The following is a 72,089-nucleotide window of genomic DNA, read 5'->3' as shown; positions in this document are numbered from 1 at the left end:
TCCTGGGTTCCATACAAAGGAGCATGGCCAGCAGGTCAAGGGAGGAGATTCTCCCCTTCTACTCCATTTTCGTGAGACCCCCACCCTGGAGGCCTGCATCCAGATCTGGGATTCCCAGTACAAGAAAGACATGGACCTGTCAGAGCAGGTCTAGAGGAGGACCACAGAAATGGTCAGAGGGATGGAACAGCTCTCCTATGGAGAGGGGCAGAGATATTTGGGGTTGTTTAGCCAGGAGAAGAGAAGGCTCCAGGGAGATCTTACTGCAGCTTTTCAATATATAAAGGGGGTTTATGACAAAGGTGGAGGGACACTTTCTACCAGGGCCTCTGTAGTGACAGGAAAAGGGGTAACAGTTTTAAACTGAAAGAGGGTAGATTTAGATTGGACATGAGAGAGAAATTTTTTGTGATGAGGGTGGTGAGAGACTGGAGGAAGTTTCTGAGGTAAGCTGTGAATGCCTCATTGGAAGTGTTCAAGGTCAGGTTGGATGGTGCTTTGAGTAACCTGATCTAGTGAAAGTTGTCCCTGCCTGTGGCAAGGGGGTTGGACTAGATGATCTTTAAAGGTCCCTTCCAACACAAACCATTCTGTAATTCTATGATTCTGTGATTTTCTGATTCCATAATTAAAGCAAGGACAGCACAGTGCCTACAGTAAGAAGGGAAAATCAAACCAGAGTACCCAAAGACATGTTCCGCCTGAGAGCCTCTAGAGAAGACAGCTGTGATACACCTAGCTCACAGCTCTTTAGGTTGACACCTTACATTCACAGGGCACTTCTCTGTTGGCAACCTGCTGTCTGTAGCTGCTGGTAGCCATTTGGAGAGTTAACCCAATACAGGAAGAGTTTATGAATTTCTGTCACAGGATGCCCTACTTACATCTCTGAACTTACTTTTTAACAAACACAATCTACTTTTTGCTAATGAGTAAATATGATATCCTCAACCTATCCTACACTTCTATAACTCATCCTACTTTTAGGATAGATATTACTAATGCAAGCACCCCTACAGCATTCCTCACAAAGAAAAACTCCCTGAGCTCTTCATCCTCCTCTGCAACCATTTTCTTATTAGTGAGCACAGTGTGCAAGATCTTGGTTGCAGCTACTTTAAAAGCACTGAACCTTTCCCAGAGGCTTGTTTTTATTCCCACCTCAGTCCTGGCACATATTCCTTTTCATAATCTCACCACTCTTCTATCCCAGAGGATTCAGTGCTGTAACCTTGTGTCAGAGGTCACTGGCAAAGTTTACTCTGAGATTTGAGTGCTTTGTATTTGTGACCCTTTGCCCCTTCTCTGCTTTGGGAAGGAGAGAGAACAAATCCACCAAGCAGACTAATAGCAACCTGCCAACATTGACTGTAGAAAATAGACCTGGTTTTGAATTGTAAAACTGACAGAGAATTTTCAGGCACTGATTCCAACTGCTTTAAATGGCACATATTATCTCTAAAACAAGGGAGCAGTCACCAAGTCTTTAAACAGTTTTTCTTCTCCTTATCCCAGAATGAGAATTTAATACCAAATTCTACCCCAGAACAAAATTTTATGGACAAGTAATAAAGTCCTTTGAAATTAAGGGATTATAATAGAAATGCTGACACAGCCTTACCCATGGACAGAAAAGGACAGTGCCAGTAGAATTATTGAATACAACCTATAATATTAATGGTGCTCTAAGTCAAAAGGAAAATGAGAGGCTTTGCATAATGCTGAACCTCTATGAGGGCTTTGATGTTGCTCTAATCCTACACTACCTAATAGTTCATTTAATGTCCAAGCAATGTGAATGAAACTTCATGTGGCATTTAAGATTATTGTAATTAGAAAGGTTAGAGCAGAAACCAACAGGGAAAAAAAAAATTGTTCTCTGTTTGACTTCATTTACCTGGATTAAATGCTGTTGTCAGAATATCTAAGCAGTGTTTCATGATTTACATCATGTTTTAAAGGGAACGAATGGGAAATTGTAAGGTAGTCTTTTGAAAAAGAAAAGCAAACAGGAATCAGCTCATATAATCCTTGCATTTTTTGTGGGTTATTAATAGGTAATGTTACACTGAAGCCCAAATCTTGGGCTAGCCTTTTTACCCACAGAGAGCAGCTTCAAAGCTGAGGATCGGCTGTACCAAAAAGCAAGAGTGGCGGGACTCTGTGGGTTGCTGAATGGTCCCATGAATGTTATCAGCTGGTGCCCAAAAGGAGCTCTGCAAATGGTGACTCAGTGGTTACAAGAGATACACTGCATAGATTTGCATACTGAATGGTACCAAAAGCCCTAGGCACCCTTATTCAGCCCTCATGATATAACACAACAGCCCAAATGTAGTCATATTAACAAGAACCAGCGAGTCAGAAATACCAAGGCTTTTCTCACAGCCCTTGGGGACTTACTGTCTTGTGGGAATACAGAGACCTTTTAGCCCAGCTGGTCCACAGCGTAAAGAGGAGCAGCTGAGCTCAAGAGAGGGGTTTTGCAGCACAGCCCAGGCACTTAACACACAAGAGAGCCTGCTTGCTCCATGACCATCTCTTGGCCTTTCATGTACTGCAAGATTCTTGAGGAGAGCTTTTCTCTGATCCTTAAGGTTTCACTCCACTGAATGGAAAACTTGCAGGGTCAGGAAAGCAGCCTTTTCCTGAAGATTTCTCAGCACAAGCTCACAGGGTGATCCACAGTCTTCAGTTTAACAAATAACTGAGCAGACAAACACAAGTGGCTTATAGCCCCACTCCTAGCCATGACCTGTGCCATCCCCTCTAGCCTTCCAACCTCAATCCTTGTGCTTGCAGAGCTGCTGGGGAAGCTTCACAGTGAAGCAAGTCAGAGAACCCAACCAGCTGAAATAAACAGAAATACACAAATTTTTGCTTGTGTGGTTTTCAGCTAGATCTGCTCCCTGATCTTATTCTTTCCCAGTTCACGTACTTGGGCAGGAGACAGGGGTGCCAGCAGCATGGCTGGTGGAGAGCAGAGCTGTGCAGCACACCACGCATCCTGGCTGTTTAAGACAGACTCCATTCTGCCCATGTCTGAGCTATTTAACATGCTACCTCCCCAGATTCTTTGAATGCATAAGCATTTAATTAATAACTGCTCTAAATAGTTAAAAAAAAAAAAGTTTATAGCCACCAAACAGTAACACATACCTAAAATTTAGATAGTGTTTTTTATTAATAGGTCTCAAAACACTTAAAGATAAGATTTATTACCTCATTCTTTCACTAATAGGGAAAATAAGGCAGGGAACTGTTGTGTTTTAGAGCACATAACTGGCCAGTACTGGACCTTAGTTATGATCCCAGTTCTGTGTACCAGTCCGGCCCCCTATTGCCAGGAAACACTGCCTGTCTGCCTGTTTGCCAAGCATAACCAAAATGCACGCAAACTGGCCAAAATATTACAAACTTTTAGTGTGCATGGCTTTAGCTCATTCATAAATTACATGTCCCAGTACTATGATTTACTCCATTCATCATTTTCCAGAAAACAATACTTGGTGTCATAATGATACAAATACCAAAACTTTCCTGGACAATTTCTTCAGTTCTCTTTAAAGCCGTGTTTCACTCCTGTGCTTAGATGGGAAGAAACAACCTTTTTCCGTCATTGTTTTGCAGTCTAACCCCTCCAGAATTTTGGGGCAAAGCAACTAAAAAAGAAAAAGCCAGCATGTGTACAACATGGAGTTTAACAATCCTTTATGCAAATTGATCCAGGCTGAATTTTTTGAAGACTGTCTATGCAATTGTTTTCACAGAATTTCTTAGTTTCAGACATCTTCTGTACAAAGCATTTATTCATCCAACATATGTTCACACTAAAATGGGTTATTCAAGAAAGTGGCCATCTCAGGTCAGAGACTATTGTATTCAACTAAATAATCCTTCTTAACACAGAAGTTAAGAACACCACAAATTAATTTCATGATGATGATGACCTTTATCTTTTATTTTATAATTTCTTTCAGCTCAAGAGCAATATTTTTTCAAGAAAATGGAAATATAACTCCTTAACCTCATAGTAAAGATGACCTGAAAGAGACTTGGCTTTTCTTGAACAGCGTGGCTTTCAGTAGCAAAAGATTGCCTCCTTTACTGAAAGAGTGGTCAGGCATTGGAACAGGCTGCCCAGAGAGGTGGTGGAGTCACCATCCCTGGAGGTATTTAAAAGACGTGAGGACATGGCACTTCAGAGCATTGTTTAGGACACATGGTAGATTTGGGTTGATGGTTGGACTTGATCCAAGATGTCTTTTCCAACCTTAATGATTGTATGATTCTATGTAATATTGATGTAACGTTTCTCTACTTTCATACCCTGAAAGAATGAGGCAATACATAGCTGAGCTGGAAGAATGATTTAGCTAAGGTGCCACTAGTTTTTCTTTCAGAACATCAAGTGTTAAAACTCGTCTTGGACCAGTTCCTTATTTAATTTGGTCTTTTTCTTCTAAAGACTCAGGATACCCAGCACGCTGAACCAAAAAGACCAGGTTAAGACATGTGAGATCAAAACACAGCAGCTGCATAGCTCTAAAGGAGCTATTTCCAAAACCTCTGCCATATTAGCCTAAATGTTCCCCAATGTACCCAGAGCTCTGTTACTGGACTGCCCAGAGCTGCCCCAGCCTGAATGGTGAGGCACTTCACTCATGCCTCACTCAGGCATGAAAATAGGCAAGGCAGCAAACAAGGCCTCTGACAGGGCCAGTGTAGTTGGCATATTTCTCACACGTGCCAAGAAAAGCATGTCTCCTCGAGAACAGCAGAGACAGAATACCAGCTGTACAGAAGGGATACACAACAAATGAACAAAGAAAATCCTTTCTATTTCATTAGTTGAGGTACTCTGCCTAGCAGTTAGGGCACATTCCCAGGTAGGAGGAGATACAGATTCTCCTCAGCCACAGCAAACTCCTTACTGCATCTCTGGGAAAAAACCTCAACTGTTTCATGGTATTTGAAGTCAGTAGTGAAAAACCAAATTCACTAGCATGCAGCTGAGCATGTGTAGTATATATAAGCAATGGGTGAAAGGAAACTAGCTTTCCTGAACATATAAGCTTTCATAGAAAATCTTCACATCAGTATAATATATATCATAGGAAGCTGATGGAAGAGGACCTCCAGGATCTCTCACAAGTCTCAGGTCATTTTGGAATGGGGCATGGCAGACTTACATCCCTTACAGCCAAGGAACCACCGTACCCATCTTCCCTTCCAAGCACAACCCTGCTGGTGGTGATATGATGAAAGCCCGGACAGAGGCTCAACCTGTTTGAGAGGTCCTGGCTCAGACCACAAAGTATTACTATTAACAATTTATCACTGTAGTGTTTCAGGTTTCAGAGGCCGTTTTACTCACTTTCATTTTATCCCCTCTTCATAAAAGCTGTCAGCTCACCTATAATTGCTGATTTTCATTAATGGGTAAACAGCAACTTTTAATCAAATAAGGAATGTACTACTCCACATGATAGTTCATTAATAAGGATGGTGACACAGTATAATATTCTGACATAATCTGCCTCCTTAGAAGACTCTAATCCCCATTAATTACCATGTTAAACATGACTCAGGACTTACTTTAGGAGGCAATTAGTAAAGCACACCACAAATGAATGACTGACTAGAAGCTTCCTAGTATTACAACCCAAATTAGGGCACCTCTGGCTGTCAGTCTCTGAGAAAGGACCTGTTACATCTCCATCCACTTTCTGATGTACGTTGAAGAGGAACTGGCTAAACTGAACATGATCCCGATTAGTGCCAGAGCAAGGCAAAGAAGAGTAAATGTAGCTCAGTCATGCATTTCAGTTGTTGAGCCTGTTACACCATTTCTGGGAAGGCAATGAATGTTGTTCTTTCTGCAAGTCTCTGCACAGTTGTCTCCCTCCTGGACTCAGAGGCATTTTCTCCACTTTGGTTTTAGCAGGCAACTACTCTGCTTTCCTCACCAAATTACAGTCCCTCTCTTCCGATCTTCATCAGGGGTCACCAACATACTCCCATTTTCCAGCAGGACTTTGAACTATGACCTTCCAAATTTGGGAGGAAAATCAGGTACTTGTAACTTAGCTGAACTGATCAAGGTGAAGCTCAGCCTGCCTCAGTCTTTTGGTGGCTATGAGGGTCCTCTTTCCTCTACACTTCTGAATGTTTCTGCTGTGTGGGGACAGCATGATGATTTATAAGTCTGTTTGATACCAACATAGTGTCACTAAGGTCATGTCTCCATGGCAATACCACATTAATTTACGTTCCTCACTTGCATGAAAGAACCGAATAGTTAAGCATAACAGCATCCACCACAATTTATCTTACCATATATAGTTTTCCTGGTAAATCCTTTGCTTCTTTGCAGTTCTACCTTTATTCATATTAACTGGTTTGTACTACAGGCAAATTTCTTAGCATGAAAAAGGCATCTTTTGCCATTTTTCTCCTCATGATTGTAGCATATCTACGAGAGACTACAAAAATTATATGAGAAGTAAAACTAACACATTTTCCTCTGATTATCTTCTTGGCATTTATTATTTTTCCAGTGCCACTTCTGAACAGCTTCTCTGGCAGCAAAGTCCCAGTTCTGAATGATATGATTTTGACGGCCCTTAATAAGAAACAGATGGAACGTGTATTTGCAGTGATGCAGGTGGCTGTATTTGACTCTGCTGTTTCATAGGGATGCAGATGCTACTCTGACTCAACTGATGAAAGAAGGGGAGGAGCAGGGGATTTGAATTTGATGTTTACTTTGGCAAACTCTATATCTGGACCAATCTGACTTGGGAAGTGCCGCTTCAGGATATTGTAATCTAGAACTGATTTACAGGAAAGGGTAGTGATGTAGAGCCGAAAGACCTGCAGAAATGAAAAAACTTCTAGGTCACAAAGGCCAAACGGAAACTTACATCAGGCTCAGCCTGGAGTTGTAGCACCAGAACACTAGTCATGAAATTTCTCCTTAAATGGAACAGGGGCAAGGACAGTTCTTTGCCTGTGAGCTGAAGTTGTACACACTGGCTGCAGCTGCACTATAGAAAGCTTATCCCCTTGTCATGTCCTAAGAGCCTTAAGACATAATAATTATTGGGGGGTGGGGGGGGATAGGAGGGAGGGATTGAGCTCCTGGTTTCTCTGTTAATGTGAAGGCTGGTTTGCAGCCAATGGGAGGGAAATCTTCATTTGGCAGAGGTTGTGTCTTTGCATGCCCTGGGTAAGGTGAGAGAATAGCATGGGAGTATCTGGAGAAACAAAGTTTTTCCTGACAGTGGTGGAAAATTTTAAGGTAGAAAGGGCCAAATCTACAGGCACATTGTCCAACTGTTGAAAAATCCTGAGGACAGGTAAGACTGGCATGGAACAGGATCATGTGCCCTCAGCATGGGTAAGAGGAGCAAAACAAATAGTGGCTGCATGACCAGTCCCAAATGTTTTTCCTTGCATACTTGAGGAAATAAAGATCATTACCTCTACATTCAGCAAGAACAAGCAGAGTTCCTTGACTGTTGTTCCAAGCTGAAAATCTCTGTAAGAATATTGACTGGAGAAATATTTTTCAGGGGATCTCAGCTGCTGTAAAGGTTCTGTGCATTAGCGATATTTGGGGCCAAGGCACTTTTAAATTTATTTTAAGATCTTTCTTTATGTCTGCTTATTCTTTAAGCATAATGCCAAGAGATACATTTCATTGTCAGACTGCTAATACCCATTTTCTGAACACTTGTGGGTAGGGATCCAGTGCACGGGCTGGAGGTGCTAGAGCAGGCCAAACAAGAAAGAGCAAGTGAAGGCCGTAACTATAAACAAGGTGAAGCAGATATACCAGGGAAATAGGCATAAACCTTCAAGCCAACGGTGGAGATACCCTGTTCATCACTGAAGTTTAAACAGTGCGTGTTCAGCAAAATGTTCTTACTTCTGTCTCTTACAGTAGTGTATAATTAACCCCTAAAGGAAACAGCTGAAAACCTCAATAATAGTTGTACTGTAACACTGCACAAAGCACTTGGAGAAACGAGTTGTCACTGTAACATTTTCACACTGGCTGTTAGCAAGCTTTCCTCAACACTGTTTTCATTCAGTGTAGATTTGTGTGCATGGCCAGCATGTCACATCCTACAGCCCTGGAGAGACGAATTTACACATTTCCCTCAGTCAGCCTCACACATACAAGTGAAGAAGGCAGTAGCTTACAGTAGACATGTGGATACTCCTCTCCCTTCTCTTGGGCTGCTTGTTAATTTGTGAGATAAGACACTGCTTGGAGTGACAAAGGCTATGCACAGATGTACTGGGAAGGGTCCCTCCAGGTATGGAGCTGCAGAATGTGGGATGGTATCTGGACCTTTTGTGAATCCTTCAACTGCATCTTTCAACAAAGAAACTCCTTTGGGAAATATTCTTGCCCTGAAGATGGTTGATGCAACTTCAGGATGAAGTTAACACCATATCTTGGCTCTTAGCCCTGTGTCACAGCTCTATGCACATTCAGATTGCAACACAAACATTTGTGGGGTCAAATTGTAACACAGATGACATAAATAATCTGTGTTAAAACAACTCAAAAAAGTCCTTATAACTACACTTTCAAACACCAAATTATTTATTTCAGAAACAGCACACGTGAGCCCAAAGGACTTCAAAAAGAGGTACTCTTTGACATATCTGTGATAAAACATGACTCGGTAAGAAAAAAACTGAACTGAGTGTTCTTCTCCACTCTTATCTGCTTCTGCTGAGATATAATTGAGCCTTAAAGCTATTGTCCTTTTGACATCTTTACCTTATTAACAAGAAATTAATTCTCACTTTATGTGTGTCAGTATCATGCATGACCTCTCCTTGAAATAGGCAGCTCTTGAAAAACAAAGCATTATGTTCTCATTTTAAACTTGATTGGGAAATGGATTTTTTCTAAACACCAATTAGTAAGTTTCCATTTATATTTGTTTGACTGGACAATGTTAATAACAGATCAAGACACATCTAATATGACAGTGTGGTACAGAGTAATGAACCATTTACCTGCATTTAAACCAGACATACTCCAGGGAGAAAACATATTAGCACCCATGCTCAGTTTTATAAAGTGAGGCCTTGTACACATTGAATGTACCAGTTCTTTTCTTTTCTTTGTTCTCATCACAAAGAAAATCCTGTTGTTTCAAAGAATCACAATGTCTGAGCAGCATTGACAGATATTTGCAGTATGAGCCAAACCTGAAAAAAAGTGAGATTCCTACGTGTGCACACAGATAATCTCTCTCTAATTAACCTTACTGAAGGGAGATTTTCCCAATTCCTAAAAGTTTTGACAGCAGGAAAAAATCATAAGGATCTAGTTAAAGTATTAGCATAATTTCCATATACAATTTTGCCTGTCAATTTTAACCTTAATATCTGACTTTTGTTTTTCTTTTGCTTACTTTAACTACGGACTTACCTTGCACAAAGAAACTATGTTTAGACAACTCCAGCCTCCTGAAGTTCCCTCTTCTCTTGTTCTTTATCCCTGAATGCCTCAAGCATCCTAGGAGCCTTCATTTCCTTCAGAAAAACACATGCAGAAATTCCTGCATAATGGTGACACTGGGCTGCACAAAGTGTGCAGGTAAGTCTGTAAATTATCTCCAGCCAAATGTAGAATATGAAACTGATATTTGACAACAGTGACCCAGGGTAAAATTTCCATGAGCTTATGGAGAATAGAGTTATACATCATCTTTACAAGGTTCAGACAGCTGCATTTTACTTGTATAATATGTGTATCAAAAAGATGAAAACCATAATCTTAGTAACTCTTTTGAAAATGGTTTTAACTATTAGATAGGTAGGCTCGTTATCCTGAAGCCATTTATAACACTACTTTCTCAGCAATACGTTTATGAACATCTTTATGTAACTCATCACATTTATGAATGAATATAGGCTCATACGTTCTTCTGATGCAAGGGAATACTTTCATCTGCGTTTTTAAATGGGGAACTAAAACACAGAGATATGAAACAACAAGCAGGTAACAGAACATTAGCACTTTCTGGATGATGCCTTTAGAAGTGGAGAAATTTACCAGCTTTACTCCCCTTACTTATGCTAAGTTATGGTTAGCATGCAGCTAAGGGGCTTCAGTCACTACTGTGCTGTAGGAATACTGGGTTTTATTATACCCTTCACATAGATACACACCAACGGGAGAGAAACTGCAAAACTCATGTAAGAAGTATGCAAGTTAAGGAAATCTGTAATTTATCTTAATAGAACTGAAAAAATACTTATTGAGTTTACTATTACGTTCTAATGTTCTTGAGCTTTAATCTGTGCTTTTGAGAAACCACACCTGTTTCAGAGTCAGGCAAAGACCCAACAATGACAAACTCGAATAGTCTTTGTGTTAACTGCCTCGCTATTTTGACACCTTCCACCCTGGCACACAAACACACTCCCACCCCGAGAGCCATTAGGTTTTAAAAAGCTTCTAAGTTTTATTGCACCTACCCAAAAGCATTGCCTTTCAATTTTGACTTGCAGAAAAATAAAAAAGAAATCAAAAGAGAAAGCAGGAAATAGTTACTTTTATTCTAACAAGAAAGCATAAAACCCCAATTTTGTCTCTGAGGTTTACTGCTACTTTCTGTTTATTTAAAAAAAAAAAGTTTAAAACAGTGGTTAGTATTTTAATACAATCTTCAATAAGCTGATTTTACGTGAACTTAACCTATAAACCTTAGCAAAAATCAAACCTTAAAGAAATGACAGGATAGTAGAGAAAATAAACAGGCTTTGAATCAAATAGTGTAGCAAGGACTTTAAACTTCCTCCTAATGGCTGGTAACTAAGCAAGCTCACTTCACACTTCGTATTCCTGTGGTAATCCTAGACTCCTCAGGGCTTACTACAGCAGCTGCATATTTATCCTCATTTTAATTAAATGTAATTTTAAAAATAGATAGATGTTGTAAAGAATAAAAAAGGAAATGTTAGGTTTTAAAATTATTAATCTATCATGTGTGCTGCCAGAATTTTCATCTTGAGAGATGAAATGGTGAAACAGTAATTCATGTAAGACAAATGTGACAGAGTGCACTGAATGACTTCCAGCGGGATTATTCAAGGCATGCGAAAGTTTAAGCCATGCTTAAGGCCCTAGATTTCAGCCACAAATCCTGCTCGTTTGCCTTGGAATGAGTGGAACTGTTCATCTAAATGGCCTAGATGGGCTGTAATCACCGGGGAGATTTCAATGACAAGGTGTTCAAATATCAACTACTAATTATTATTTACAATCATTAGCCTAAATCAAAGTTGATAGAAATGACCACCACTTCAATTTGCAAGTCTTATTCTCCTTAAATTGTCCCAGGATGGTAATTATTTCAAAGTCATTTGTATGTGTGTATGCAGAAGGTATAGTGGGAAAAGATAGCATCAGTTTTCGGGAGTAAATCATTAGAGGAGCAATGAATTGCTCTGGGAGATTAGTCCAATAGAGTAAAGCTACTCCTTGCTCATTATGCCTCTTAAATAGGCACTCTTTCCCAACTGAACTCCAAGGGCAAAGCCAAACAGCAACAGGACTGTTACACTGGCTCCATCTCTGATCAAATTTCAAGAGTCCAGCAAATAAACTTCAAAAGTATTTCCTTTACATAATGCCTATGTGTCTTCTTCCTGGTATGTCAATCTATTCTTAATCTAAACTCCTGGTACCACACAGTCACGTGACAATCCTGGTCTTCATTTAGTAGAAATTCAGTGACTCCTCTGTTTATGAGTGCAGAGCAATCTTTGGAAAAGTAAGACCAGAAAATAAAAGCAGCATCAGGAAACAGAATGCAAACCAAGTGAGGCTGAAAGGCTCGGGCCTAACGCAGCTGTTCGAAGAAAGTTTTGTGGTGAGGTCAACCAGTTATTTCAAAAAGGTGGAGATTTGACAGTACTGCAAATGATATATGAAAGACACACTCTTAGAGGCATGGAAATGTCCAGGAGGGTAATAGGTTTCATTGCGACTGTTTCCACACAGACTTGCACGAGTTTAGTGACATTTGTTCAGTTAAAGCAAGGCAAATTCTGGCAAATAATGTCTTTTTGGTTTAGATGAGGTCACAACAGACTAGGTTCAAAATTCCTTTTCTCACCTACCAGGACAGTAACATTGAGACCCCAATATTGTCAAGCTAATATAAACCAATCTTGAAAATATTACATGTCACCTAAAAAATATACTCTAAACCAAAAACCCATATAGAAAATAGAAATTCTTAGAATAGAATCAAGTTTAAAATATTACCTTTCAGATCAATTCCTGATTTATTTTAGGGATTATAGTATGTTGACCATATAGCTCTATATTTATGTCATTAACTAGACCTGAGTCATGGCAATAATATTACATTTTAAGACAAGAAAAAACGAAAAAGAGAAAAAAGAAAAAGAGGCCTTCATGTAGGAAATTCAATTTACCTTTAGCTCTGTTGCCCCCAGAGATCACTTCAGAGCAGGTCCTGTGATAAATCCACCACCCAATGCCATTTCAAATTGCTGGGTTAATGAAGAGGGGTCAAGTAGGGAAATGGGAAGAGAGAGTAAAAAGGTGTTGATCGTCTGTAAATGACTTGCTGCAGGGAGTATGCTGTTAAAGCTCAGAGAGTGAAGTACACCAATTTTTTCTTGGATGATAAGCAGAGGATTGGCTTTACCTTCGTTTCTATATTTCACCAAAACTTCCCTGTCAAAATAATTCTTTTTGTGTACCTAGCAGTGTAAAGTTATAGCAGAAGAGCTTCATGTGCAAAAAAAGGAGTGAAATACAGGCATACCAGAGAAAAGAAATATGAAGCTTCTTAGGTAAGAAAATATTTTTCTCAATAATAAAAGTACAGTCTTTAGAATGTTTGTCTCTGCTTACAGAAAAGAAGTTAAGTCTATGAATTTTGTTTGGTAAATTTCTGTATTTTGTAGCTTTGACACGTCTTTTTCTAGCAGTTACTTAAAATCAAGGGGTGGGCATTGCTTCTCCTGCCATACTCATGTTGTACCTAGACAATGGCTTACTTCTCTTCCCCTTATGTGTTCCAAAATGATAGTTATAACTACGTCTCACTAACTTCATGCTATAATTTAACAAGGTTTTTGTGAATTCTTTATTCATGTATCTTTATATTTGTATTGCAGATTTGTTTAAGTATGCCACTACCTTTACAAATGCTCCAGTTTGAAACCAGTAAGACATAACCTTTCCTTCTTTTTTTGGGGGGGCAGTGGTTCTATCAAGCAAAGAAAATACTAAAGACTCTTCGCTCCCACTCCTGTAAATAACTAGAATCCAAATAACTACTGTCTTATATTCTCATCTTTCAGACATCTCCATGCATGAATGGGGTTACTCTTGTGAATGACATCACCTTCATATTTGTAGGTTTAGGATTTTCTGCACTGTTGCTCTCTTTAGCTTCTTCAGTAGCCAACCTCTGCTGCGTGATGAAGGATGCACGATATCCACATGGAGTCTAAGAGTGAGCAGGATCTGGTTGTAGGGTCTATCTGTTGCTTCTTCAGGACCCACAGTATGTGCCCTGATCTGTTATTGCTCTTCATGTAAATAACAAAGTTAACATTTGGAACATTCCAGTGTTTTTTATTTTATTATTTCACCACCTCCTGAATCCATGTAATAACATTGGATTGAACTCTGAAGCAGAAAGAGAAATAGCTAACATCATAAGATATAAAACATGCAACACCTTCTCTATAATTTTCTAAAATTACAGCTTTGACGCTCGTTACTTTCATAAGAAATAATTTTATGCTGTCAATTTTTCTAAGTAGAGTCATATGTTAATTCTGTGGTTTAGTTGTTCCCAAGAATGCCACCGTGCTTTTTTAATTTATATGTTTAAAGGGTGTGGAGGGGAATACCGTAAGAATTTCCCCAAACCAGGAAAATCAGAGCATGTCTTTAAACACTTTTAAGGAAACTAATAACCTCAATTCCAAGAGGAACAGGAGAAACCATTCTGATGTCTTACCTTTTATTGGGTTAACACATGGTAAGTTGTTCATCACACATCACATATAATTGATTTTCATGTCTACTGTGAAGGTGTTTCTACAGGGGGGGAAAAGAGGCATGAACATCACATAATAGTCTGTTTTCCAGAAGATACTTCCTGTTACCACTGTTACCACCTTTTAAATGCACAATCACATGCACAAAAGGCATTGGTAGATACTGGTAGCTATATTATTTAAAAACAAGAAGACAAAACATAGCCCTACATATTAATGAAAACATGCAGACTCTGTGCAAAGTACCTTTACACCACAGTGTGGTTTCTCCAGCAAACAGCGGGAGTCCTTGAACCTGTGAAGCCTGATAAGTAAGTATGCAGGCCGCCATCGGCAATACAGTTAGCAATCGCTTTCATGAACACAAATGCACTCTTCTGCGCTCCTGAAGGCATCACAAATGCCTGCTAAAATATCCACCAAAGTACTTGAAATATGTTGGTCCTATAAAGAAATGTGAACTTCCACATCATCCTTTCTTTACTTTTGTTAATTGGTGCAGAAAGCTAGATAGGGCTGATGATTTTGTTTTTAAAAAAAGGAAATAGATGTAGAGGTAAGTTCAGAAGCTTGTGCCAAACCCTCCCAGCTTCAGAAGGGATGCAACAACTTCAAGCCAATTAAACACCAGATGGTACATGACCAGAAAAACAGTTTTCACCTCATGGTCCTGATTTTGAGATGTGAGGGCAATTTCAAGCTCAAGAAGCCAATGTGTGAAGAACTGCTCCCTGTCTTTCATACACAGGGCCCAGAAGGCCAATCTCAGACCCCCAGTCAGTGCCTTGGGACATGGATCAGCAGCACTTGTTATTGCTGCCTATAAATTCCCTTCTTCCTCTCACTTGGGGAGAAGACAATATCTAAAATTCTAAATTTTTTATTCTAGATTTCTAGAGGAAAAAGGAAATGGCAGTAATAGAGATGTCTCCTTTAGCCTGCTCTCAGTGCTATTAACAAAGATGGAGCATTTTATTTGCCATGGCAATATGAAGGGATCTGTGCTGAAGAGATTCAGGGAGAGCTATTTCCATGTTTCCTAACGTTTTCACCAGGTCCCATGGAGAGTATAAAGAACAGATACTTTTATACTTGATGTAAGATGTGTGTTACCAGCTTTCAACTGCAGCGATCTGTGCAGTGCCTGCTTGCAAGAAATATACAACACTTGTCTCTCTTCACGGTCTTCAACCATCTTCCAAAACGTCTCTGAAAATGCACAGTAGCAAAGAGAATTTTCTTCTTGGTGCCACGTTCCTACCCACTCCCTTTTATTAAGAATCCAGACCCCTCTAGTCTAGCTTAGAAATACTCTGAGAGCTGTAGTCACTTGTTCAGACACCAGGGTTTGCATGGCTTTTCCAGACTTTGTAGCCAGAAAACTGGATCAAAGAAAGTAACTCTTGCTATGTTTTTAAAGAACATATGAAAGGTCAGGTCGTCAACTGAGTGCCTCTATGAAATTTAATCTCTGATTAAGCACAGGAACAAAAACAAAAGCCTGTAGGCAATTGTATCTGTTACTGAAAGAGTAACTAAAACTTACGAGGACACTGCTTAATTTAGTCCTTGACCTAACAAGCCAGGATAACTGTGTAGAGTCTTTGCAATAGACAAATAAAGAAAATTTTAAAAGCATCAGGCTTGACCTGGTAGCCCAGCTGTCCACAGCTAAAGTGGATGTCTTATTTGCTCAACAAATTTCCTGCAAAAACTTCTTATTTCTGACTGTAGCCTGTGAGCTGAACAGGAACTGCTGCCAAATGGAGGAACCTCTTTCCTGGGGACTGCCTGCATATGTCCAAAGTATTTTACTGGTAGACATTGTGACCCATGATAAACATCTCAGGTGAGGAAAATGTAGAGTGGATTTTTTTCCCAGAAATAGTAACAAGCTTACTTTCAGACATGTAATTCCACTGTCCTAGGTTTTTTCTTATTATTGCTGTTATTTCCTGACATCGCAGATTCTGGGGCACGGCGAGGCATGGGGAGTAGACCAAGGACAGCTGCCTACTCTGCCAGTGCGTCCATGGGGTCCTTCACTGTTTTCCTCATGGTCTGAGAGGCAGATGTGGTAAGAGACGCAGGATGCTCTTTATGATGGGAGTCCTTAAACTAGCACCCAGCTGTCCGTTCTTGTTATTCATGCCTCTGAGTATCACTGAGTCAATTCACCTGCTAAAACAATGACAAACTGTTTCTGGAGATCCCTTTCAGCCTCATCAAAGTGTTAAATGCACTTAGGCATCTAGTGATACTTCCCTTCTCTCACACCCCCCCACCCGGCCCCACAACCAGGTCCTCATAACCCTGATCACCAATGTGATGGAAAGACATAATTGCTACAAAAGTGGCACTTACCTCTGCCCACAGAAAAGAGGGTGAAATGTGGTTTGGGGCAAATTGGAGGGGCACAGATGGAGTTTGGGGTTGTTGGGTGTGGGTGGCAGAAAGCTTCTTGGGGATGTGAGGCAGGCTCTGCTAGCCAGGATCAGTCCCATTAGAAACCAGCCTGTCAGTAGTTACCTTAGGTTTTACCAGTTGACAAATCTTTTCTACATTAGGAACAATGACCTTTGACCCACCACAGTAGAGGAGAGACTCTTGAAAAACAAATGGAGTCTTTTCTGCCTTACAATGACTTCTTTACATCCAGATTTGAGACACATGCAGATTACTGTTTATATAATTTCTATTTATGGTGTTAGCCTCAGAAAGAAATAGAGGTTTGGGTGTTTGTTAGTGGTTTGTTTTGGGTTTGGTTTGGGTTTTTTTCACATTAAATTAAATGTGAAGCTTGAAAGGTTTGGATATATAATACCTGGAGTTTCTAGGTTTGTCCAAAGTCTGAAACTTACTCTTTGTGGGCAAGTAAAGGAAGAACATGTCAATTTTCCTACTTTCTGTAGTGAATGATTCTAATTTATCTGACCTACCAGAAGCTTAAGAAGAGATCTGATAAGTATGTGTGTGTGCATGCATGCATATATACATATGAAAAAATATGTACATGTGTAGAGATATGAATAGACAGTTATATTTATCTATGTACGGTGTGTATATATACACACAATATACTAAAATACAAAACCACTGACTTTCTATATCCAAACAAAGTGATGTTGATCAAATTTGATTCAAGAGCAACTATGGTGAATTTCTTTCAGAAGCTCTTCTGTTTAAAAAGTCTTCTAATGCATGAATTTATCTATGTTTGTGTGTGACAAAAAAAAGAGGTCTCTTCTTTGTTAAACATTTGCCATGTTAAGCTATTAATGCTAGAATTAAGCAAACAAAAAAGGACAACATTCTGATTACCAAATTTGCTAATTTACGTAATGGTTTTACCAGGTTAATTGGATTTTGTTAATCTCTTTAGAATGAATTTTTCTATACATGTTCCCTTGAGGACTTCCCTTGCAAAGGAAGAAAAAGCCTGAGAGCTTTAGTACTCTGACATTTTTGTTTCACATTAAAACAAATTTCTGAGTCTCTAGAGGGAACATTACCTCCAGCTACTTACTCCATATGCACTTGCAAAGAAAAATATGGCAGTACTTAAAAAGCAACATTCTGGTGAATATCTGAGATTTACATATGAATACTCGGATATTTTCTCTCCTAAGCACCATAAAATCTCATCAGTCATTTCTTAAACGTTCTGAGTGCTGCTGTTTGCTGCTCTTTCAAAACTGTGAACACTGTCTTTAAGGACCCTCCATCAAAGCCTGTTCAGCTGAAGTAGCTTCTGGGAAGGCTGAAAGGAAGTAGTTTAGAGAAATAAAGAACTTGAAACAACCCAGGCAAATCATTCTTGTTTCTGCTAAATTTAAAGCTATTTAAATGAAAGGGTTTTGTTTCTTCTGGTCTCACAAAAGAAAATCCGCCTGACTGGATGCAGGTTGGACCCAGGTCTGAAGGACTGAGCCTTCAGCATAAAGCCTACCTCCTTACTGTGCCAGGCCTGATCCACTGCTTTGGCAGCTTCTCGAAGGAGCAACAGAAAGGAACAAAGCACTGGTAGGCAGACTGACAAAACAGTTCGTATATGGAGCTTCTGGTAGCTCCAGACCTGACTGATTACCTGCCTGTGGTGGGAGGATTGCGGGGCACCTCCGTGTCCACCTTCCTCACAGCTGCATGAATGGACGGGCTACAGAACTGGAAGGATGGCATGTTTCCTGGAAATTGGAAGAAAGATGAAAAAACCCGCCACTTCTGTGAATCTTGAAATGGCCTTATTAGATCCAACAATTGACATACTGTTTAGTATTAAAAGGCCAGTTCTTCCAGTGGAAGAAAAAGCTTCATATACTTGTTACCTATTTTTATAACTTAATGTTAATTGTTTGCCTATTTCAGCTACTGGAAAGACAAAACTTTTTTCATAGTGTTATGTGTAACGTTGTCATTTGGGAATGAGGGTTTTTTTGTTTGTTTTGTGGGTTTTTTTGGTTTGGTATTTCAGGTTTTTTTTTCCAAGATAAAATTTTATCTTGAATAATGGTTTTAAAAGTTTGTATCTTAAATATTTATTGGGCTTTAGGTGTGTATTTCATCTTTCTACTAGTTACTACTGCCATGTGTAAATAAATGTTTATTTCAAAACTAATTCAAATATTTAGCACATTCCATTTCTGAGAAGTGATAAGTATATGGTACTAAGGTTTGTCAGAATTTTGAAACTGTATTTCCAACATGTAACTTACGTAGAAAACACCTTGTTTACCAGAGTAGAGATATTCTGAGATACCAAATCTTCCTTTCAAAACAAAAATAGCATTATTGATTTTTTCATTTAACATTTAAAGATGTCTTTATTTTCAGTGTGCACACTCAGGGCCTTTTCAGTTCTGGTAAGTAACTGATCAAATTGTTTACTTTCTAAAGAGTTTCATTTGAAACAAAAAAAAAAGAGGGGCAGGAAGAATCACAAAATTCATTCTCATTTCCACTCTTTGTATGTTTTTTAACTCTAGGGAAGAGTCTGGGACTATTGCAAAGCAGATTTATACCAATGCCTATCACAACAGAGCTAGCACATCATTGAAGCCAAATGCTAAAATGTATGTTCAGTAATGGTTTATTGTCATTTGTTTATTGAGGCTGATGTCTTTAAAACTAGCAATGAAAATCTAATCTTTCTGTCAGTCTTAGGAAGCTGCTTATGGTACATAGATCACTGCAGTAGGATTCATAATATTAATATTTACCTAGACCACACACAACATCTTTGGGTCCCGATTGTTTCATTAATTCTTAACATATTCAGGGACTGATTTCTTCACTTCCAAGAGCAGGTTTTGGGCACTTTTCTATGTTTTTTCCAGGGGGGAATCAAAGGAATAATAAGAGATAAGAGGTTTTTGCCTATCCTGTTGTGGCTTAACCCCAGCCAGCAACTAAGCACCACCCAGCTGCTCGCTTGCTCCCTCCCCAGCCCGTCACCCCGGTGGGATGGGGAGAGAATCAGAAGAGTACAAGTGAGAAAACTTGTGGGTTGAGATAAAGACAGTTTAACAGGTAAAGCAAAAGCGTGAATGCAAGCAAAGCAAAATAAGCAATGCATTCACTGCTTCCCATGGGCAGGCAGGTGTTCAGCCATCTCCAGGAAAGCAGGGCTCCGTTGCATGTAATAGTTACTTGGGAAGACAAACACCATCACTCTGAACATCTCTCCTTTCTTCTCCCCCAGCTTTATATGCTGAGCATGATGTCATGTGGTGTGGGATATCCCTTCAGTCAGTTGGGGTCAGCTGTCCTGGCTGTGCCCCCTCCCAGCTTCTTGTGCACCTCCAGCCTCCTTGCTGGTGGGTGGTGTGAGAAGCAGAAAAGGCCTTGATTCTGTGGAAGCACTGCTCAGCAGCAACTAAAACATCCCTGTGTTATCAACACTGTTTTCAGCACAAATCCAAAACATCCTCATACTAGCTACTACAAAGAAAATTATCTCTATCCCAGCTGAAACCAGGGCACTAACACAGAAAGTTCAAGGTAACCTTATATGGTACCATATCTCACAATACACCTCTACACAAAAAAGAGCTCCATTTTTGCCAGCCTGTGTGGTGTCAGTGAGGTGGGTGTATGAAAAACAACATATGTTCATAGCCAGGTGGGATCTACTGCATAAGCAATAGTTTCATAATTCCTATGCTGGGAATTTTAGTCACATAATTGCTCTTGTAGAGACCACCAGTAACTTAGCCACTGCCTACAGCAGGGAAAATGTATTCAGGTACAGCTCTATTCAGCACAACAGTAGATATTTTACTCCCAATGTGGACTGCAGAAATCTTGCTTTAAAACATGTGAGCTGATCATGATGGAGCTGAAGGAACGGAGGTCAAAAATGTCTTAACCAACATCTTCAAAGATTGTCTGGTTCGCCATAGGGCCTAAGAGTTTCTGCCTTTTCCTCCCTTAGAGCAACGTGATCAAAATATTTTTATTCTTTCAAGAAAAAAACAAAGAAGTCATCAAGACTTCAGAAATGGATTTCTTCCCACCCAGCCTAATCTGGGACAAATAAATTCTATGTATATGTGGGACAAGTTCTGTTTTCAGTCAAGAGCTTTTCAGAAGCAATGTATACAGCTGCACTCAACTAAGTCTGCCAACAATATCTGGCTCTACATTTCCCATCTCCACCTACACAAACATGTAGCAATATCCCCAATGTGATTGACCTAATAACTGATCGGCATTGCTCCAGGCTAAAAAAAAAACCACCCCAAGGCATCCCATAAAACCCTAGCTGGCCACCCGTGTGTTACCTTGCAAGATAGCAAACACAGACATGCAGTTAAGGTAATAGCAGAAATTTGTGTTAATCCTTTCTAACGCCAATTTTTTTTTCTAGTAAGGTTTAAGCACATAAGGGGATAAGTTTCATGTACATTTTTTTCTTATCCATGTACAAATAAATGAAAATGAGAAAGCAACTAGAACACTAATTCTCCAGTCATGTTCATTAGATGTAAATGTGGGAAGAGTGTTTCAGTGGAGTCCAGTTTAATCTTGATATCTCTCACCACAAAAGGAGAATCAGAGACACCAGTAAGAAAAAAAGTCACATACCTTAGTCACAATTAAATTAGATTAAACACATTACCCCACTGTACACATTATCCCATCATGGAGGTGATCATTAGTTTTTATCGGGCAACTGAAGGGGATGGGACAGGAGTGCACTTGGGAAGTATCAGTCAAAAGATATTTGTACTTCTGCTTTTCTGATGAAATTGATTAATTACAACTGGTACTTATTAACTATTCAATTACCCAGGTGACTTTTCTTATTCTTTCAAAACAGAGTTTTTTTCTTTTCATTACCTTACTTTAAATATTAGTTATACTGAAGCACAGAGAAGTTTTCAGTTCCTCTTATTCTTTATTTTTACTTATGGAACTGCAAGGAATGGCCAATTTCACTACAACAGTCATAATTAAAGGCTTGTCTCCTCAGCTGGAAACAACTGGCCCTATCCTTCTCTCTCAGGGAAGCACTGAGGCCATTTCACCTGTGCAGGTTGTCATGCCTCTGCACAGGGCTAGACAAACAACAGGCTCAGGTCTGGATTTGGACCACAGATACATCTATGTGTGCTTTGCCAATGACCCAGACATGTGCCAGCTCCAGTGTTGTCTAGAGGAGCTGTTGCAGCATGTTACCATAGATTTTGGCCACAAAGGTATCCCATAGCACCTGGTTTGCTCAACTAGCCTGGAACAGACACACCACTAAATTGCTCTTGGGAAAATTACAGCCTTTGGGAGACACTAAATAGCCCTGCTTGGAGTATTATCTGCTGAGACAGCACCAGAGACACAGTCTCTGGTTCGGAAGGCAGTGTTGTCAGCTGTAAACAAGGTCTGTGTGCTGTTAGTGTATGTAGAGAGTTTCCCTCTCCTGAAGGGACATAAGAACAGCTGCCAGGAAGCCCAAGAAAGGCACAAATGACCTGAACAGAGACCACGCCCTTCTGGCTGACTCAGGCCCTTCTTAGGAAGTTATAAAAGTATTAATTTTTATGAGAACATATATTAGAGATGTCACCAAAAAAGCTACCAAGATGATGTCTCTCTTGACATACCACAAAACAGCTGAAATAGTGCAACCATGGGGTAAAATCTGTGACATTTTCTTCTGTGAAAAGGGCTTGTGAACTAACGTGTCTTTGGTTTCTTGATGTCCTTTATGAACTTAACATTAAAAGCAACCTGTGAAAGTCATTTGAGAAGGCAGACTTAGAACTGAGGTCCCCTATCAGATTTTTGCTGTGCACCAGTTAATAGCAGTTAACAGGTGTAGCCCACCACATTGCAAACCCCTGTCTTCTGCAAAGTCCAACTATGAAGAGGATGGTAAATTCCATATGCTGGGATACACTAACCCTGTTTCCCTTTGTGTAGATTCATGCCTGATTTCAGGCTGTACTTAGACTTTGTTGCAGTGAAGCTCAAGCAGGATACCGATTTTTATGTTCGGTCTAAAATCAGCCCAGCCTCACAAAATTTCCATGTTCAAAACTCCACGTCCTTCAGTAGGACTATTGCAAAACATCCAGTTGTAGGTTTAGACCCCAGTAAACAGTACTGTCATTATTATTTGTACCATATCTGCACTGTTGGACACTGTGATAGCTAGAATGAACAGATGCTCAGGAAATTATTCAGTGGCATATGGCTGACCTTGCTATCTCATAGAAGGTTTTCAAACATTGCTTATATTTCTTTTTTATGCAATTACAGAAAACTTTCATGTTTGCTCACACTTGCTGAGAATAAGGAGGGCAATAAATCTGGATACAGAGGAACCTGAGTACAGCTCACAGCAACGGTGCAGTTTAAATGGAATGTCTTATCATTTGACTTGAAATTACATTATTGTAATATTTTGGAGGGTTGAGTGAGCAATTCTAGAAGTAATATTTCTTTAGCACTACAGAAACACAAGTCCTTTCAGAAAAGTAAAACAAAAACAAAACAGAAAATATTCCTGGAAATCTTGCCGTGGAGTATTGCATATATATTTTCAAACACCTCATAAAATCTCCTATTTCTTATGCCTGAATTGAGTCCTGAGGATCACCTTATGTAATACAGCAAGTTTGACCAGATGAGAGAAGAAATTCAGCTTTAAACATGGGTGTCAACAGTGAACAAAAATTACAAAATATAGTACAAAAACCTGTTTAGAGTAATGGTATTAACCTATGTCACTGGTATGCAGTTTTTGACAACCATCTTGAGTCTTCATGGACATGCGACAATGGATTACCTCTCAATTGCAGAAATGCCACTATTTTTATACCAATTATCTTTGACTGATGATCTTTATCATTAGCCATTCATCATTTTTTCTGCTCTCCTGTCAAGTTTTTGTCACTCAGTTAAACAGCAGACACAGAGTTGTGGGAATTAGAACCCTAGTAATGCAAGAATAATTAACAAATTGAAACTAATAACAGTAGTATTTCCTATATAATGGGCTAAAATTTATTCACATGAACTGTGTGGATCTCTTCTTAAAAAAACTAGCAGCACAGTTGGCCACTTGTTCTTACTCTTATTACTTCTGTCTGAAAACTAGCACATCTTGAGATGGTGATGAGTGAATATGAAATGTAAAGGTTAGCAGCTGTAGAGAGATCAAAGACCTTTTTCCCTGCCTGTAAATTGCCACTAGAAATCTGTTGTCACACACCACAATGCTGCAAGACATGTGTTGGCATTTCTCTGGTCAAGAAATTATATAACCTCATATTGGTTTTCAACACCTGCACTATTTACAAGCATTTGAGTCCTCACGTCTCAGTCCCTGAGGACTGCAATGCAGTCTTATGACTTGTTAACCATGAGGATTCATTTCTGTTGTCATGTTTTACTATAATTAAAACTGCCTGTTCAGTCATTTATAGTAAGTCTGAAAACCCCGCTCAAAACAGAGGAGCAGGGAACGTAGACTTTCCAAACCACGCATGGGCTACTCACAGTATAAAAATAAAACACTCACTTCACTTTTTCCACTTTCATAGTTTTATTTTCCTCCATCTCCTTGCTCCCATTCTCTTCCATCCCCACCACTCAGATACCTTCCAGCATTCACAGATTTCTACCCTTGTTTCCAAAGCCTAGAAACTCCTCTTCAGAAGAAAAGGAGACTGCATATCTCCTGCCTATGGTGGGAAGTGATACAGGATTTGGGCTAGTCCAGGAAATCCACAAGAGGTAGTTTTCCATTTTTGTATAACTTTCAGTCCAAATCATTTGACATGTTTAGGTAGTACCACACCACTGAATCTGCACTGAATGAGGAATTTAAATCATAATAAAATATGATGTTGGGTCCAGCTAGTCCTACAGAATTAGAGCTGGGTCTTTAAGAAGACTTTGCTTGCTTAGGAAAGGTCTAGTAGAGATATATGTACAAAGAAAACCAAGAAAAATGAAAAAAAAATGTAGACAAGGTGAACTGTAGACTTGTGGACATCAGACAGATAAATAAACTGTCACAAAACAAATGCAAAACATGCAGATTTTGTCTGGAATTAAGTCAGGTCCCATAAGGATCTTTTAACAGATTAAGTTAATGTCTTTCACTGGGTTATTTGGATTAAGACCTTGAACCCTATCTGGAGATAAAGGATGGCAAGAAAAAGGACAGAGTATGAATGTGAGAAGACACTAAGAAAAAAATGCAGAGCAATCCAGTAACTTCTTATGATATGTCTGTAGAAGACACAGAGTGGTAATAATATGTCAGTTCTTTTATGCCCTGACTTCCCACGGTCGAGGAGAAATAAGGTTGCTTTCATAACACACACAGGCATTCTTCAAAATACACATTAAAGGCTGTGAAGGTAGCCAGGCATTATGCTGAAAGGTTTTTTTTTCCTCTGTCTTTAAAATAGGTTATCAATGTCTAATTATGACAAATCAGAAAATAGTAGGCTGAAAGAGATTAAAAGATAGAAGACACAGAAAGAAAAGTTATTCATCACTGGTGACACAGCCACATTAGCCTTATTTACAGGGCTACTGATCTTCTGTGGCAAAAGCAGAATATGAAACATTTCTGACATTTTCTGATTTTTCCTGCATTAGAAACATCACAACAACAGATTTTATCCCAGCAATTGTTCATGCCCAAGAGTGGCCCAAAGAAAGCACGTTAAGATGAAAAAGGAGATGTGGAGGAAGTGAGTAACTCAGCAAAAGTTTCTATCTCAATCTCCAGTGTAAGTGTGGGATAGGGTGGGTTCACTGCAGTTATATAATAAATGGGTTCCTGGATCAGCTATAGAGTTGCTTTGAACAATCACTTTACTCCTCAAAGTCTCATTCTTCCCAACTATAAAATGAAAACATTAACACTTGTATTCCAAATAAAAAGCTGCCAGGTCTGTAAATAAAAATCTCTGTACATAAGCAGAGCATTCCTCCTGCTTCCAGTACAGAGAGCTGTGGCACCCTTGCTTTCTCCAAATTTCTGAAAAAAAGTCACGTCTCCTCTCATATCACCTCCACAGTGATAGCTTATCACTTTTTTTTAGGTTTATTGCTTGAGATGTGAATGTAAAGGGCAAGTTTTGATTTGATGTACAGTACTGTGCTTTCCAGGTCAGCTGGTTATATGTGCTCAACATTTTACATTCCACACTGACAATTTAACAGAAGGATTTTGGTGAATTTGCTCATGCACAGCTTGCAAATTATTAAGCAGCCTGGTAATCACAGTCCTAACAATGGAATAAAATGACAATAAGCATTCTGTCAATGCCAGATTTTCTCAGCTAAAACTAATAATTTTTATTTTTTCCATAAAATAAATATATGTGCCATACATACCAGCTCATAAACAAGCACAAGTCCAGTACTTTTCCAAAGGGAGCTGAAGGTGATTTTACTTCTTTCTTCTGCTCAGAAGTCCTTATTTATAGGCTTCAGAAACTGATATCCAAGTCCTTATAGGAAACATTTCAAGACATAGCTTGACTGGAAGAAACACAATAGCTGAGAAATTGCATGATGCTCTATATGATTTTACTGCTGAAGAAACAAAAGAGAAAAAAAGGGTCTCTTCTGCTGTCAAAAGAAACCCAGCCTAAATTTTTTTTTGATCTAGGTAGAGAAATTATGTCTTTCCTACATAATGTTTGAATCAAACTTTCATTTGTTTCTGCTTAAATATGAGAGGAGATGTCTCCCTGTCTTATACGGGGGTAACTCTTCACTGACTTAGCACAGTTATCTTTGATTTATGCTGGTTTCTCCAAGATTAAAATTTGACCCTTTTTCTTGTATTCGTTTATATAAGACATGAAAAATGACATGTTTTTCAAGCAATTAATAACCAAGAGACCAAACTAATAATAAAAAGCTTGTAAATTAAATTGTCAAGCAGGCTAATGCAACATTTGATAAATGACTATGTTGTTTCTGAGGATTACATTTTAATGTTATTCTAATAGCTTGATTATAAAGGACAATTACCACATTTAAAGTAGGCTTGGCAGAACATAACTAGATTCAGTCCTAATTTTAAACTAACCTGGATGTAATATCTCAACAGAAAGATGTTTCTTAACCAAACAAAATTGCACTAAATTACTAGAACTTGTGGGGGGTTTCCCTATTTTCCCCAAAATTTATCTATTAATTTAATTTCCTTTAATTTTTCCTTCTATCTGTGCTTTCCAATATATTTGGAACCTTCTCCTTCTGGGAGAGTTTACAAATTGCTTGACCACCTCTAAGGAAATTAGTTTGAAAAACTGACATTCATTGCCACATGAGGAGCACTTACACCGTGAAACAGGAAACCCTAAAGTCCACATCCCTGCCCACCACCTCACATTCATAGCATACCCCAAAGACACAGAAAATAATTAAAAGAGAGATGAAGGCAGAAAAGACCAAAATTTAGAATACCTTGTTTGTGGGAAACATCTTTTCTAAAAATGTCTTCTAAAAAAGGTTTCTCCTCTTTTGCTGCAATTCTTTTCCTACAACGGCAGTTTAAGGAAACAAATTCTTTAAAATGGGCATAGAGTATCCAAACAAAACATTGTTTTTAGGAGCCAGAAGCAAAGGAATAAGACTGACAAAATTGAAGTAATTTTCACTCACCTGGTGACAGACTGAAGGAAGCTCATCAGGCTGTCCACCCAGGGCCCAGGACCCTGGAGCTCCCGAGGTCTGAGGCCAGCATTAAGTTTTATTTCTATAGTTGCCAAAATACTTTTATTTCTCAAAAAATCCTTACTTTTCTAAATTGTCATATTTTACCTCATAAAGGCATAACTTCTCAGTAGTAATCCGTGCCTTGAAAGAGAATCAGTGGACAGTAACACTTAAATACATTGTTAGACATAATCTGTACCTTTTGGAAAGCATGTCCAACTGTGACATAAATGATTTAATCTTTATTCTCAGCCTTTAGGCTATCACGTAATTTAAATTAAAACTGCTTTGGTGACAGGGTGCTCACAGTCTTATCCATATTTGCACAAAACCCAGTGTAGCAAATGCTCTTGGCCAAAGTCTTTTCCCCACCTAGAAACATCCATCACTATGATGGACATTTGTCCTTTTTAAATATTTGTGAATGTGAATTATTTCTACCACCTTCAGGTGATATTTTGCTCATTTAAAAAAACTTTTACCATTTCCTCCTAGATTCCTGGAGTTAAGTATTGTTCTAAAGTAAATTATAACTGCAACAAAGCCCAAAGGTTTGAATAGAGAAATATGGCTGTGTGACCAGAGGGAGCAAATAAGACCATTGGGAAAACACAGACTTATGTTCTCCTTCAAGCCTGAGGTAATACAGGCTGGTAGAAGTGGGTTTTAGCTGCAGTCAGCTGGCCCTGTGACAGTCCTCAGCATTCCTCTAGCCCCAAACCATTTTCATCAAAACATTTGTGTGATCATGGACCTACTCTTCAGACTCTTGAAGCCTCTGGGCTGCGGTGGATGAAGAGCTCAGGGACTCCTTTCCACACTGCATCTGGCAGAGCAGGAGAGGATGTAGCTGTTAGCATGGGGGACATGATGAGTAGCCGAGGCAGGATGGTGGTGGCCATTACCTCAAGCCATGCAGCTCATCAAGGGTGTGGAAGTATTGAACGTGCATAATGGGGTGTCAGTTACACATCTGACATTGATAGATAATGTTAAATAAAATCAGAAAGGAGGAACAGTAGAATAAAAATGAAGCCTAAGAACTCTTTAACATGTTAGGAGAAATCTCCAGAATAAACCATTTTACGATTTTAAGGTGAGTTAAAACAAAGGCGTGGCACAAAATTAAAAAAATAATCTGCTGGAAACAAACTGGTTTTTAGTTTGAGACATCTACTGCTTATTTAGAAAGGGATAGAAAGGTTTTGATATATTGTGATATGTTGCACAGCAGCCAAAAGTAAAAGTCCCCACTGTGATATGGCTCCCTTTGGCCTTGACGTAGAGGAAGAAGGGATGCTAGTCACTTATAGCTGGCCAGAAAATGAGCTTTGTTGCCATCAGAAATTTCAGCATTGCCAGTGTCTGTGTTTAAGAAATTTAGGAACCAGGTGCCCAGACAATGTCAGCTAAGAAAAAGTACTAGCTGGGTCTCATAAAGAAACTACACAAATTATGGAAACTGGCAGAGTAACTGTAAAGCTGTGCAATATCATTATAGAAGAAAGTACAGGAGGTTTGCCTAGGAGGGGTGCTTTCTGAATGTGGCAAATTTTCCCCAGACTCCGGCATTTCAGACTCTTCATTTGTTTCTGATTGGTCTTACTGTTGTCAGATTCATCGCTTCAGGACAGAGCTCTCCTTCATCAAATCTTATACCAAGCTTAAGAACAACCAAATAATAATTTAAAAAATGCATATTACACCTGCCCAATTCTGAAATGCTGGACACTGTTAAAAACTGCTGGCCCTTCCATTATTGTTTTGTGCCTCATAGAATTAATTTTGTTTCCCTAACTTAGCCTATCACACACACACACAAAAAAGCAAGCAAATACATAGAGATATAGAACCATAAAAATCATAAATGGAAAAGACCTATGAGGTCATTTAATCCATTTCCTGCCATTTTACTCTGACTCCTCAGTGCACTTGGTGGTGTTTTACTCAGTCCAACTTAAAATGTCTGAGGCAATGGGGTTTTAGTCCTAGGTTTCCCTTACAAAAAGAAATATTAACTGTAAGTCAGAAGACTATATTCTTCCATAGTTTTTGTTCTTATATATTTCCACGTAAATCAGGTTAGTTTAGTATTAAAAAAAAAACAAAGGAAAATAAAGACTTAATAGCTTGGATACATAAACATATTCCTACAGGTACTAAGTGACTATACATCATCTGATTCATGTTAATCCTGTGGATTCACTTTCTTAGCCCATATCACAGGGTAATTCAAATATACTTACTTTGCTCATACTTTAGCACTGGTGCTTGATATCAAAGGGCACCTTTGAAGTGAATTCTCCAACTGCCCTCACTTACCAGGCTTTGGTTCATTTCTCAGACCACAACAAAAAAAAACCCAACCAAAACCAAAACCAAAAGAAACCACCAAACTTTCAGGTAAGGCTAAACCTAAAGATATGTTCCAAGAGCCCACCCAGTACACATCAACCAACTACTAACAGAATTTCAGACCAGAGTAGGGCTAGTCTGTAATAGAGATGTGAGCCTGTTGAAGACCCTGAAATGCACAGGCTTCAGGCTCTCACCACCAATTGTTTTGCTCTAACGATGCTTTTTTTATCATGCACTATTTGTTGCTGTCCTTTGCACATTAAGCAACCTCAAGGCTCTTCACTTCTGCCACAGCCTCAAATAACATCTAGAAAAAGTTATTGATTCTTCTGTGGATTTAAGCCCTCAGATACCTCTAGACAACATGCAAAAACATAAAAGCAGGTTAATATTTAAGTACTATTAAAAATAAATAAAGTTTATGAACAGAAATATTGTTTATTTGTATTACAATAGAATATCAAGGACCAAGCAGCCCTTTAGGACTAGGGACTGCTTATGCTAAATTCTGTGATGTAAAAGATGGCTTGCATCCTGAACAGCTTGCTGCCCTGATGAGAGAGGGTATGGTAAATCAGTAAAGGAGTAATTCAAAGGATGGGTTCAGCACAATAAGTAATATGGAGTTGGGATTAGCTCACTCATTAATTAGAAGGTACTTAGAATTTAAATGTTCACGTCCATAAAGCGATTTCCTGAAATGTTATCAGAACATGAAAAAGTTGCAAATACCATGAAGCAGGGTTGGCTTAAAATTCAATGGAATAATAACAGAAACTCTTTTTTGTAGATGAACTAATTAATTAAAATAAAATAATAAAAAAAAAAAAACACAACACAAGAAAACCACTGCATTACTTCCTTAGCAAGTTAAAGTGTAATTAGTAGATCTGAACGTGTTAATATGAATAAAACGTCAACCTGGGAAATAGCAGTTCTTATACAATCCTTTCCCAGTGTCAGCTGAAGTATAGGTTTATCTACACTGGCTATTTTCCCAGATTTTATGGGTATAATCTGTCCACTGCTTCTCTACTTTGGAGAGTTATTAAGTTATTAAGAGTGTATTTTGAACCAGTTTGGTGCCCTGATACAGCCTCTTAGGCAAGCATTTTTAAGCCACTTTCGCTTGCAATAGCGAAGCTAGCTTTTCAGTTCCAGTAACACAATTCCACAGTACAAAGCACTGAATGACTATAAACTCAGATTGCCAAATCAGATTAATTCAAAATTTTTTGACAGGTTAATTTTGCATTGGTAGATTTTATGCTGGTTCCCCAATGTCTGTTCATGCCAAATTTCAGTTGGACTTTTCACAAATATTTATTTTTTGGTATTACACCCTTTCGGTTCCTGTCTGGACCCTGCAACCTCCCTTGCATAGGACCCCTGTGTTGTCTTCCATTCTGGACATTTTCTGTACTTAGGCTTTTGCTTCACATTGGTCAGTCCTTCAAGTCCTTCTTTAAGCCATAGATGAAGGTAGTATCACAGCATGCCCTAGCTCTCAAGATATCAGGCTTCTCCAACTGTTTTTCTTGTCCAATAATTTTACATTTTTCAGTTAGCTTGTGCAGGACCAGTGACAGGATACAGTGACTTCATTGGAAAGTCATGCTTGCCAACATGAAGCAAGACAGATGAAATAATGTCACATCATCCAGCATAGTGTCTGTCTGTCTACCTGGGTTTAACGGTATCATTCCTGCACTCTTTCTCATGTGCTTCTCTGGGGAACTGTCTGTGCTATGTTTCCCTTTCTGGTGCACACAAGGAGTATCCAAATAGACCCTACCACTAGCAGCGTCGTTCCCTGACACAGAAGAGAAGATGGTAATAAGAAACCTTAAATCCTGTTTGACTGTCTGGTTGCAGATAAAACATTTATCACACTGATTTTCAAGCTCAAGGAAGTTTGACCCTGCTAGCCAAAGCCACACAACTGAAGACACATCCACACAGGACAGGTGAAAGCTTGGAAGTAAAGAAAAGAAGGACATGGCAGTAAGATAACATTCAGTAAGTGAACACTACAGACATATCCTGAATAAGCAGTTGGTGGCTGTGTTTGCTGAGTAGCAACACAAGAACAATGCTGAGACAATAAGAATACTTTCCCAGACTATAGAAAGACTGCAGTACCATCTACACCTCCCACATTGTCCTGTTTAATGCACCTATAACATAGCCCTTTCATGAGGGAGATTACAGGATGTACTGCAGGCCCCGCAAGTGGGAGGAGCTTTTTGTGAGTAAAAACCAGAAACCAGTTGCTGTAGTGCAATTTAGTCTTCATTCCTTTTGATGTCTGCTTCCACTCATGCTTGAAAATAATGTGCAATACACAAAGACAGACATGGTCCTTATAAGTAAATGAAAGTCAAACAAAAATCTGAGGCTGGGCACCTTCCTCTTCAGGTAGGCAAGTGCACATGACCAAGCATAACTCAAGAAAGAAATAGGTGCTTTGCAGCCTGCTAGTCGCTGCAGTTAAGTGTCCACTAAAATCTTCAGTGGCCTGTAACAAATTAATTTTCTTCCTTTCAGTGAAGGATAAGGCATGGTTACCTAATATAAACAAGCATCTTATTGACAGCATCAACATAGCTAGAGGAGCCTATCTGTGTAAAATTCACTATAAACCATTTGTGAAATTATAAATAATTTAGAAATCACTTGGGGCAGAGAAACTTACTATTACTCAAGTAGTCCCTGGCTCATCCCAGCAATTACTATTTTCCAATCACAGTTTGACTGGTAACAGATTGACAAGAGTCACTGTTGTCAGACTACAGCAGGAAGGGTAACTGCTACCTCCATGCTCTGTGGCATCATGTGTTGCTCATCTGCATCAAATTAGCAATGGGGCTAATCTCCACAGATGCTACCTTCCCCAGCCTCAAGTTCTCTCCTCTCTGACAACCTTCTCACATTTGCAACACAATCCACGTGTTCTTGTCATGAACTCAGACACTGCAAGGAAACTTGCTTGGCTTTAGGAATCTACTTTTAGGTACCTAGTTTAGATAAAGGTATCTACACAGCTGACCATATGATATCTCAGAATCCACTAACTGCTAACTGCTAGGGGAGTATTTTGTGTCCAGCTGTCCTCCACCTTCTTAATGTACTTGACAGTAATAAGGTACTCTTCAGTCATTCAGATCAAACAAAACTGTTCTTAGCCACTTACATAAGTGCATTCATCTCAAACACCAGTGACAGCCATGGGAGATGGGTTCATGGTTTCTCAGCATAGAAGATGGTTTAGTGACTGTCGATAGCTAAAATGGTCTGTGTCTTAGCTCAGACTCCACATCAACAAGGTGGAATGTAGTACTGCCAAACCAGTATTTTTAAGCAGTTTTTACAAAATTGTGCAGAGATTAGTGAAGCCACAGCTGTAGGCAAGGCAGTCTTTTAATCCACATATTTTCTGGGTTTTAATGATGGTATTCCACCATCTTTGATGAGCCTATAATGCTGTCACTCCTGGAGTTGCATCTATGGTAATGTCAGGTAGAAAAAAAAGTGGGGCTGCCCCATGACAGCAGAATCAGCCAGGAGCCAAGTGTGACCCCAGCACAGGCAGTACCTTCACAAAAAAGAAGTCATGATCCTGTGGGATCTCAGAATGGCAGGCCAAGCAGGTTCCTACATCAGGTGCTAGTAATAGCATTGATCGTCAGCCCCAAGAATGGTGAGGGGATGAAACAAGTCTAGGGCATATCCAGGAAACATGTCCAGAGACAAGCTATCTATGACGCTGTCACAAAATAGTCTTGCCAGACGCCTGCTCTGCAATGTAGGTCTGAGGTCTGTCCAGAGGCAGGATGAGAGACCAGGCTGGAGATGGGGGTTCATCTGACATTGCTCAGGCAGGAACCAGATTCCTGAACCTGAGCTGAAACAGGGTGATTGGGCAGAGGTGTGGCTCCCAAGTGAGATTGGGCAGGTCTGTGAAGGCCTGTTGAGGTCCTTCAGGCCCTGACAGTAATACAGTAAGGAAACACTCCAAAATACACTGTTATAAAACCGGAGTTCACAGCCATATTCTGCAATTGCTTACATAAAGTGAAAAAAGCCCCATATAAATGGTGATTTCTGCACCAACTAGCAAAAAAATACAAAGTGATAGGGTAAAAAAGTGAATTACTATAATACGACATCCAAAACACAACCAGTTATACAAAAGCTTGTGTCAGTGCAAGGCAACACTATGTGAAATGTATTAATAGCTCTAAATCATTATAAATAAGCAAAAGCAACTCTAAGTGCCATACTGGGAGAGGTACACTGTAGACTTGTCAGCTTCTTAGCTGAAACTGTCAGGTTAGGCTATAAACGTCCAAACATATTGTGGTGCCTATATGTTTTTCAAAGTTGAAACAATTTACTCAAAATATTGATTTGTCTGGCAAGTCTATAAAGTAAATCTGTGGAACTTCTAAAGTAACATAATATTCCTGCAGTTGACTCTGTACTAACAGAAGGCCAGAGTAGACCATATTGCTGATCTCTAGGTAGTATCAGACCCAGTATTGCATGCCAAGTCTCAGCCACTTTAATTACAAAGATCAAAGAGCTCTGATTATTTCTCTGTGTGACCTGTAGTGGCCTGGTCCTCTGCCTAGTTTCTTATGTTTTCTTGCCACTAGGCACCACTGAAATTACATGGCAGCAGTGTGGGTTAGTTCTCAGACACATTGAATTTGGGCAGTTTTAAAACAAGAATACAAGCAGGATTTGATATCTGTTTTATGTCAGGGATGCAGTGAAATAAAGATTTTTCAAAAGAAATTCCTTTGCCAAGTAAGTCCTTTGCCAAGAAAAAATATGCCTTACAATACCTGGTAGCCAAAATGTGAGGCAATGTATCTAGTACATGGAAAAGTGCAAAACCCCACTCTGAGTCATACAGGAGATTAAATAAGTATGGTGTTGATTCTGTCTCTCAAGCTCAGAGTATTGCATTATTTATATAAAGTGGAGCAGCTCCAGGAAGAGAAACTAAGAGTCTGTCACCATCATCAGCAACTTGGGCATTTGCCTAGGGTCCAGGATCAGCTATCAGACAGAGCAGTCTGTCCTGGAGCAGTGAATTACCAACCTCGTGTTACATTTCATGGCTACCTTCCACTAACAGTAGTGGTGCTGAGTGTCTTATTGAATGATTAGTGGAAAAACTAATTTCAGTGTTCATCTAAACTCACTATGGACACATGACAATCTCCCTCTCTTTCCTGTCCTCCCCATCTAATAACTGCACCCAGAAAGCAATAAATAACCAGTTTCTCTTTATGGCAAAAGATAAGATGAACTTTATTACCTCTCCTTTACTATCCTCTCCGCTTTTCTACAGAGAAACCAACATTTTTCTCTGATGGTCTCATTGAGGTTTATCTATTTAAACTTAGAACAATTGTTCCTAACTGATATTTAGCCTTGAAGTTAGCTGCTTCTATTTCAGACCTTGTGCATTTTTCCCAGCTTATACTAGCTGATCTAAGAAAAGATATTACCTCTACATATGAATCTCATCCAAACTTCAGGCATTGACAGAGAACTGGAATACAACCTACTGTGTTATAGGTTGAGCCATATTCCGTCACTTTTCAAATAGAGATATTGGTCTGACTTTACACCATTTAAGGCTTTCAGGCAAACTTTGGAGGATTTAATATTTAAAGACCTGAAGGCAAATGAAATAAATACAAAATGGATTTCAAAGGTCAGAGGTGGCACATTACTTCAGAGCTTCCTTTTGACTGTGATAAATGTGGGCCAATACATGTGGACCAGATAAACTGTGAACCTCAGTAAAATATTTAACATAGTGCCACAGGAGAAAATATTAGATAAGCTGCAAATAAAAAAAAATATCTCATATAAGACATTTAAGTGGATAAGGAGTGACTAAGATCAGATAAAAACTTCTACCGAAAGCTCCCTACCTGCAAGAAGGTTAAAAAAGGAATTCCTCCAGAGCTGTCTTAGAAGCAGTCTTACTACTGTTTTGAGTGGTGAAGTTTGGCACAAAATGAAGCAGTGAGTTAGATATTTTCTGGAGGACACAAAGGTTGTCATCAGCACAGGGGACTGAATTTCAAAGACAAAAGAGACAGATGACCTGAAGGACTAAAATAGAGAAGTGGCACAACAGGCAGGTCATGAACTTAGGATCTAATTAAAATGTCTGTTATATGCTGGAGCTTATCAGTTGGAAAAATAATAGGAGAACTATGTGGGTGCATTAATCGATTAGAGAGTGTTTATGAGCATGGTATATCTCTGGAAAAGAAAAATGTGATTCAGATGTTTATATCCAAACAAAATAAGGAAGTGTATAAGGTACTAGTACTCAGCTGGAATATGACATACAGTTTTCTTCGCCTGTGTTCAATAAGACTGCAGAGCAAGGCCATGAGACCTATCAAGAGAATGAGTATGAGAAAAGTCCAAAGACCTTGACAGATTTATCTTCAAAACAAGGAAGGAGAAAGGAGGTAATTTTTGCGATACATACCATGGAGACAAGGGAAGGGTAACTTGTCTCTTGAATAAATTCCAGCTGTAAATTAGAAGAAAACTTATAGTACTTAGCACAGAAAAGTTCTGGAGTAACCTTTCACTGGAAATACCTGGAGTAAGAAACATAACTCATTCCAAAATGGAACTTGCCAAATTATCAGAGGGGTTATGCAGTTCAGGTTGCCAATAACAGCTGAGAGCAGGAGGTCCCTCTCAGTCTTCTCTCCCTTTGTCAGAGTAAGTAGCACCTTACTTCCCTGTGTTTTTCTGTTCACCCAGTGGTACCAGTAAAGGCAGGAAGAATCTGTCAAGAAGTGGAAGTGCTAAATTCTGTAACAAATTATATACGCTATGATTCCGGCTCACAGCTGGCTGAGTTCAGATTCCTGCGCTATTCAGCATATTAACAGCTTAGCTGGAATCCTATCATGTAGCCTACCAGGTGCTCTTACAGACCAACACATCAAAAGGGGTGAAAAAGGAATCTATTTATCTGTCAGTCACTCAGTAGCACTATCCTGAGAATAGCTGTGCTATTCAACATGTTCTCTTCAGATCTATCCATTTTCTTGGAGGGGACGGTACTGAATTCTTGCAAGTCATATGGAAGTTATGTTCCAGTGATCTGCACTTGTCAAAGAATAACTGTTTCTCTAGAGCCAAGTTATGACATCAGCGGCACCTGCCAAAAATTATAGCACAGATCAAATGTGGCATTCAGAGTTTGTGCCCTGTAACTGACTGGTCATTCCGCTTGGTGTGTTGCAGACTTCACAAAATGAGACTGTGGGTTTGGGTTTTTTCCCCCCTGCCATTAAACTAATTCATAATAGCAGATGTCATCACTCCCAAATAAAAATGAGTGACGGATGAAAAGATTTCATCAGTTATTCCTGGCAGTTGGAGTCCTCTTGAAAAGGGGAACCCAGAGGTAAAACTGACACTATTCAGTAATCACTCAAGAAATCCATACTTTGACAGAAGAGGAAGCTACTATACAATCAAAGTAAGCATTTATGTTCTTGTGTTTTGGCCAAAATAAGATTTTCTTTTCCTGTCTTGATTATTAAACATGCCTAGATGTACATGCCTATACATTTATTTTACTTTTTGATAATTCGTATGAATTTGAAAAATGCTTTCTTCTTCTTCCCTCCATGACCTTGAATTCTGTATATTATGGTATATTTTATTGGAAGACAATCTGATCCTGTCTGATTTATAAAATATCAAGGGTATCCTGCCTCTGTCTTGTTTAACTCTAATCTTAACTTGAATTATTAACCTGTTATTTGTTCCTGTCTCTGGTTTTTGTATTACTAGAAATTCTCTATTACACATACTTGAGCTGAAAGGAGAACCACCATAAAATGAACGTGTAAGGGGCTATTCATCCTAGTGATGCATTCTGTAAGCATAATTTAAAACTTTTTAGAACATAAAAAAACAAAGCACCATAAACATGCTTTGAACTCATATACTGTCCTGTAATAATTCTATAATGCTGGAAAATATTCTGGGCTCAGGCAAACAAACTCCAGTGAAGGGCAAAAGGCATAGGACACTAATTAGTGTCCTGACAAAGAGAAAATAGCTCACGGTCATGATATGACCCAAGGGACTGAGTCCCGTTGAAGTCAAAGATAATCTTTCCATTGTTTACAATGGTCTTCAAAACATTCTGAAGTGATTGTGGAAATTCTTTCAGAAACATGTTCATGTTCAACATTAAAATTGGCTGAATCCCCAAATTTATTGAAGGTGTTAAAATTAGCCCTACCTTCACCTTTTAGAAAGGAAACATTTTTTAAGGTATAAAAACCCAAACATTCTTGTTAAAGATTTTTTTCTTTCATCAAACATTTTGGAAATAAAATTTACAAATGTTCAAACATTATTTTAGCTTGCTGTTTAAAATATTTTCCAATAAGAAAAGAAACATAAGGTTGGATTTTTTTATTAGCCAAACCAACTGATTTTTTAAATTATGCGTAATTTAGATTAAAAACTAATTTGGCATTTTTCTCAAAATATGTTCAGTTAACAGTTTTACTGAATGCATAAAAATACTTATCACTAAAAAGTAAACGATTTTCAGATAATCTCGTTGTTTGCACAAGTATTGTCTCTCTATATAAAATACTGGATTTTGAAGACAATGGCTACCTCAAGACATGCTCTAAATAGGAAGACTGAAAAAGGATAAAAAATGCCTCCTGACATATCAGATAAGATTTTCTTCTTTTGCTTGTTTATTTTAGAGAAAGATTACTAAAAATAGCACTTCTGTTCAAAACATGAAGAACCATTTCTGACTCCAAAATTTCTCTGGCAAGAGCCCAAAGTAGAAATACAATTACAAAGTGCATAGAAGAGAAATTCCCTGCATTAGATATTTGGTCACACTCCTTTTGTACCTCAGTGGAGGTCGTCTGAGATTACAATAATTCAAAATGTGCACACCAGGAAAGGGCTAAGACCAGAGCATTTGGAAATATAGTAATTTAACACCTTTCCAGACCAAATTTCAGCCTGCAGATCAGATTAAAAGACAGAAGGCTGTAGCACTGGCTGTTTCTATATAAATTTTATGGCGGTGAATAAAAGTTGTGCACATAATAACTTCCAGCTAGAGGCAAAATTTCTTCTCCCTTGCACTGGAGAGATCTGTTGAGGAAAAACTACTCATCACTGACACTTTGAACCTCCTTTAAACATGCTCTGGGACAGCAGCCCAAAAAGTTTAAACCAATGTATTGTATGTAGATGCTATCTGTGTTTCATGAGCAATTGGCCGTTTTACAGTTTGCTGCATGGCCATGTGATTTATGGTTTGATTATAAGTGTAGGAGATTTCTTCCTTTGCAGTGCCATTATTTTTATTTATTATTACTTCTTATTGTGGACATTCTTTATAAAGTAATGATTTGTTAACACATAAATTATAAATGCTGTAAAAACTCTTTCATACACACATACACATATTTCTGACAGTAGAGTTTCAGAGCTATGAAATGCATAGGGTGCTTTAGCCGATATCTAGTTTAAACTTTATTTAAATATTGTTTTATCAGCTTGGCTCCCCAAACAAGCAGCCAACTATACTTCAAATGGGCAGGTAGGACTGCACAACCCATACAGAAATAGTCCCTCTTCAACCATCTCAGTTGAAGATTTAATAAGGAATTCTGCCTTGCACCAGTGTTATGCACATTTTAGTAGTCCTTCACCAGAACTGTACTGCAGAAATTTTCATAAGTTTTCAGTCCATGAACAATATTTACACTGATTCACGTCTTCTGAATGAATAATTTTGAACCTATGGAAGTGTTGTTGTTGCTTATTTTGTTTTCATATCAGTGGAAAAACATGTTAAAACAACCTGCCATTAGTAGCCAGAAAGATGCCTCCTCGGCTTTCCTTTAAGTTCCCTGGAATGGTACCTCGCATTCCAAAAGGAAAATAAAGATGACAGAAAACCTCTTTTCCCTGCTCACTGTCTACCCAGGAAAAACTGGTAAGATGTCTCTAAGAAAGTGTGTTTTATACTTACAGATAAAAATCTAACTGTCCTGCTAGTTTCTGAACCCTGAGGCATCTGAGTGAAGGAATCAAGAACAAGTTTTCCAGAATTAAGTCCAATTGTCAGTGTAATTCCAATTTATGTTATTGTGACATCTAAAAAGAAATCAGAAAAATCGCTCAACAACAACTACAACAATACAGCAATAATAAAGAATTTATTTAATACAAAGGAAACAAACCTAGAGAATTACTCAGAAATCCAAACCAAACTCCTAAGTAGATTCTTTTAGTTAGAAGAAAAGAAGGTATTACACAGTATACATGAAATCTAATCTCTGTATATGGATGTTGTAAAGCCAGGCTCAAAGAAAGGATGCTTTCGCACATCATAGTATAAGTGATTCTGGCTAATAATGTCAGACAGCACAATCTTCAAAAGTCTTACATCATGTGCCTGTCTTAGCAAGGACCACAGCAATACCATGTGAAATATTCATGTCACTGACATTCCTGGGAACTATTACCAAGTCAAATGTTCTTGTCTTGCAAAAAGTCCCATAGACATGTCAGACTAATATTTGCAGAAGTAGCTCCATCTTTTGGGTACCATCTGACCACAGCTTATTCCTCTCAGTGTAGCGGCCAAGATTTAAAGCAGCCAAAACCCTCATCCACCCCTCAAAAATCTAACCAATTTAGACCTCAGATAAAGACTGGAGGCCTTCTTTGTACCACTTGAAGAACATCTAATAGAAGTTTAATAATCATAAAAACTTAATCTCTAATGAAAGGTTAATGTGTTATGGCAGACTCTTACATGAGGCAACATATAATAGGGTTCAGAGGGCAAACCTACAGAGTTTGTCAGCAGCTTGCACTTGGCTTCTGAGGCAATGGGATAATTATCTGAAGAGTGTCAAGTGGACAGCTGCTACTGATAGAAGAGCTTTTAAATGGTACAAAGACCCAGGTGACCTGCTGGTCCAGTAATGATGAAATAATCATATTCTATCACTCACTGCAACAATGAATTACCACAGCATTTCTTCTAACACTGCTCAAAGCCTATAGAATTAAGATACAGATAGGGCATGTTCCAGTCTGTCCATGAAATGCATACCTTTTTGCAAGATGAAGTCTTAAATAATACTGTTATTTTAGGTCCTCAGAGTGAGACAAAAGATCATTAAAAGACTACCTATATTCCCATTTAGACCAGATCATCGATAAAGAAAGCATATTTAGCAAAAGGTTGTAGAACTGCTGTATCCACACTGATGTAACGACTCCTGCTGCATCCTGCTGTGCTATTATCTACGGCATCCTTGATCCACAGCAAAGGAAACACCAGAAAACTGTTGTTTGCCTCAGAGGAAAATATCTGATTATTTTGGTGATATTGCAGCTTTTGCTAACCTTGCTGTGAGGAGGACCAGTATCCTAACTACTCAAGCATGTCTGATACTCCATCACATAGGAGATGATTATATTAGATGGACTAACCAGTTCACACTTACTACTCCAGTTAGACTATAGTCTAACTATAGTCTTTAAGCAACTGGACTTCTGCATGGAAAAATAGTGCATCTGGAAGTGGCAGAGATTTTTCTTCTTTTTAAGCAGGTTTTTCAGTCCAGACAGACTTAGCACCGAATTTGGCAAAATTATTTGTTATTATTGATCTTTCTAAAAAACAAGTTTGTGAAAATTATACCAAACCTAAAATAATCAATCTAGAAAGATGCCAAGATCTTACTTACATGCCCTTCTAAATATTCAGGAATTTAAAACACAGTATTTGATAGGAAGACCTTACACAAGTCTGCCTTAATTTTATTACATCTGACTGTCCTTTTCTTTTTCTCTGACCTGCTTACAGCATTGTACAAATCAAAGGTTTCCTCAGATTGGCCTACATTAGCATAGCCTTCATAGTATTTTTCAAGGATAGCTCATAAAGTATGACATTGTCTATGAAGCAGAGTCACAAGTACATATCAGGGTCTGTGAGGCATTAATTCATCAGCAGTACAGAGTGGACAGTTGGCAAAAGTATCTAGTGACAGCAGATACTAGATGAACACAAGAAACCATAGGGATTTCATAGGAATGCTCAAATAATGTGCTGATCTAGTCATAGAAAACTCAGGAGCATGGTCTCTACTTTCTTGCATCATTCCCACTTACTGGAGGAGCTTAGTGGAGGGGACTGATGCAGGAAATCCTGCTTCACAGTTGGGGTAGAAGTATAGTGGGTTGTTGGTACCTTATTTAACGTCATAGCAAAGCAATATTTGGACAACAACAAATATAGTATATGAAGCAATTTCTTCTGGTTATTTCCTTTGGGAACAAACAACAGAACTTTTCAAAATACCATTAAGGTCTGGTAACCAATCAGCAAGTGCCTCAGACATGCTAAGAATTTTAAAACCCTCCATGTTCCAATACTATGCATCTAGCAGGGAGAAATCCACTTTTTTCTGTCCTTTTTCTCATTTATTGGAACTCACCTCTATATTTTAATGAGCTCTGCTTTTAACAGTATTTAAGACTGAATTTTGATAAATTAAAGAACAAGGACATAACAAGCTCTCCAGGGCTTTGCACTCTGTGTGCTTCAATTTTAGTTTCGTAATTCCCTTGCATATTTTGTGCTTGATATCATTTGGACTAGTAATAGGAATCATTTAAGAGCAACACATTGCCCTTGGATAACAAGCATCTATGATGTCTTTTAAAACTACAGGAGGTAGAAAAAGGGAAGGCCTTTCACAACATCTCATCTGAACTTCAGTGACAATGACACTATATTTGAAAGTATTTTTTCCCAAGTTCCTCCAAAACCACTTAAAATCTCACACATACTGTGGCCTTCACAATATTTCAGTGAACTGTGCCATCTGTAGACATTACTCAGTAACAAAAATATAGGAATACCATTTAACTATCACCCAAGGCCTGTTTCAATGCCTTATATTTTGCTTCAAGGCAGAGTAAGCATCAGTTACCTATTCTTCTGAGGTGACATACTTTATTTTAATAGCACTTCATGAGAAAGAAATTGCAAGGGGCTAAGCAACACAATATCTGCCTTGGGTTAGGCTGCTGACTGCTCTGACCTCCAAATTGCTTTTCAGAAAATGAGCAAGCATAACAACTTTAGACGCCACAAGATGGGTGGTCATGATGCAGAAGGGCTGAAGAACTTCTGGGAAAAAGTCATCCAAGAGCAAACTAAGCAACGAGAAGGTGAAGAGTCTAGGTTAAGCAAAAGTGCCCTGAAAAAGTAAGTTGTATTTTTTTCTTTTGCACAAGACAGCAAGGCATGCCATCACGTGCTTTAAAATAAGGTAACCCATTATTGTACCGCTTTATTCATAGCACAGATTGTGTTCTGGATCTTTGGCACTTTTCCTCTCACAGCTGCTTGTCTCAGATTTCCATGGCTCTTCTGCATGGAAACTCAGACACCCCTCACCCCTGAACCTCATAAGCATTCTTCAAAGGCCTTGGAGCATAGCCACATAAAAATAAAGCACTTTGGCACTATGGCTTGTGACAGTCAGAAAATATCAGGGTTTTCACCTGGAACTGGCACAGCCACACAAATAAATAAAATAGTATTACTTTAAAGGGACAGGTAAATCACCCATTTAATGGGTAGCATAAATAAATCCATAGCATATTTGTCTTGTTTAACAGCCCTTTGCATCATGTAAGCCCAAAGTTAGAATCATAGAATCACAGAATCACAGAATAGTTTGGGTTGGAAGGGACCTTTAAAGGTCATCTAGTCCAACCCGCCTGCAATGAGCACAGACACCTTCAACTAGATCAGGTTGCTCAGAGCCCCGTCCAAACTGACCTTGAATGTTTGCAGGGATGGAGCATCTACCCCCTCTCTGGGAAACCTGTGCCAGTGTTTCACCACATTTACTGTAAAAAAATTCTTCCTTATATCTAGTCTGAATATACCCTCTTTTAATTTAAAACAATTAGCCCTTGCCCTATCATAACAGGCCCTGCTAAAAAGTTTGTCCCCCTCTTTCTCGTAAGTGCACTTTAAGTACTGAAAGGCCGCAATAAGGTCTCCCCACAGCCTTCTCTTCTCCAGGCTGAACAACCCCAACTCTCTCAGCCTGTCCTCATAGGAGAGCTGTTCCATCCCTCTTATAATTTTTGTGGCCCTCCTCTGGACCTGCTCCAGCAGTTCCATATCTTTCCTGTGCTGAGGACTCCAGAGCTGGGGTCCAGGTGGAGTCTCACTAGGGTGGAGTAGAAGAGAAGAATACCCTCCTTTGACCTGCTGCTCATGCTTCTTTTGATGCAGCCCAGGATATGGTTAGAAATGGTATGATAAGATTTTCCTGTCCCATGAAACACATTGCATAAGCATTCCTGCTATATAAGAGATAAAAAATAAAGCTATTCAATTTTATTTAATTTTTTTCCAACACAGTATAAAACAACAGGCACCACCTAGAAAGAGCTGTGACTGTGGTATAAATGCTCTGCACAACTATGTTAGACTGTTTCAAATATTTGCTCAACATGTTGCACCTCAGGAGTTTGAACCAGGGTCTCCGACACACTAAGTGAATACCCTGATTAGTAACAGATTGAGAAAGAGATTAAAAAATACCTGTGCATCTTTTGTTTTTCTGACGGATTTTCTTCCTGAAGTTGATAAAGGTTTTCCTGCATAAAATTTCCTCCCAGCTGCGATATTCACATGAATTAATTTGACTTCAACAAACTGGAATGTGCTGGTAAAGGGCTGTTCCTTTTAAAAAAATTCCAGATACTCTGATCCTAGTGCCCAAGGAGGAAGCGACTATCATCATTTTAAAGATGAGGAAATCAAGATCTGGGCAGGCCTTGTGTCCCAGCAGAGTCAGATGTAGACAGTCCTGCTCCCAGTATCCTACTCTGGCTAGAAAGTAATATTCCCAGACACAAATCGCCAAGTTGTTGGAGAGAAAATATGTATAGTAAAACCCATTAAGTGTTCAGCTGCATTGGAAACTTTTGTCACTCCAGCTTCACAAAAAACTACCACAGTAGATATCACAAACCAATTGTAATTAGGGGCATAGATAATTAGATAATATTTTTAACTTCACAAAGTTAAACATGATAAAAGCTTTTAAAGATCTTCTCTGAACAGAAAAAGATACAGAAAAAGAATTTTGAATATGTCTTAACTTACATATTCAATATGTCTTAACTGAGTGCTCACAGCTGAAATAGACCCAAGCTAGTTCCTTCAAGGGCACTTGACCAAAGCCCAGATTGTTCACAAAGTGTTCTCTCATTTGAAAAAAAGATACTTTCAGGTGGTAATAGATACCGTCATCACAAAATCTACAGGTCCACTACCTCACGTAAGTGGCACCTGGGAGAACTAGATCGCTCTAAGTATAGGCAAGTACTCCCTCTGTGACACCTAGGATGCTGGTTGACAGGGAACACCAGTGCTTTCAATGGCAGATATTTACTAACTAATTGCACCAATTTTTTGAAGCTTAACTATAGGCACAAAAGAATAGTGAAGCCACAACAGGGTAGACCAAATGAGAAAAGTTTAAAAAACAATCTGAAATCCAACTCAGAAACCAAACTAACAAAAGCATCCATGTCAAACAACTGCTGCTAAATTTCTCTCAGATTAAATAATTGGCTGCTGTTCTTTTTAACACCCCAATTGTAATATAAAAACCCATATATTCCATGATGTATTTGGCATTACCATGTGATATCTAATCCTATAACATTGCTGGGTCAGGTGTTTCATAACACCATTTCCTTTGGAAAATGACCCAGCCAACAATATCTTGCAGTCATCCCTAGTGATTTTCTCTTCTGTCTGTACTATACTTGTGTCTTGAAGCTATGTGGCTCCTCTTGCACATTGTGACATCAATTCCTCTCACTAAACACATGCAAGGTTTGCAGAGATTTTGGGTACAAAATCATTACATATTTTTCTTTTCTTTCTTCTTAGTAAACCCTAATTGACATATTTAAAGTTCTGTTTGCCCTTCTCCACAGCATTTAACGGTAAACCTGGGGGATCAGGGGGTGTAGTTGTCTTTTTTAATTTACACATTGAATGACCTTACTGGATAGACAGTACTTCTGTGTGGCTTTGAGAATACCCCAGAGGAAAAAACAGAGCTCTTCACACTGACAGTATTTCAGCAGTTGTTTGACTCATTAGGAATCCAGCAATGTCAACCACTGATAGCATCAGCACTATCCCTTTCTCTCCTGCATTCCCAATCTAGCAAGCTAGAGAGATGGGTAGATGGTAAATAAATACGAGACAAGTGCTATGGTGATGAAAGAGAGGAAAGCTTCAACCCTGCTGAAAAGCCCTGGGTACTGTTGAAGGATTTGGCTCAGTACTTGCTAAGCGCTTGTCCTCTCTTTGCAGACTCCGCCAGGAATGGACTCTGCGGCTAGAAGGCCGAGCAAGACAGGTCCAGGCGCACACAAAAACACAGAAGGAACAAATGACGCTGCTGTCCATTGAGGCTCTTCCCTCGCCAGATAAAACTGTTTCTTAAAGCTACTGTGAAAACAGAGAAAGCACTGGGCCTGATTCTGACCTTCTGCATGTACCTATAAACCAGCAGTTATACTGCTGAACAAACAAAAGGTCAGGATCTGGCCCTTTTCCAGACTACTTACTAGACCTACTAATAAAGTCCTACTGAAATTCAGTGCAAGAAAAAGTCCACAGTACTAAATCAGAAGCAGACACCTTTAATTCTCCATGATATATTATTACTGCGATGCAGCAGGACTTTCTTACGTAACTCTGCATTTCCAAGTGACAACAGCATATTTCTAGGAAAAATGATCACTTGTTTAATAGGAATAATGCATTCAGACAGCTGCATGCAAAATTGCACATTTCTATTTACAGAGCTCAGGCTCTGGCTTAATGCAGATATAAGTTGTTCTGCCTGTGTTGATGAGCCACAGTGAAGGGAGTTAAGGATTAGTCTGATCAGCTGGACAGAAGGATAAATATATTCTTTATTGAAATAAAGAAAAAAAAGAATGACATTTTCTGATGAACATAAAAGAAATTTTACAGACCTTAATCATTAAAAGAACAGAGGAACAGATTTTGACTTTCATGGGGTAGGTAAGAAAAAGACTACTGAGGTTATTATGAACCAGTCTGAGAAATGTCAGAGCAAGTGAGTATGAAAGAGAGTTTGAAATAGAAGGCAGTGAATCAGTTCATCGTAGCAGCACAGAATGTTTTGCAGGGTATCATTTGCTATACCTGGTGTGCACTAATCCAAACACTTGCTGCGTTTCATCTTCTTCTAGATCAGGTAGAATATAGGGAGAAATAACTAAACACAGGGTAATAATAGGGTGTTCTGTTTACGTACATGTCTGTGTATCTCAATACTATATCTTTTGGATTAAAACATTTACTTGTTATCTCTTCAATTAACTTCTTTGATATGCAAGAGAAGAGTCATAAGTCTAAACAACCATTTTTCTCTAACAGTATTGAGCCAGCTGGAATTTACCTTGCATCTTTATTTAAACTGAAGAAGTAGATAGCAATACATTTGATAAATTTCAAAACAAAACAAAAATTGAACAATTTTGACATCACAGAAATGCTTTTTTATCCTTTTAAAACATTTCATTAAAACACACAATCTTACAGAATGTTCCCACTTTTACATAGTGACATTCTCCCATACAAAAAAAACATGTTAGCACTAAAATGTTGTTATTCCACGAAAGAGTAAAGCAATTAAAAACTCATTAAATGTTCTCTAGTTATCAGAAACTGAAAGGAATGTAGAATCAGCCTCTTTTCATATAACTCAACCCAAAAAGCAATTGTTTCTTCCAGTGGTTTTTTTCTATTAGAAAAGCAATCCTGAAAAATAATAAAGTTGTAGCTGCTTTTGCCTCTGCAGACCAGTCTTTTTCTTCTGTGTTCATTTATTTCCCACTATTCTCTAAAAAGTTCTTTTGCAGCCACCCAAGTTAAACATTATCTCTGGTGAAGATCAAACAGTTCCTGAACCTGCTGCCACTTACATAAAAAACATAGTAGTTCACTGTACTGTATTGGTAGCTAAAGGACATAGATTGGGCCTATTGAAATCCAGATTCCCCACTTCCAAAAATCAGATCTTCTGGATTTGCTAACTTAACCACTGCTTTCTGGCGTAATGTTGCCCACATCACTGCAGTTTACCCCTACTCTACGCCAGCGGGACAAGAGAAGATCCAAGAAAAGCTGGCCCAGTAAATTTATATTGCTCTTTTATATTTAATGTCAATGTTTGTAATTATTAGGAACACTTTTATGACAGTATATCTGACCATTTATGAAGTTATAGAAGACACAGGAAAAAGACCACACAAGTAGATGGAATCCACACACAGCAATTTTCAACACTCCCCCAGAGAGTACCCAAAAACCACCTTAGGCCCCAAGCAGTAGCTTTTACATCAGGACATCTGAGGTGGTTGAGGGATGTGTGAAATCACTTCCACTTCAAGCAGGTGGCATCATATTGACTACATACCAGAGGAGTATCGGGGGCATTGTTTATCTTCGCAAGCACATGGAACCCATTTCGGTTGTGAATGGGTTTCTGATACAGTCTACTGCAGCGCAGTGTGTATATCACGAGTGTGAAGGACTAAACCCCTCCCACTCTTAGTACAAACCAGCTTTTTGTGAGTTGTTCAAGTGCATATGCATTAGACGTGCTTACCTATTTTAACACATATTTCACAGGACAACTCTATCCTGGCACCTCCATGATATTGAACACCAGATGCTTTCTGTTCCCAAATGTGGGTGTTCATCCATTTTCACTGCTACTGCACACACTGTCAGACTGAGAAAGGAATCAAGTACTAGAAATAATAAAGTCTAGCAGCCGGATGTAGCCAGATATGTTGTTTGCAAATTGCAAAGCTGAAGGCAGACAGTAAGGTGACAGATAGCTTTTTGTCCTTTTGCTTTAGTTACTGAACTGGTGAAATTCAAGCCTGAATTTAGGCATTTCAGACATGCCTGAAAATGTCAAACCTGGCTTTCATTAAAGAAAGCAAGGAAAAAAAGTCAGTTCAAGTTGAATTGTTATATTAAATAACATCTGGCTCATTCATATACACAGCCCCCATCGATAAAACAGGGTATCCAGTGAGCATAAGCTGTTGGGAGAATAGGCCCTTTCAGCTGAACACAGCATTTTCTTCCTCCCTTGTCCCTAGTTTCTCCCCCTTTCCAATGAAAAAAAAGAGAAGATTCAAATTCAAATTTAGATTACAGTAGCTATATTAAAAGAAGTTGGACTAGCTATTTGAGAAGAAAAACTAATTACCCATATATTTTTTCCTTGGAGTTTATTAATTTGCCTAATAGAAAAAGAATTGGAATTGAGTATCAGTTAGTCTGCATAACCAGTAGAACCCTGAGTCCGCACTAGCAAGTCATTACCATGTCTTACATATGCATGTGAGCCAGTCCGGCACTGGCCTAAGCCAGTAAAGAACAACTGAAACTGTACAGGACAGGGCAGAGACTAATGTTTTTGGTCACAGGACTTTAATCATATGATATATGATGCAATAGGTGTGGCTTATATCTATGAGGTAATGTACTTAAACTGGCATACTGATGTCAGCTGCAGAACACCGACTTAACATGCCCAAATTTATGTGCATGGCAGATAATGTGAGCACATACTTCACTCATTCACATGGCTACTCTTAAGTGCTGTGTCTGATCTGGGAACCGGTGACTAATGCTTGTGAGGCAACAGAACTACTTTCTTAAACTGTCCTGGAGCTGGGGCCAGTTGTTGAAGCCCCGCTTACTCAAATCAAGGCAGTCAAAAGGGTGAATATAAACTACATTGACCTGCAGTTTGACTTCATTCGGACACCATCCAGAAGCACCCACACAATCAGTTACAGATAGGACACGTTTAAATAAGCAGCAACTCAACACCTGTCAGCTGCTACACGTGAATTAGCACTTAAATTCAGAGCAGGAGAGCCTTTTTTAAGCAAAACTCTTGATTGTCTGCACTTATCACACACTGGTTTGGATCATAGAGCAAATTTAAGACATGCAAAACAGATTTATTTCAGAGGAAACTAAACCAGACCAGAATCCATGCTCCCAATGCACATCAAAGGACCCTAGCCTCTAAGGATCTGAGACAAGCACTAGGTCTTCAGACAGTTTTGAGATACCTGCATAGTGGGGATATTTGGTTCAACTAACCAAATTAGATTAAGTCTGACATAAACCCCTGAACCATGCCTAGTCTAATGTAGGGACCTCAGCAGCAGCCACTTTGATCCACTGAGCTGCTGGTAATGTGCCAACTCACTTGCCAATGTAGATGAGTGTAACTCAACGAAAACAACAGAGAAGGGATCAAAGCACATTAATATGTTTCTTGTAGATCTAAAGTTGGACCTTAGCAGATGTAACAACCAAGGTCAGGAATGATAATTTAATTATACAGCCATGCAGATGTGCTAGCATGCATAACTATGTACAGCTTGGTCAACTGGCCTACTGGAGCTGCATGTGTTAGAAGAGAGTTTATCCACGCTACAATAAAACTTAGCAGAGATCTGGCTTCTGGAACTATAAAACAGCTATGTGTGGTTCAGTTCTACAGTTAAATGATAGGACTATGAGGATAATTACCAATTTCCCAGCCCAAATGCTCCTCCTAATTACAAACTGGCTGTGTCCTGAGGGATGCTGTTCTCTACCTTGCCTATTAAACAGCACTTGACTGGGGCTTCACTGCCACAGTGTGAATAAGGAATAGTAAATCACATAAAACTTGTACACAAAAATACTTGTGGATTGAAAAGGGCAACTGTAGACAAATGAGGATGAAACAAAGAGTAGCTCTAGCAAATGTTATACTTCCGGAGGATGCTTCACTTCATGAATTAAACATTACAATACTATTTATTTCTTACAGAGAAGGACATGAGTTATCCATGGTGTTACGCATTTGAGACAAAATTTCACACAAAAATTCAGTCGTCAGGACTGACAATGCAAAAATCTATTTCTTTCTCCTATTTCCCATCTATTTTGGGTGTGGTGTGTATATTTACCTGTGTGTTATTTAGTGGCCAGAGTTTTAACCATATTTCAAGCTAAAGGGGACTCAAAGCAGGGAAAATGCTAAAAGCATTTTCTACATTTACAACATATGAATGTATTACAGTGTACTATATTACTATTAGTAATATAATAATATTAATTAGTAATTAATATATTAGTATATATTAATATCATTATAAAATTATAGTATTTGCATACAATACACTGCAGAAATTTCTAGAAGCAGCTGGCAAAAGTCTCCCAGTCACTAGCCCTTGTTCTTACAGGGTACTTCTACTTAGAGGACATCTACTGGAAATAAAACACAGGAGAGGGGAAACAGTCTAGGAGGTTCCTGGAGTGTGTGGAAGATAACTTCCTGACACAGCTGGTGAGTGAGCCTACCAGGGGATGTGCCTCACTTCAATCCTGTTTACAAACACAGGATGGTGGGAGGTGTGATGTGCTGGTTGGAGCCCATCTTGGGCTAGCAACCATAATATGACAGAGTTCTCGATTTTTGGCGAAATAAGGAGGAGGTCAACAAAACCACTACCATGGACTTCCTGAGGCCAGACTTTGGCCTGTTCAGGGCACTGGTTGGGAGAGTCCCTTGGGAGACAGTCTTGAAAGGGCAAAGGTCAAGGAAGGCTGGGCTTTCTTCAAGAGGAAGTTCCGAAGGCACAGGAGCAGGCTGTCCCCAATCGCCGTAACACTGACTGGCGGGGAAGATGACCAGCCTGGCTGAACAGGGAGCTTTTGCTGGCACACAGGAAGAAAGGGAGAGCTTAACACTTTTGGAAGTAGTCCAACAAAGGGGACTGGAATTACAGTTAAAAGTAAGTTTTTCTGTTCCAAAGAAAAGTACATGCAAACACACTATCCTAAGTGCTTCAGCAATTCTAATCCCAAATTTAGGAAAATGTCTGTTTGTAATGCTCCGTCTCCAATCTGGATGCAACACAGACACAGTGCTCTGTCTCCTGGTTTCTTAATATTTGGTGTTCTGCACAATTTCACCTGGCTGTTTGCCAGCCATAGGAGGAATACATCAGAGAGGAAAACCATGCTAGGGAATGTAAAACACTGATCCAGCACACACCCCCACCAGCCTCAGGCACACAGGTTCTAGGAAGCTCTAAACAAAAAATAAAGCTGCTTCCAGAGCAACAGAATTTTGTTCTTTTGTTTTGGTTTTCTGTTGGTTTGAGGTTTGGTTTTGGTTTCATTTTGGTTTTTTTTTTTAATTTTTGTTTGGGGGGTGGGGTGGGGGGAGTGTCAGAGGAACAAGGTCAAAGAAGGGACATTTAAGTCCCCATGATACAACTGGCAAGCTGAGCTTCTGCTCCCTCAGCCTGGAACCAAGTTTTGCAATTTCCAGCAGGAGGTGTTTTACACCTCTGTACCTGTGTCAACGAGGGGGAGCTCCACCATCTTTTCCAAGTGCCAAAGAGACTCACAGACTTGTGCAATAAGACCGTGCGAGAGGGGTGGCAGGGCATAGGCCTCCACAACTGCCATGCTGCTAGCAGGGCTAAGAGCCAAAGCTACTGCCCACTCTTCTCTCACCCCACTTTTCACAGCCTCCCCCAGGTACTTAAAGCTGCCTTTCAGTCGTCAGCAGTAGGACCAACGGCCTGCTAGGTCTATGAGCACTGTGACCACCCTCTATCATTTCTCAACAGTCCTGGTTAACAGGGGAGGTCCCAGAAGACTGGAGGCTTGAGAATGTCGCACCCTTCTACAAGAAAGGCCAGAAGGAGGATCCAGGGAGCTACTGGCCTGTCAGCCTAACCTCGACACTGGGGAAGATTATGCAGCAGTTCATCTTGAGTCACCTCACCAGGCAAGTGCAGGACAACCAGGGGATCAGGCCCAGCCAGCATGGCTTCATGAAAGGCAGGTCTTGCCTGACAAACCTGATCTCCTTATGTGACCAGGTGACCTGCCTAGCGGATGAGGGAAAGGCTGTGGATGATAGCCACCTGCACTTTAGTAAAGCCTTTGACAATGTCTCCCACAGCATCCTCCTAGAGAAACTGGTGGCTTATGGCTTAGACAGGTGTACTCCTCACTGGGTAAAGAACTGTCTGGATGGCTGAGCCCAGAGAGTTGTGGTGAACGGAGCTAAATCCAGTTGGCAGCCGGTCACAAGTGGTGTTCCCCAGGGCTGAGGGTTGGGGCCGGTCTTGTTTAATATCTTTATCAATGATCTGGATGAGGGGATTGAGTGCACCCTCAGTAAGTTTGCAGATGACACCAAATTGGGCAGGAGTGTCAATCTGCTTGAGGGTAGGAAGGCTCTGCAGAGGGACTTGGACAGGCTGGATCAATGGGGTTAAGTCAACTGTATAAGGTTCAACAAGGCCAAGTGCCAGGTCCTGCACTTGGGTCACAACAATCCCAGGCAACACTACAGGCTTGGGAAAGAGTGGCTGGAAAGCTGCCTGGCAGAGAAGGAACTGGGGGTACTCCTTGACAGCCAGCTGAACATGAGCCAGCAGTGTGCCCAGGTGGCCAAGAAGGCCAACAGCATCCTGGCTTGTAACAGGAATAGTGTGGCCAGCAGGAGCAGGGAAGGGATTGTGCCCCTGTACTTGGCACTGGTGAGGCCGCACCCCCAATACTGTGTTCAGTTTTGGGGCCCCACTACAAGAAGGACATTGAGGTGCTGGAGCGTGTCCAGAGAAGGGCAACGCAGCTGGTGAAGGGTCTGGAGAGCAGGTCTTATGAGGAGCAGCTGAGGGAACTGAGATTGTTTAGTCTGGAGAAGAGGAGGCTGACGGGAGACCTTATCACTCTCTACAACTACCTGACATGAGATTGTAGTGAGGTGGGTGTTGGTCTCTTCTCCCAAGTTACTAGCAATAGGACAAGAGGAAATGGCCTCAAGCTGCATCAGGGGAGGTTTAGATTGGATATTAGAAGATATTTCTTTACTGAAAGAGTGGTCAGGCATTGGAACAGGCTGCCCAGAGAGGTGGTGGAGTCACCATTGCTGGAAGTGTTTAAAAGACATGTAGACGTGGCACTTCAGGGCATGGTTTAGGAGACATGGTGGTGTTGGATTAATGGTTGGACTTGATGATCTATGAAAATTCCAGCCCCAGAAATGACAGTCTGACATATAGCCTGTAAAAGAGTTATAGTACCATGGAAGCCAAACTTAACGGTAGGTTGTTATGTGCTACCTCTATAATTAAGTGTACTTGTCTCAGATGTCATTCCTTAAATGAAATAACAGTTTCCTACTACTGACTATTGATATGTGAGAGACTACTGGCCTAACCTTTACCTGGTACTCAGTGCCAGTTTTCAGCCTCAATGGTCTACTCACAATGGTATGTCTTCAGAGGTTCAGAATCAGGCTCACTATTTTTTCCATAGCAAAGGCCAGTAGCATCAGGGAAAGTTATAATTTCAAACAACTGCAGTAATAAAATAACCATCAGATAAAATCAAAGGGGGAAAAAAGAAGCAGTAGCAAATTTGAACTATAATATTTAGTTTAGCTATTTCGGTCAATTCTTTAAAGAATAGTCCCTTTGTGTTTGGTTTCTAGTATGATTGCATTGCATATCCTACTTGGATGTTGGTGCCATTTGATCAGAGTTGTAACTTTTCAGTACATTTCGACTCATAGGGAACAGTTCAAAAAACTAACTTAATAGTGAAAAGCTTCTGATTCTATTAGATTTAATATATAACTCAGAGGAGTCGAAGCAGAGAGCTACCAAGATGATCAGGGGGCAGAGCATCTCACTTATGAGGAAAGGCTGAAAGACTAGGGTTTGTTTAGCCTGGAAAAGTCTATGGGGGGATCTTACCAATGCTTATAAATATCTGAAGGGGAGTGTCAGGATGATGGGACTAGGCTCTTTTCAGTGGTGCCCAATGACAAGACAAGGGGCAACGGGCATAAGTTGGAACACAGAAGTTCAACCTCAATATGAGAAAAAACTCCTTTCCTGTGAGGGTGCCAGAGCAGTGGCACAGGCTGCCCAGGGAGGCTGTGGGGTCTCCTTCTCTGGAGACATTCAAAACCCGCCTGGACGTGGTCCTGTGCCCCCTGCTCTGGGTGTGCCTGCTCAAGCAGGGGGGTTGGACAAGATGATCTCCAGAGGTCCCTTCCAACCCCTACCATTCTGTGATTCTGTGATTCTGTGAATCTGCAAAATACTGATACAAAAAGCTCAGTCTGTATTGTCTACTTGCAAATAAGCAACAGGAAATTATGTTTTCAAAGAGGTTTTACTATACTTAATGTTATTTTTCTCCCTCTAATGTGCTATCCAGTTAACAACTGCATCACTATTATCAGAGTTTGAGGTTGCAGCATAGGCTACGATTCTAATTAGGGAAGGAAACCAAAACATTACTGGAGTGGCCAACAGTGTTATTTCAGACAAACCTTTTAAAAAAGTACCTGTATTTGCCTTGATACCTTAATTTTAGTTTTTTTCAGGGTGATGTTGTTTCCACTGCAGCTTCTCATACGGAAATTTATTCTGTAAGATCTGTATCAGTGCTTTTATATGTATTCAAATAAGTGAACAAACCACACAATTGTTAATTTTTACATGTAAATAGTTCCAAATAACAGTGCTGCCTCATTAATTACTGGATATTTTTGCAGCAGAGTTCTTTTTAGAGCTTAGTTGATGATAAAGTGCTAACTAATGAGTTGATACTTTGCAGCTTTTGGACAGTACACAAGTTTACTGGTTTCCATGACGCTGCCTCAATCATTAAATATGTACTTAAAATAACAAGACTAACAGTCACTGAAAAGAAGCAATACAAGCAGTAAGGGCAGTCTAATCTAAAATACCAGAAACAGCAGTTATTATCCACCATCTCAAATGAACACTTAATAACCTGGAACTAAATCCCTTCAGGCTCCATTTATGATATGTACAGACTTCTGCTGCAGTGATGACAAATACTCCATTTTTCCTAGAACTAATGACCCCTCTATAATATGTACTAGGGGGCTGACAATTGTGTGGAATGAGTCTGTCAACAAACTAACAGAGTGCAGCCATGTTTGAAAAGTTTTATGCCTAAACCACAGGCAAATTTCAGTACTTCCAACCCATAATAAGCCCCTCAGGAGCCACATTGAAATTCTGTAGCATGTGTTTGGTCAAGAGAGTTTCTGCATACGCTTTGTTTATTTTCAGTTTGGTTACCTTTGGCCATTACAGATAATTAGGAGCAATACATGAAAGTAATTAATATGTAACACATCATTGTGTTCTGACAAAATACTAGTGTCTTGTGGGATGTTTTATTTCTTTAATTGGTGGATGCACTAAAGGATATGCTTTTTATCGCAAAACCAAAACAGGTTTTTTTCATTCCAGGGCACCTCTGAAGAAGATCTTTAAGTAAGTACAGGTGTAGCTTACAGCTTTACTGCAGGCATTTTGACAGCTCTCAGTCAATATATCACTACAAAGATTAAGGATGCATAAAATAAGTATACCTTCAACTACATTAGCTGCTATATTTATAGTTTAACTTGGACACTGCCATCACATAACTTGGAACCACCAGGGAAGACAGCCAGCCCCAACGGCAAGGCTAGCATCTCTCCCAGCAAGCTAGTTTTGAAAAGTGTAATGGTGGATAGCCCGAATACTGCTAGATTTGAGCCATTGTTTTAAACAATAGCCAGCAAATTTGAGCAGATACACTGCCTCATTCCATCAGTGCCATCGGCTCTTTCAGGTACCCTCTTACCTGGAATCTCTGGCACTCAGCTGTAAAAGCTCCCATCCAAGTGCAAATTCTCTTGCCTGCCAGTCCTCAATGCACTTTAAGAAAGTCTGGTATTTCTGTTGGCAAGTAGGCAACAAGAATTCACAGCTAGGCTGCAAGATTTTTGAACGAAGGAGCTTTATTTATATTGTCAAGAGACAAGAGCAAAATCTGAATTTGGAAAAATATGGTCTTCCAGCATAAATTCTAGTCGATGTGACAGGCTTCTTGAGCTTTGCTCTGATCTGGCATGTAATTACTATGTATCCCTGATCTGCAAGCTGTTTCTCCTAAGCTGCAGAGCAATTGCTGACTTGCACACATATATTTTCTAACAAGAAAATTGTACTTGAAAGACTTGTCTCAGAAAATTAATTTTTTTTAATCATTGAAAACAAATAGCAATGAAAGCAATCAATTATGCCTTCAGATGCTTCAAATGACTCCAGATTAACATGTCAATTAAAAAGTAAACCAAGTTAAACACATGTATGTGAATTTTACGTGCAAGAAACACAGTTTTTCTAGCAGCATCGTTTAATCAGTTGCAACTGAAACAAGGAAAGGGTTTCATTGACAGGAAGGAGCCCACATAGGGGACTGGAATTACAGTTAAAAGTAAGTTTTTCTGTTCCAAAGAAAAGTACATGCAAACACACTATCCTAAGTGCTTCAGCAATTCTAATCCCAAATTTAGGAAAATGTCTGTTTGTAATGCTCCGTCTCCAATCTGGATGCAACACAGACACAGTGCTCTGTCTCCTGGTTTCTTAATATTTGGTGTTCTGCACAATTTCACCTGGCTGTTTGCCAGCCATAGGAGGAATACATCAGAGAGGAAAACCATGCTAGGGAATGTAAAACACTGATCCAGCACACACCCCCACCAGCCTCAGGCACACAGGTTCTAGGAAGCTCTAAACAAAAAATAAAGCTGCTTCCAGAGCAACAGAATTTTGTTCTTTTGTTTTGGTTTTCTGTTGGTTTGAGGTTTGGTTTTGGTTTCATTTTGGTTTTTTTTTTAATTTTTGTTTGGGGGGTGGGGTGGGGGGAGTGTCAGAGGAACAAGGTCAAAGAAGGGACATTTAAGTCCCCATGATACAACTGGCAAGCTGAGCTTCTGCTCCCTCAGCCTGGAACCAAGTTTTGCAATTTCCAGCAGGAGGTGTTTTACACCTCTGTACCTGTGTCAACGAGGGGGAGCTCCACCATCTTTTCCAAGTGCCAAAGAGACTCACAGACTTGTGCAATAAGACCGTGCGAGAGGGGTGGCAGGGCATAGGCCTCCACAACTGCCATGCTGCTAGCAGGGCTAAGAGCCAAAGCTACTGCCCACTCTTCTCTCACCCCACTTTTCACAGCCTCCCCCAGGTACTTAAAGCTGCCTTTCAGTCGTCAGCAGTAGGACCAACGGCCTGCTAGGTCTATGAGCACTGTGACCACCCTCTATCATTTCTCAACAGTGTATCATTCTATGAGTAGCAATGTGGGAAGGGGCTGTGTGGACAGGAAACCAGATACACCCTGACTTGTCACCCTGATATTGTCTGTAACAGATGCTGCTTGAGAACTGCTGGCTACTCTCATATTAGTCCCAAATGCAACTGGCTGCTGCAGCAGGGCAGTCACAGGGCAAACCTGGTCAATGCACGTATGGCAGCTTCCCTTCAGTGTTCCCATGCAGCTCTATCACAGGAGGAGGAATGTATAAGCAAGGGAGAAATGGAAGACGGAAATTATAGTCAAGGCAACAAAGCCAGGGCACAGTACTAAGCAGACTAAAAGGCGTCCTGCAGGCAAACAGAAGGTCCAGATAAGAATGCTTTTAAACAGGTTTTGTATATTTCTCTAGGCAAATAAAAGACTGTTTAAATGAAAATTTTGAATGCATTCTTTGAAATCTGCTTTCTCAGGTGCCCTTTTTCCCTACGTTAACATTTCTCAGAATTTATCGTAGATTTCTCGTTATAGTCATGCTAATTTTTAACCCAAACAGCACAGAAAACACTTGGTACTGTCAATACCTGGCATTCCTACTCCATGGAATATTCTTCCTGAAATTCCTAATACTTTTTTAAAAAAATCTAGAGATCAGTCACAAAAAATGCTTAGTGCTTAATTGTTCTGGAGTTTCAAGCTTTGGGGCCTTTTCCTATAACTTCACCTGCTTCAAGCATCTTTTGTATCTTAAGTCCCCAGTCAGCCTCAAAACATGACTTTCAGTCTGTCTTCAGCCCTTCAAGCTCTAGAGGTTTTTACTGAAAAAGCCTGAAACATCCTGACATCTGAGATACAATCTTAAGAACTGCCAGTGCTGATTATAAGTGAAAATACCCAAATTATTAAATTGTAAATAAACGATGACAACACTATTTAAGGGTCTTTTCCAACCTAAATGATTCAATGATGCTATCCTGCCACAGAAGCAAATTGCTTTATAGGACTACTTTTATTGAAGAGAGGCTTGCACTAGTTACATCCTCCTGAGCTCACAAAGTCACAGAAAACGATCGAGCCACTGTAATAATTCATTGCTACCAGAAAGGCCATGTTCTCCCATGCCTTGTCTGTGCATCCGCTCTGCCTCTTCCACCCTGTGGCTGCCTGGCTCTACACGATGCTAATTCAATCCTCTGGTGTGACAGAAATCTAGCCAGAGTTTTCCTGGGTGAGACTTTGCTGGGTTAAGGAGGACCTGGCTTGCCCATGGGGGTCTGACAACCCTCCTTGGGTAGGCACAACAAAACCTAATGTAAGTGAAATTGAGAGTGAAGCTGTAGTGGGGAAGAGATATGCAGTGTATCTTCACATTCAGATTGCCTAATGTCACACCTGACCTGGGGCGTTAAATATGCTGCAGCCACACCAAGCAATTTCATGCCACATGCAATAAATTAATGTGCAAAAAATCATTTGGATTCAATGGTCTTATATATCTAGGGCTACATCCACACAGTTCACCTATCTCTTTGCTGCCTTTAGCCTTGAGAATTGTGCAGGGTGTTTCCAGACACCCTGGAAGCTCCCCTGGGAGATGGAATCAATGCAGAGTATAGCTTCTCGTTTCCCGCTTTATGATGGTAAGTGTGAACACACAGCCACGGTATGTTGGCCCCCTGCTTTTTTCATTCAATGATTCATGCGACCTGAGAATGAGCAGTCATCTTTTGGATAACCTTTTCTCCTTTTCTGGCTGTAGTCCTGGCAAGGCTTTGAGGGTTGACTGGAAAGCCCTTGCTTTCAGGGGATTCAAAACTCTGAGACTAGTTCTGACTACACCTAGCAGCAGAGGAAATCCAGCAAATCAGTAATGAATCTCAATCGATTAAGTGTGCCTCCTTCATCAAATTAGCAGGACTGGTGAGGATTACTGACTTTTAAAAATTCTCTCTTCATTGGCAGTTTTTCAGAGTCCAGCATTAATGACCTTCAAGCCACACTACAAGACATAAATATCTTAGTCAGCTAGCAGAGCAAAGGTGCCACAGAAATCAGTAAAATAATAATTCACTGTCTATGGAGTTACTGAGAGTGTATGAAGAGAGACACAAGGAGGAACAGTCATTCTCACTAGCTTTATGTTTCCTCTAGATAAATTTCAAAAGATAGTTTGAGATCCAATTTACAAGGAATTGAGATTTCAATAAAATTTGCATCAGGGGAATAAGTAAAAACAGAAAGTTATTCAGACAGAGCTAAAAGAGGAACTGGGGAGGAGGGTACCGACAACATTTAACATTTCTTTGTCTCTAAAGAGAGGAAGGATCATTAAAAGAAGCAGCTCAGCAATTCTCACAGGGGAAAAGAGTTTAACACAATATAGTTCAGTTCCCAAAACTCAGGGGGCTTTTGCCTTGTTAGTTAGCAATAAGCTAATAAGCTCAGGTAACCGAATTCATGCTTTAATTAGCATCTTTCCCCAACTGCCAGGTAATACACTGACATTATTTTACCTACTCCCTGAAGAAAGGTTTTGTTATGTCATAACACAGAACTCCAAGAGCATACACGGTATTGCTTTTTTGACAAAGTCTTTAAAATATCCTAAAATTTCATGTCAAGTTGTATTTGTGAGAATTGTGTATTTTAAAAAATCTGTCAAAAAACCCAACCTTTCTTTCTATAGCACAGATGTTCATATAGCTTACATCTTCAATACAACCAAACTCAAGATATAGAATCACAGAATCATAGAATCATTAAGGTTGGAAAAGACCTCTTGGATCATCAAGTCCAACCATCAACCCAAAACTACCATGTCTCCTAAACCACGTCCTGAAGTGCAGCGTCTACATGTCTTTTAAAAACCTCCAGGAATGGTGACTCCACCACCTCTCTGGGCAGCCTGTTCCAACACCTGACCACTCTTTTGGTGAATAAATTTTTCCTAATATCCAATCTAAATGCTTTCTGTTAAAAATTAACTTTGTGTAGACATAGACTGTCATAAAACATATACATGTATTTGAACAAAATAAAATGATGGGTAATAATTAACAGAAATATTATTTCTATATTCAATATAATAAATACAATGTACAACATATCAATATTAAATACAGCATATGCGTATATAAATATATTTTAGAAATTATGCATATAGATTTTCCCCACTTATGATTTCACCGATTTATTCATAGCCAAGCTGAAAACTATATTTAAATGTTTTCTCTGAGTTCAAAGAAAAAGGAGAGAGAGAAGAAGAGCCAGAATACCTGGATGTATCTGATTCTATTTTTTAAGAAAAGAAAACTAAATGGTAAATTCATTTTTTCTTCCCTCCCAAACAGCTGCTGCTCTGTGGCTTGAAAACTGATCTATTGGTGCAATACAAAGCAGAAGATCCAGGTTTTGGTGTTTTCTAGGGCTCCCACAGAGACGTTTTAGCAGATGTAGTACTGCAGCACCTATCTGTTGGTCCCAGTTGTCTGTCTCCGAGGTTCCCGTGCTCCCAGCCCACCTAAGTGTACAGGTACAATTTGGTGAACTAGCTTAAGCCAAGAGTGAAGAGTTTGCACTGAAACACAAGTCCTTGACCTGGGAGAACTGAAGTACAGAAACAATTTGCATTCTGTCTTCCTGGCTAGGAAATGCAGTAACCTGTAGCTGATGGTAAGGAGAAATAGGCAAGTAGGGGTGGTAGTATCCAAAACTCCTGCAGCTCAATCTGCTATAGCTGATCTGCTGGAGTCCTAAACCCCCAGCTGAAGCTGTTACAGAGAGCCAGCCTATGTGAACCGTTTTGGTCAGCACCAAGGAAAAGTCAGGGTTGGTCAATGCAGCCCAATCAACCACTTTTCAGATTTATTAAAACAAGCAAATTGTCAAAGGAGCCAAAACTTAGCCCCTGTTAGGACAGTAAGGATGAACAAATGAGGCAAGAGAGGAACTAAAATGTTGAACCCTTTTCAAGGAAAGCATGAGAAGAAATTTACTCTTCTGCCTGACAAGTATGATCATACTGCTTTGATATCTGAAACCAGGCAATGAGCAAGAATGTAACACAGTAAATAGCTGGGCTTTTCAAACTTCACGAGGCTGCGAGATGCTTATTTGTACATGGAAGTTATCTGCTTTATACTGCCTTTTAACATGCTTGTTTTCCCTCCAGATGAATCAAGGACAAGTAAACTGGAACAGAGGGAAGAGTGCCACAGCTTTTGAAATCCAATCTCTCTTACCTTATACTGCTAATTTGGGGATGGAGGAAATTATGTGGTTCAATTTACAATTAGGATTCCTCCATAATGATGTCTTTCCTCCATAGCTCTCACATAGGACACAAACCTTTTCCAGAAACCTAAAAATAAAGTATATTGCACAGTCCAGCTGTAGTGTTGTTTAACTTGGTGTGACAGATTGATCAACACAAATATAGACAACACAAAAAGACAGAGAGATGCTCTGACCAAACGTGATTTGAAGGGCATGGCAAAGGAGCAATCTGAGCAGCTGTCAAAAGAGTAGACTTTCTACAATGCAGTTAATGCTCCAAAAAGTTCACTATTATGTTCTTATAAACAGCTCTTCACAATCAGGCAATGCATGTTTATGTGTTGTTTTGTGTACTGATGTTTACTCAGCCCACCAAAATTAAAAATAACACATTTAATATAGGGTAAAGCTCTCTGTGTTCCAACTAAACCTGCAGTGAAGGTAAATCCCATGCCCTTTACTGCAAAAATGAAACTAAATCCACACAATGCCTAAACTTCTTAGTTAGTGTTACCTTTGGCTTTGGCCTGCCAGATTTCAGCAAGTTTGGCTAAAAAACTCTTTTACCTTTCAGGGATTTGGTTGCCACCTCCATTAACCATGCCAAACTGTCCCTTAGGAACTGGAACTAGCAGTTTGTTAACACACTGTATGTTAACTCAGAAACATATTTGACCTTCAAATTTGCTTCTTTTGGGGAGAGAGAAGCATGAACTGTTACCCAGAATGACAGGCTGAATGTCTAAACTAGTAGCCATAAACTAAGAAATCACCAAGGTATTATTTTTCACTTTGCCAAAGTTTCACTTTGCAAGTTTGACTATCCTGAATAAAACTAAAGATCCACGGGAAACACATATAATACCAGCACCATAGCAAGGTCTTAGTCATAATGCTGCTGCTTGGCAGATCAAGCTCTTCTGGAATGAGATGCACCAGCCTTTTGAATTGTATGCCCTTCCTCTGCTTGGCACACAGAGTGATCGCACTGAGTAACCAAATTTGCTTTGAGTGAAGCACATGTGCTTTTTTTTCCCTAAACTATATTTAAAGAGCATTCAGAAAAGGTCATGGTTTTTCCCACAGACTTTCTATTCTCCATAGCAGAGCTGATGGCTGTAGATGGATGGAGGATAAGTGCCACAAGGTAAAACCTCAGCCCCTTCAATTTATGGGAGCTCTGCCATCACATTTAGTGTTGCCAGAATTTCACCTCAGCTCCATTCATCAGCTAAAGAATGGCAGGAAGTTGGAGTCAGCTAAGCTTTAGGAGTAAACACTCCTAAAGCACAGAATATTTTACCGTTATTATGAATTTAGGCAAATCCAGCCTCATGGTTCCTTCTTGTGTCATCCTTTGATCTGGTCCCTCTTTCAATGCTATTCTTTCCCTTTTTTTCGCACTGGCAGCAGCTCTTCTGAGGGCCAGAGGAATCTCTCCTTCACTGAATCAAATGCCAGAGCATCCCAGGCAGGAGAGCTGCCTCCACCCAGGAACTCCAGACTTCCTTGTCAAGGACTGTAGTAGTCATGGGAGATGACTGGAGAATACTAAATCAAATTACTGTAGTGTATTTCACAACATTTTGTAAGGCAACAATTCCACAAATTCCTTTCTCCTCCTCCTCTGTTATTTCCCCAGTTTCCAGCCTTGACCATAAAATTCATAAACACATAAGATTTTGGTGTGATGTCTAAAATAAAAGAATTACAAATCAATTTTTCATTATTCGCACAGACTCTTCTGCTTTTGCAAGAGTTCAGACTCAAACAGCATAACATTTACAGAAATTGTTGGAGTGCCACCTACTGGAAATAGATGCATAAATGAAAAAGACCTTGGTTAACCTGCATAAAATAATAATTTGTTAGCCAAGTGTTGGTTTAACTATATCAAGTTAAAATGCTTTAAAAGGCATACACTTCATGCTTGGTTCATAATTATGTTAAAATCGAGATCAGAATGTAACTTTAAAAAAAAATAGCTTCTCTAAGGGGTAAAACACTGAAAAGTGGTAAAGATTTATAGCCCTGGAGTATAAAATAGCAAAAAACAGAGCAGATCCACTAGAATAACCACCTGCTTAAAACCTGAGCCACACTACTAAGCTTGATATCCACTGTTGGTGAAAATTTTATATCAGATCCTGGTCTGGACCCTGCAGAGATATATATAATCTTTAGGCTCACACAGTCTAGCTGTGATTTAGACTCTGAATGTAAATTATTAATTTACCCTATGGAACACAGTTGTCTTGGGATAAAACAGCCTTGTCCTCCCATGGAAAACTTACAAATCAGTCTTGGGACAGCACAATCAGTTTTAATGAAATGATCTTCAGCTGCCATTTCTGCTCAGAAGACACTCAGGCAATGCCACGAGTGGCTTCTCTTCTTCTCTGTCTCCCATGAACAGGTAAATTTATGGGTTTTTCCTCACTCTATCCCCAGCTATACCTTCAGGCCTTCTAGCCTCTATTAAGTGGAAGTGTACTGCTTTACACTTAAAATTGAGCGAGACTGCAAAAATTTTAAGCAACTGAAAAATTTGAGCTGGTTTTGAACCTTGAACTTGATCCTTGAGCTGTCTGCCCTCTCTCCTTCCTTACCACACAGCAAGCAGTACGTTGGGAGTGCCGCTGCCTGAAAAGCATCACTACTGAAATCCTCACACGTTAGCTTCATCGCTGTGGCTTTATGAGCTTTTACATTAAAAGAAACAATTGTGTTGCCTAGCTCTCTTCTGTCCAAACATCCCATGCTTGATCTCAGAATCAGACTATTCCTCTTCCGAGTCCTTCTGTTAATTAGCACTGACCCCTGCCCAACTCCTGACTTTTTTGACAGCTCTTTTCATGGTTGTGCTTAAGAGAGCTACACAAACACATAGAGTGGGAGCTTTTGTAGGTAGCTCTAGGAAAAAAACACAAACAAACTGCAGTTAATTATACCTGATAGCACAGAGCAGAAAAAGAAACAGAAGACTGACATGGCACAGAAACAAAATGAAGCAAAATATTCTGAATGTGGGATAATACACATATCGTATTTCATATATTCAGGCCTCAGAATTGTTCCAGCAGTCAGCCACTCAGTCAGTCACGGTGGCTGAAAATGCCTAACTCCAAAAATTCTTTGACTAAGTAGTATTTTATAATATGTTTACAAAAATGACATATGGAGTTGAATTACAAAAATACAGGCTATTTTCTGTTATTTGCAGTAAAGACTAAAAACACCTTTTCCGTTAGTGTTGCTTATGAACTGATTTAAGACTGTTAGTGACAGGATCCCTTTCTAAATTGGCTCCTAGTCTGTCACACCTTTATTTCCAGCAGGTGACTGATATATATTTTCATTCTTCACAACAACTTCTTCATCCTCCTTGTAGCTTACACCATTCTATTGGTGCACACTTTTTTATTCCTGGGCTTTATCTCTTCCGCCAGATCCCACAGAATGTGCTCCAGGCTTCTCTGTGGTTTATAAAAGACCTTTTCTCCTATGGCTTTCTCATGAAACTTCAATCATTCTCTTCCTCCTCTTGAGGTATGCTCTCACATATAATTTCCCTCCCTTAACATGCATATTTTCTTCTTCTGGGGACACATTTACAACAACAGTTCAGGGGAGTCAGAAGTAACATTTATTTGGTGCAACAGTTGTAGACCCATGCATGAGGATAATAACATGTATCCTACGCCCACTGTAGTATCTGCACTCATATTGCACACTACAAAGAAGGAAATGTGAGGAGAATAAAAACACAACAAAATTCTCAGTGAAATTATCAGGTCTGTGTCAGCTTTTGTGCCATATTTTCAACTTAAAATTACTATGCCATAAGCATTTTAGGTGAGAACTAGTAGGGGCAAGCATAGCAGTAATTCTTTGGTGTCTCTGAAAGCCTTGGAAGACATATTTGTGACCAGATTTTTTAAGTCCAGATCCTAGGCTCCTCCTAGTCTTCTCTTTCCTTCCAGCTGAAACTTCTGGGCAGCTCTAGTAGTAGCGGAAAGTGAACCTGGGCCCATTCCCCCACTCAGTGTCTTTCAGACTGGCAGTAAATTGTCTTTCAGACTGGCAGTCAAGACGTAGCTATGTGGTCACCTTGCTATGCTAAATATTAATGTAGTTAAAGCTCAATTTTAGTAGATTTCTTAAAAATTTGGTGGGGGAAGGAAATGTAGTCTGCTGATTCTTTTTCTGCTGAACTGCATGAAATGTAAATTAGGTGAAGCTAATCTCTGTGTTGTTGTTTAGATACCAGCATCCACTCAAATGGGAAAAGAAAATTGAATATTTTAAATTTTATCCATAGCCTGGAAGAAATTACAATTTCAACATGATCTTCAATTGTAGATAGCTTATTCCAATCACCTCCTGAAATTGTCACAAAAGCCTTTCTGAGCATATTTCGGAGTAGTACACGAACAGGAGTTCAGCTGTGTCTATCATCTGAAAGTAGCAAAGGCAGATTTAGGAATCCTGTTGGCCATGCTATACAAGAACTCTGGACAGGTGACATGGCAACTGTGGGTGGAAGTTAATTTAATAGACATATTTTTCATAAGCAATTAACGCAGGTGGATGAAAACAGAAGAAGTAAGTATGCAGCCCTCTTTACTCTCACTCTCCTCAAAGAAACCCAAACAAAAAAAAACCACAAAACAAACAAAAAAACCCAACTGTAAGGCCTGAAGGCTTTCTCAGTCATTTTAGGATACCACTGATCATTCAATTTAACATGAATTGGCATACTAAATGAATGAGGGGATTTATAATTTCCACACCATGGATTTCTCCCTTGTGATATAAATATCTGTAAAAAGCTCCCACAGGGTATAGCAAAAGACGCCTTTAACCTTTGCATACATAATTCCAGATCAGCTTAGCATCTATTTTCTCAGAATGAAACCATATGTCACCTAATGGCTCAAGGGAGATGATGGCATATGGAGCCTTTCATGCTTTAACTGCCAGTTTGAATCCAGCCCAGGTCAGTAACAACCATCACTGCTATATCTGAAGGCTGTTGGGTAATCTATGTGAAATGAGTTGGCCATCTCAGCCCAGATCCTACAGCAAAGTTGTCCTCCGGAACGCAACCACTGCAGATGGCTCAAACTCGCCCTTCTGTCGGCAGTATCAGCAAGTCAGCCAAAGATTAAATGAGTGTTGTATATACATGAACTTTCATGTGGTAGAAGTCACTCTCCCAAGGCAGGGATAAGACTTGACATGCAGGGCAATCATTGTGAGAAAATAGTCTGGAGGAGGACCTGGGACTCCTCAGCCAGTCACCTCTAGTTATTGTGCATTAGTTTTACACCTCCTCCCAGCTCCTCCTTCATACAGATTTAACCCGTAAGACAGATCAGCATTTAAAGACTGCATTAAAGCTCCACGCAGGAAGATTCAGACCTGGGAGAAATCCTTTTAAAAAGTAGAACGCAGAATTAAACAGTGTCATTAAGTAAAGTATGCAATCATTCTATGGAAGTTGAAGAAAGTACTGTATTTTTGCAAAGAGTTAACTTTATTTGAAACAGTATCCAAAAGTCGAAAATAATTAAATAATAAAATTAATACATGCACTGCAGTAGAGAACACTGAAGGCTTGAGAAAAAGAAATTTTAAAGCCTCTTGGGAAAAAATTACTAGGACTCCTGCTCCTAATTTTCATTAGGAGGGATTTTTATCAGTATGAAATGCAAGTTCTTTCCTTGCATTGGTGAAAACATTGTACGTCTGAATTATCACTTCTCAGTTAGGATTCAAAAAGTATCATTCTGTTTTTATTTCCTACTGGAGAATTTATGAAGACAGCTATTTTAATGCATAGCGTGACACTGACGTACAGCTGAGAAATGAAGTCAGGCAAATTAATTGATAATGCAGTTCTTTATGCACTCTGTAGGAGCTGTGTCACAAAGGAGGCTAACAGTAGGTGTTTACAAATAAAACAGAAACTGAGAGGTGATTTTAAAAACAGGACTATTCTTACTGATCAGATGCTATTCCACGTATTGCCAGGTAACTGAAGAGCTTACATGAAAGCATTAGCCTTAGTGTGTCATTAGTTCATTGATGGAACAGCTCATGTATACCTATTTATGCATGTTTTTTGTGTTACCAGGCTTGATATTTTGCAGTTTTTTCACATTGTAGCTTTGTGAAGTAAATATGCATATACCAGAAAGGAGCGTACGGTTTATACATTTGCCTTCTTTTTTTTGGCCACTGTAAATTTTATTTTAGGAAAGATACATATTATGTCAAGTGCTTAAAAGGACACTGTCAGGTTCAATATATACTCCCCTTTGTCACTATAGTAACTAGATTGTTATCTATATCTCAGCCCTTCCTCTTGTGTCAGGCTTGACTCAGTTCAGTTACAAGGCTCCATGCTCCCCATCTCCCGGAGTATCTTTCTGCACCTATCCTATGTTGTTCAGCCTCAGAAGCAGAGCTGTAACAAAGATGCCAAGAGGGGGTACCACCCCTGGCGTAACTGTGTGTGAAAAGATTTTAAATGAGGGTATATATGGCCCTGTAATCCACTGACTGCTGTGACCCAAGTGTTGAGCTGAGCAAGCAGTACTGCAGAAGATGAGGAAATGACTGGTGAGACCTGTGTGCTGTGCAGGGGGCTTGCATACCCAATTCCGTCGCTGCAAGAAGTGGGGAAGTGGAGGGATGATATCCTAAAGCCACAGTACATTGCCCTTCCTGAAAAACATTTGGCTGAATCCCACTACTTATTTCTTGAGGTGCCCAATGACACATCACTGGGAGTTATATGGACTTCTCTCTCAAACTCTACCCAACTATCTCAGCATTATTTATTCCCAGCTACAGGTCAGAGGTTGATCTACTAAACCTCAGCCTTTGTTATAAACTCAAGCCATGCCTTCTTCTAAAGCATTTGATTTCAGATAGTTTATATAATATGTTCACACAACATGTATTACATTTACTTTTTCCTTTTCAAATGCTAACTTTTGCTTTATATTTCTATGAGGCACAGAGTTCAGATTTGCAAAGGTTTTTGCAAATGGAGTACAGACTGTGGTGTCTTCCACTTTTATTTTCTTTACCTTAAAAACAAGGTGTTCTCCTCTGGGTTGCAGAAAATGAAGAGGGCAGTTTAAAGCATATGTGTATGGATAAATCTAAGATTTACCAAAAGAAGACGAATTACAGTATGTCCATGATTGATGGAGGGAATTTAAAAAATAGTGCTTTTTAACCCCAGCACAAAAAGAATACATGTTCTTCCACAGGTACAGTAATGGTGATGGATTGTGAAAAAACAGACTTTTGTCTCAGTAGGCTAGATAGTCTACATGAACATTAGAAACAGTGCCCAGTTAAAAACACAGGATGTATAATACCCTTAATGCTGTTAAACTCTTGACATTTTTGAAGCTAGAGGAGAAACACTGTTCTGAGGTAATGGTTTAGTAGTATTCTTTTCAGAAGTACCATTGGTCTGGATGAGGAAGAGCTATGATGTAATTGATTTTGGCATGAAGGGCTGGGATATTTCAGCCAGATAAGGTAAAATGGAATCAGCACAGAGGCTGACACTTGGACTGGAGAGCTGGTTGTACCTCTTCCGTAACCTCCATTGCATCTTTTTTGTATTTGACTCCCTTCTTCTGTATTTAAAAAGAATAAAAATAGAAACACACAGCAGTTAGGTAAATGGTAGATAAAATGCACATATCCATCATTAATTATATAATTCACTGAGCAGAAAAAAGAACAGCCTGCCATCCCGTCCTCAGAGACGGGATGGTTAAGTATTCAGGCTGACTCCTTGTTAATGGCCCAGCTCAAGCACAATTTGGTCTTGGGGTATCTTTTCTCTGACAGGAAGCTTACTACATCATGACATGACAAGCCTGTCCTGTTTTCTAAACCTTTAGCAGCAGCACTGTATTTTTACTTCCCTTGGACTAGAAAAATTTAACCATTTAACTCATGTTTTATATTTTTCTCACAAGAGATCCATACAAAGGCAGTAAAGAGTGGTGGAGAAGAGTCTGGGAAGACATCTTAACTAAGAAAAGTCATTACTATCTCTTACTGGTTCATTACTGTCAGATCAGGTGGATGAGCCCATTGACAGACTTATCTGCCTGGCTGGGGGACAGCTAACTGCCCTGCTAGGAAGGTCCCCGTGGGACAGCAAGCTCAGCCTGAGTGAGCAGTGTGTCCTGCAACAACAGAGCCAAAAAGGTCCTGGGCTGCATCAGCCAGAGGTAACCCAACAGCTTGAGGGCTGTGATTATTCCTCTTGGTGCTTGTCAGGCCACACCTGGAATAATTCATCCTGATTTGCAGCTCAAGAAGGACACTGAAGAACTGGACAGGGTCCAACAAAGAGCCACCAAGTTGATTAGAGGATTAACAAATCTGGTATACAAAGAAACATTGAAGAAGTGGAGTTTGTTCAGCCTAGAGAAGGGAGGGCTCTGGGGAGACATAATGACAGTCTTCCAATAGCTAAAGGGCAGATGCAAAGGAGGTGAAGGTACTCTTTGCACAATGATGCATGGTGACAGAAGACACAACAGACACAACTTGAGTCAGGGGAAATCCCATCTGGATATAGGAAAAAAATACTTCACTGAGGACACAGTCCTGGGCAACCTGTTTGAGCAGAGGGGTTGGACCAGATGATCTCCAGAGGTCCATTCCCACCTCAACTGTTCTATGATTCTGTGACAACTACATGTTTAAGGTGTAGAATCATCTTCACTGGAGATACTGAAGACTCAACCTGACAGGGCCGTGGATAACCTAAGCCAGGGCCCTGTTTTCAACAGAAAGTTGAACGAAGTGATCTCCAGGGTCCCTCTCAATGCAGACTTTTTAAATAATTTCTATCCTACTGGAAATCAATGGGTTTTTAATTTGCTTGCAAACAGATTGGACCCAAAGACAAATTATTATCCATAATAATTATTACTTTGAAGCAGAAATTTCAGGGGGGAAAAAAAGCACAATAAAACAACTGTTTTGGAGCTCTTAAAATGTGTTATTATGTCTGCTCAGTTCAGCACAGACCAGCTGCTACCCTGCCTCACCATAGTCCAGAGGCCTCACATCTCCTTTGCCTGCTATGGACCAGGCACCAAACCAGACAGCAGACGGCTGCCGTCACAGAAATTGCAGCCGAAGTCTGGTCAGAAGAGAAATAAGAATACCAGTTACATTCAAACTATACCTTTGCATTGAAAAACTCAGTGATATCAGTACTTTTCAAAACCATTTTAAGTGCCATCAAAAGTGCAAAAAAATAGTGTTTACCTATTCAGCCTTCCATAGCTGCAAAGACTACATCCTTTTCCAAAAATGCACACTTTTCTTTTGTAAAAATTCTGTTTATACTGATTGCTACAGAGGGCAATAACTATTCTGGGAGTGCTGCTAAGTAAAGAGTGAGTGTACTCATTGTTTTCTGGGAGTTTTAAAAGGATGATGTTACAACAGGACTACATGCCTATTGCTTTGTTTAGAATGGGCAAAAAGAATCACAAACAGAACGGCTACATTTTAAAAAATCATTACAGACTCTACCTTTTTAAAAAGCTTTTGTCAGTGCACAACATTTCTTTCCTACACCTCAAGGCTTTTTACATTCAGAAACACCCTTGTATGGCACAAAGCTACCTGATTTCCAGTACTTCCATTACCTCATATATTAGTGAGGTACTTGCTTGTCTTTGACCTGGTGAGACTGAACTCACTGTTGCACCCTCTCCCA

The 72,089-nt window shown here is 39.5% G+C and overlaps 1 protein-coding gene across 1 annotated transcript; it reads left to right on the top strand.

Annotated features, from left to right (window-relative positions):
• Positions 1-42,833: 42,833 nt before the first annotated feature.
• On the top strand, positions 42,834-47,581 carry LOC135310550 (protein FAM240B-like). Its single transcript, XM_064438575.1, has 2 exons — positions 42,834-42,979; positions 46,130-47,581. Exons 1-2 carry the CDS (start codon positions 42,834-42,836, stop codon positions 46,260-46,262), a joined length of 279 nt encoding a protein of 92 aa, XP_064294645.1. The 3' UTR covers positions 46,263-47,581.
• The last annotated feature ends 24,508 nt before the right edge of the window (positions 47,582-72,089 follow it).

Source organism: Phalacrocorax carbo, chromosome Z (genome assembly GCF_963921805.1).
Source record: "Phalacrocorax carbo chromosome Z, bPhaCar2.1, whole genome shotgun sequence".
In the NCBI taxonomy this organism is placed as follows: domain Eukaryota; kingdom Metazoa; phylum Chordata; class Aves; order Suliformes; family Phalacrocoracidae; genus Phalacrocorax; species Phalacrocorax carbo.
Note: the sequence above shows the minus strand (reverse complement) of the source record. Positions and strands in the feature narration are given on the sequence as shown.

What these genes read in the sequence shown, in the direction of transcription:
- LOC135310550 (XM_064438575.1), top strand. Translation starts at nt 42,834, where the DNA reads ATGAGCAAGCATAACAACTTTAGACGCCACAAGATGGGTGGTCATGAT. An exon ending in AGCAAAAGTGCCCTGAAAAA is followed by an intron (nt 42,980 to 46,129) that starts GTAAGTTGTATT and finishes CTCTCTTTGCAG; the next exon opens with ACTCCGCCAGGAATGGACTC.